The 72,089-nt window shown below is 42.4% G+C and overlaps 1 protein-coding gene across 1 annotated transcript; it reads right to left on the bottom strand.

Moving 5' to 3' along the window:
- Positions 1-14,418: 14,418 nt before the first annotated feature.
- Positions 14,419-48,031, bottom strand: bbx (BBX high mobility group box domain containing; the record flags this gene model as incomplete). Its single annotated transcript, XM_080528109.1, has 17 exons — positions 47,970-48,031; positions 45,606-45,704; positions 36,123-36,294; positions 31,522-31,782; positions 29,056-29,260; positions 28,504-28,571; positions 23,863-23,943; positions 23,451-23,528; positions 22,321-22,401; positions 21,556-21,636; positions 20,075-21,038; positions 19,358-19,490; positions 17,890-18,041; positions 17,558-17,647; positions 16,260-16,481; positions 15,031-15,220; positions 14,419-14,497 (listed from the first exon to the last, which is right to left on the bottom strand). The coding sequence occupies exons 3-17, from the start codon at positions 36,279-36,281 to the stop codon at positions 14,419-14,421; spliced, it is 2,844 nt and encodes a 947-aa protein (XP_080384235.1). The 5' UTR covers positions 36,282-36,294; positions 45,606-45,704; positions 47,970-48,031.
- Between the last annotated feature and the right edge of the window lie 24,058 nt (positions 48,032-72,089).

Genomic DNA, 72,089 nt, shown 5'->3' with positions numbered 1-72,089 from the left:
GTGGCAATTTCAGTTAGTTTGTGGTTGATGTCGTCTCGAAAACTTGCCAAATCTCCCCTCAGGTCTTTGGCAAAGGTATCTTGAAAGTTATTTAATTCCGTTTTCACGTCTGATCGGATAGCCTTTATCTCCGCATGTATGGCGTTGATGCTAGCTTCGCTTGCAAGATGTCCGCGGTCTCGTGTTCGTCCATTTCGTTGTCGTTATCCTTTCCAGATGTTTATCTGTCACTTTTCTTAGATTTCTGGGATGCTGATTCTTTTTTCTTTCGGTTCATTTCCCCTTACATATTAATTTTAAGTACAATTTGTGAAAGAAATCGAACTAGTTAAAGGGAATCAGTTGACCTGTCTGGGAGCTCTTCGTTTACACAGCCGTTGCCTTGACGCCATACCGGAAGCCCTCAACAACACTTCTTATGCTGGAGATGATGTGCAAGGAAATTGTTCATGAACGTTTTATTTTCATGTGCCTTTAATTTTAGGGATAACCTACCTAGACGCTATGTAAATATTAAGTTATACACATATTTTATACTGTGCTTTTCAGAGGTACCTATGCTGGTTTAGAAAGCAACTTAATGTTCATGTTTCCTTTTTTATCATTTAAAAACATACACAAATTTTAATAAAAAGAAACCTTGCTTCAAAATGTGCAGAAAGGTGTCATGTTTAACTTTGTAGCATTTAGTGTTCAGGTTTGCTTTCAATCACTTGGAGATTCATTGTAACAGACCTGCCCACATTTTTGCACCCCACTGTATCTTAAGGTTGCTCTAAGATAATAGTGGCTCAAACAAACTGGAAATGAAATTCAGTGTCATTAATTCAGTATTCAAAATGCACAAGACTGCAAGGATCTGAACACACCTGCGTTTTCTCACCCGGAGAATAAAGGTCAGCTGGCGAGGGGTGATGTGTTTCACAGCCCTCAAAGACGCTGTGAATTATAAGCAGTTGTTGTCTTTTAATTCTGCTGTTCATAACAGTTAACTCTGACTCACAACATGGAACATAAGCCTTAAAAGGAAGTCTGATCTCTTCCTGTCGACTTTAAAACCAGAGAACATTCAACTGACATCTCTGGTCTGGGGGAGGAAACCCTCCGTTGGGGCTGTGAACATGACAGGATGTTGGTGAGTACGGTCAGTGTTGGCGTGATGTTGAACAGGCTGATGTTGAAGAGCAATTCAACAGAGAAATTGTGCATCGCCAGATGCTACCTCCAACTGGTGCTGCTACTCCTTCTGCCCCTGTGTACCTCAACAAGTTCAGGTAAGTCATTCATTCATCTGACATGCATGCTGTGCTTCCAGTAGCAGGCCTTTAGATCTGCTTGCCTGTGGACCTCTTCTGCTCAGCCGAGAAACGAAAGTGGGCTTTGACTAGATTAACACAAATATATGTAGTAAACCAAAAAGTGTTAAACAAACCAGAATATGTTTTGGATTTTAGATTTTTCAAAGTAGCCACCTTTTAGCTTTGATGACAGCTTTGCACACTCTTGGCATTCTCTCAATCAGCTTGGTGTGTGTGTGTGTGTGTGTGTGTGTGTGTGTGTGTGTGTGTGTGTGTGTGTGTGCGTGTGCGTGTGCGTGTGCGTGTGCGTGTGTGCCAGTGGAAAAGGAAACTGTTATCACTGTTCACAGCTCCTAGAATACGTGTGAGAAAACCACAAAAAAAGCAAGGTGGTTACTTTGAAGAATCTAAAATATAAAACATATTCTGGTTTGTTTAACACTTTTTTGTTTACTACATAATTCCATATGTGTTCTTTCATAGTTTTGATGTCTTCAGTATTAATCTACAATGTAGAACATAATACAAATAAAGAAAAAACATTGAATGAGAAGGTGTGTCCAGACTTTTGACTGGTACTGTACATACTATGGATTAATATTTTTTGTTTTAATATTAATATTTTTTTAATGTTTTAATGTTTTAATTTGTTTGCGTTTCTGTGGGCATGTAAGTTATAATGGGGGCAGCTGTGGCGCAGGAGGTAGAGTCAACGTCTAATGATCACAAGGTTGGCAGATCGGAGGTTCGAGCCCCGGCTGGCCACATGTCGAAGTGTCCTTGGGGAAGACACTGAACCCCAAAAATTGCTCCCAGTGAGCGGGCCGGCGCCTTGCATGGCAGCTTGCCGCCATTGGTGTGTGAATGTGTGAATGAGTGAATGAGAGGCCGTTGTAAAGTGCTTTGGAGCAGCTTTGGAGCAGCAAAAAAGGCGCGATATAAGTGCAGTCCATTTACCATTTATAATGGCCTGTTAATGTGTACACTGTATCTCCTCCAGACGCAAGGGTTTGGGCAGCGATACACAAACCCACTGAGTTATCAGGACCCAGCAGACCTGTGGATCAGATCAGTTCAGTGGAATGGAAACACAACAATGGAAATTCAACTAAACTATGTCTTGAACATAAAATGTCTTCCAAAACAATATACTTCCCACCCTGCAAGGGCACTGCACTCTTCCATCCTCACAATCAAACCCTTGTTCTGGAGTCAGTCAAGCCAGAGCATGAAGGCGTCTTCGAAGAAACAGTTATATTTCGGAATTCATCAAGGATAACATTCAGGATATTACTGTCAGTCATTGGTAAGTTTTCAGTTACATTTTCTCTAGATTTTTTTTTTTAAATGTCATATAATGTTTGAATGAAAATGGCTTAAAATATCTGTATATTTAGTCTGTCACATCTTGAGTAGATTTAGATTTAGAGAAATTGTCAGTAATGGTGGATAAATCATGTTTTATATATATATATATAATGTTATATATTGAGTAATGTTATATATTGAGTAATGTTATATATTAAGTAATGTTATATACTGAGTAATGTTATATACTGAGTAATGCTTATAAATATATATATAATATATAACATTACTCAGTATATAACAGTTCATGACAAGCCTGACTATTCAAACATGTTTCTCTCTTCAGCTCCTCCCTCGGCCGTACACATCAGTTTTAACACCACGCTGCTGATGATGACCTGCCGTGTCTCAGGGTCAAACCTCTCCTATCAGTGGTTTAAGGACAATGAGTCCCCGTTTCACCCACGGTCATTGGAAGAGAGAAACCGAACCTTCCAGGTGACCAACCTGACCAGAGAGGACTGTGGGAATTACACCTGCGTGGCCTCCAACATGGCCGGCCAGACAGAGGGTTATCTCCACCTCTCAGGTGAGAGACGTCGTTGGAACAGTGGGAGGCTGTGGCGCAGGAGATAGAGCCGGCATCTAATGATCGCAAGATCGGCAGTTCGAGCCCCGGGGAAACCTAGGATAGGGAAACCTAGGATAGGGAAACCTAGGATATAAAGAGAAACCTAGGATATAAAGGGAAACACACTTAGACAGCTTATGTAACAAACTACAGCAGAGGCTTTATCACCTGAGGCGACTCAGACTTTATGGGGTGAGAAAGCAGATCATGAGAATTTTCTATCAGTCCATTGTTGAAAGTGTAATCAGATATGGAATAATTGTGTGGTTTGGCAACTTAACTGTACAACAAAAAAACAGACTAGTCAGCATTCACAAAACAGCCATGAAAATTGTAGGTGAAAGAGACTGTGTGATCCTAAATAAACTATATGAAAAAACTGTCCTGGACAAGGCTAATAAGATCATCGCAGACCCCCAACATCCGCTCTCCACAGAATACAAAGTTCTCCCTCTAGGTAGAAGGCTTCGCATGCCAAGATGTAATTATAAGCTCTTAAAACTATCATTTGTCCCATTCGCCATTAAACTAATCAATTCGCTCAAGCAGAAACGATGATTAGGACATGATCACCAGCACCTGCACTTTATCTTAGACACCACTTGAAGGGCCATGTGTAATATTCGAAAACACCACTTGAAGGGTTATGTGCAATATATATTTATACCAAATGATGCCATGTCCAGGTGGAAACTGCTGCCAATGTCACTCAATGTTTGTTGCTGTCCTGTTGTTTACTTTGCCTACTGTATGTTGTATGTATCGTCTCTGTTGCACTTGAAGCATGAAAGTACCATGCCCAAGACAAGTTTCCCCTCGGGGACAATAAAGTATAATCAATCAATCAATCAAAACCTAGGATAAAGAGAAACCTAGGATATAAAGGGAAACCTAGGATATAAAGAGAAACCTAGGCTATAGAGAGAAACCTAGGATATAAAGGGAAACCTAGGATAGAGAGGGGAACCTAGGATAGAGAGGGAAATGTTGTGTCTTCTTAAGTAACTTGTTGGAGATGAATCACGGATATACTTTTGAGTTTTACGACTATTTATTTAAACAAAGGACAGAGTTACAAGTTGAATGATGCTGGTTGCTGGTGGTCAAGGGGCTGTGGTGATCAGAAGAGAATGAGCCCAGCCCCCGGCTGGTCTATTTGTCAACAATAATATGTAAATACAGTTTCAAATAATGGCCCTATCACATTCACTGCAGAGATGCTCCAGGTGTGAAAACTAGGCAGACTTTTCATGATGTCACTTGGGTTATAGGGTAATGGGTAGGGCACAGACACAAAAAGCCATCTTAGAAAGGGTCGTAAATATCCTATCCCTCCAGGCTTATATATTCTTATATACATTTACATTTACATTTTTGGCATTTAGCAGACGCCTTATTCCAAAGCGACTTACAATCAATACATTTGAATACTAAGCATGTGAATCAGCAGTCCACCATTCGTTGCAGGAAGAGTACTCTAGCTCGGGCCCGGGGCCACTGATAGGAGGAAAAACCTTCTCCCTATTATCGCCTTCTACTAAAACTTTTTTTAATTTTTTTAATTTTTTATTATTACTGGAGAAACTGAGAAACAGTACAATGGGGGCAATATAAGTTCTAGGGACACAGTAGAGGGGAAAGCGGGTGTCTTTAGGAGACGTAGTGGTGAGGGTCGGAAGATGTCTCAGGAGGAGCAGTTAAGATGTAACCTGAAGAGATGGGTCTTCAGTCTACGACGGAAGATGGGTAGTGACTCTGCCGTTCTGACAGCCGTGGGGAGCTCATTCCACCAGCGGGGAGCCCGACTGCTGTGTAGAGGAGGTGGGGCCAGTCGGCCAGCCGAGGTGGAGGAGCGGAGTGAGCGGGCAGGGGTTTGGGGGGTTACCATTTCCTTCAGGTAGGCAGGGGCTGTCCCTTTAGCTCCCTGGTATGCAAGCACCAGGGTCTTGAATCTGATGCGAGCTGCTATCGGGAGCCAGTGCAGGGTGCGAAGGAGAGGGGTGACATGCGAGTATTTGGGGAGGTTGAATACCAGCCGGGCAGCAGCATTCTGGATGAGCTGCAGAGGTCTAATGGCTGAAGCGGGGAGCCCAGCCAGGAGTGCATTGCAGTAATCCAGGCGGGAGATGACCAGTGCCTGGATCAAGAGTTGCGCTGCCTCTCTGGTAAGGAATGGTCGTATCCTTCTGATGTTGTAGAGGAGGAATCTGCAGGAGCGAGCCGTTGCTGCAATGTTCTCCGCACAGGATAGTCGGTTATCCAGGATCACTCCAAGGTTCTTGGCTGTCAGGGAGGGGGTTACAGTAGAGTTCTCCACTGTGATGGAGAAGTCTTGGAGAGGGCAGGCTTTCCCGGGGATGAAGAGGAGCTCAGTCTTGTTAAGATTGATCTTGAGATGGTGGTCAGCCATCCAAGTATATAGTTCATGCATGTGTGTGTTAAGTAAAATATACTACAGAAACCTAGGATAGAGAGGGAAACCTAGGATATATGAAGCTAACAATATCACTCTACCATATCCAATGTGTCTCTTTGGGCAGACTCCCTGTCCTCTGTGTGTGGAGAAACAGCCACGTCGCCCTTCGCCCAGAGAGAAATCTGCCTCATGGTGATGGTGATCAGTGGTGTCTGCAGTGTCATCATTCTATGCAGTCTATGTGTCATCATTGTCTGCATCAGAAGACACTGCCAATGTAAGTGTTCCCTTTTCTCAGAAACCCCTTTCACACCCAAACCCTGCTTTTACCAGGGATCCAAAACCCAGGTTGTCTCCAAAGGCCGGACTGTGAACCCAAGAATTCCCCTGGTTGTTTGTATTATATTCATAATATATTCATAATATAATACATGTTCCATTTGGACAGGTCTTTGCAACAAAGAACAAACAGTCAGGAAGAGAAGAGGTAAGTAAGACCAAAGGATAAAGGATACAGACAGTTTCTAGGCTTTCTAGGAATGTTTCAATCCTAGCCTAAATGCTAATCTTAATCTTCTACTATAATCTTAGCGCTCTATAATGTTTTTAAGACCCTGTTGTTACCAATGAATTATGTTTAGGGTGGAGAGGAAGCGACAGCAGTGTGACCAGAGAGAACCAGCTGTATGGCCAGATAGACCAGCAGGTAGACCAGCAGGTAACATACTCTTGTACTTGTACAATGAAAGTGCCCACTCTGTTATTCATTCAGTATTGATATTCATTCAGTATTGTTATTCATTGCAGTTTCATTATTCATTCAATCTTATTACTGTTAATTCTTAATGCTTCAGCCATAAACATGAAAAGAGTACATACATACAGGCTTTCTTTCCCAACTATTGCATTTGAGACAGCATGAGCAGAGACATTCAGGCAACTACGGTATGAGTTGTGAAGGTAATGTAGAGAGAGTCACGTCTACAGTATCTATCCAATTAAGCAGCCATAAGCTCTATTAAACTCGATCATTAATATATATCTATATCTCTATATAGATATGGATGTATTCAGCACTCAAGTTGTAAAAGAAAATCAGGGGGGATGGTGGATTTTTATCATATGGGGACAATTTGAGCATCCCCACAGCGTCAGTGACTTCAGTGTCAGTCACTTGGTAAAATGTCATTGCATGTGTGCGTGCCCCCTCGCCCACAGTATTTTACTCAATATGCGCAAAGCTAAATGTTGAAATAGCAGTAATACCACGTTCATTGATAAAATGACATGAGGGATGGAAAGGGAGGATGGCAGTTTTAGAAGGGGGATGATTTTGACCGTTTTTATTTCAGGGGGGATGCCATCCCCCCTCATTCCCCCTCAACTCAAGTGCTGTCTATATCTCTATATAGATATGGATATATTAGATTTAATTTAGCTGATATGCGTTTGTGTCCAGCTGGCTTTATGTCCTATCCTGCCACACGGACTATGTGAGAAAGGGAGGCAACACGTGTTCATTCTGATCTGTGTCGGTGCGTTAATCCGACTCGTGTGCAAATGTACTCATGTGACTTCATTTGGGCTTATGGCTGCGTCATGTTTAATTGGATAAAGCCTGGTCAAAGCATGGCCTTCGTCTCCAATAGGTTTATCTATAGATAGTGAACGGCTTTCAGGTGCATGATGCCATCTATTGGTGCCAATAAATAAGTGACTGACTCGAAACAATGGAGCTGAGTTGATACTGCACACTCCAGCAAAGCAGGTGGCAGTGAACCACCAACATCTGAATGTTACACTCACTCAAATCAAAGAAGATGAAGAAGGTTGACTACATGGCACTCCCCATATAATCCCAGCTGATTTAGGGTAGTGCGCCCTCTAGTGATCATAACTATGGCTTCAGCTTCGTGCATACTTGTTGTGTAGACCCATCTCTTCAGGTTACACCCTAACTGCTCCTCCTGAGACATCTACTACCCCCCAGTACTGTGCCTCCTGAGACACCTGCTTCCCCCTATACTGTCTCTCCTAAGATTTCTACTTCCCCCTCTTGTACTGTTTCTCCAGTGTCTTTTTTTCTTCTTCTTTAAATGATATCACGACTACTGCCAATGGCCCCTGGCCTGAGCTAGATTACTCTTCCTGCTACGACTGGTGGATTGATGATTCACTTGCTTAGTCAAACGTATCGATTGTAAGTCGCTTTGGAATAAGGCGTCTGCTAAATGGCAAAAACGTAAATGGAATGTAAATGGAATGTAAATGTGTGTGTGTGTGTGTGTGTGTGTCTCACCTCTAGGGCCAACTTGCACCACAGGCGATGATCCCACTGGAGTACGTCTACAGTACAAACATCCTTCAAAAGGGAACGAGAGCAGAGCCGCAGGAGGAGGACTTTGGCTACTCCACCATTGGGCCAGCGCAAGGGCCCACCGTCATCTAAATGATTCGAAGACCAATAAGTCATGAATGGTTACAGTCTTTCTCCAGACAGACTTTACAATAATTGCCTGGTCTGGGGCGCTTGGGTGGCGTAGCGGGTAGGGCGCTGACTGTGTGGCCGCGGGGTCCCCGGTTCGATTCCGGCCGGGGACATGTCCTGCATGTCATTCCTCCTCTCTCTCTCACCCATCCTTCCTGTCTAGATCTTCGCTGTGGCTGTCAATGAAGGAGAGGAAAGAGTGTGAGTGGGACTGCCCCACTGTTAGTCTGAGGCGTAGACTGTGACTACAATGATTGCAGTCACTTGCCAGATCTCACAACGCTAGATAAGCATTTAAACGTTAGCTTACCGCATCGTAGAGCAGATCTGAAGAACCACTCAGGAGTCGATGACGTCCTCAGCGCTGGCTGCAGTGTAGTGGACCTGGTACGACCTAGCCACAGTGTGTGACTGGACAACTTTTTACATGTGATAAAATGTTTTGTTGTTGATGTCTAGTCAAAGGTTGGTAATTGTTTGTTGTTGTTCATAGCTGTATTAGGCCTAACAGTATTGGAAACATTTGTGTTTGCTAATGTTAACAAAAGCTCTCTGTGTCATGACATTTCTATGATACACACAATTGGTGACATATGTTTTATATATTGTATTGTAATCAGTTTGAATGAAGAAATAACCAATGATCCATGTTTCAGATTAAATAATTAAACCAATTCTTATAAACAAGACTCACCACATCATCAACGTCATTAAAGGAAAATCCAGGCTTATTTTTGATAAATCTTGAGAGACTTAAATAAACCCAGAGGTGTTTTAATTTATCACATATTGTCATTCATTCATTTCATCAACATTTTGTGTAACATTTCTAAAATTATAAACAAATAATTCTAGTATTATAATTAGTTTACAACTACTGGTAACTACCAGGCTAGGGCCCCATGAATCATAGTTCCCCCGCTTACGCGGCCCCTGGTATGGGGCTAGACACTGATATGGTACACTGATGGCAGTGGACTGACTGTATATATATACATTCTGCCTGCGTGTTTCTTCTTCACTGGTTTTTTATTTCTGATAGTAGAAATGATCCCAGAATGCTTCATCATTGAGCTGCATCTATTGACAAAACAGAAGAACGAAATGGACCGTTGATCACTGTTCAGCACATGACATTACATCATCAGCACCACTATTTTACTAAATGACCACTAGATGGCGACACATTTGAAGTCTGAAAATGAAATGATGGACATTTACAGAGGCGATGCTGATGTATGCTGTATTTTAACGTGCATAATTGAATCAATGTTAAATGTGAGGATCAAAAGGCCATTACCTTCACATCCCTGCCTGTATGCAAGGCCATCGAACAATGGAGCTAATGCATTTCAACACAATATAACACTTTATTTATTTCACTTTATTTATTTGATCTGTTAAGGATTGGCATTACATGAGAGCAGTGTTACGTTTTTGAAACATTTAAAGCTATATCATTTATTTACTTAAATGACAACACAAACTAACACTGGAGTCATTGGTCATGATAAAGAAAGGTGTTCTAGAAAAATATTTAGCAGTCATAATCATCATAATCAATGGCCATATTTCATAATTTCAGAGTACTAGAAATATTACTGCCAGTGTCTTTAATACTGGGACACATGGAAGTGTTTGATGGAACCCATATCGTTAGCCTCATAGCATAATAATTGCCTAAGTCATGCTTCACTTGTGGTCAGCCGAGCCATCTTTGTATGTAGTGTCAAAAATGCCTCTGTCAAAGAGATGACTTAAGATAGTGATTTTGGAATGTAACAAGCATTCTGATAGGCTGATGGCATCATAGGCAATAATGCACAGTGAATCAGCAGTGTTAGGAGAGAGAGTAGAGTTAGGCAGATATCTCAATTTGGCCAAACAATTACTTCGGCAATTATGCTATGAGGCTAACGATATCACATGATGTTTGAAGAAAAGAGATCAGGCAGCCCAAGGTGTTTAATATAGGTTACTTTAATAGGTGTTCAAGGAATAATAGTTGCGTCAGCAGACAGTGTTATGACATACGACTCAGTGACAGGGGACTGAGGGGCGATGGCTAAGGGATCCCTCACTACGCAGAGGCTCCAGTAAGGCAAGGCTGCATTGAACAACTGGGCTGTAACAATCAAGTCCATACATGTTATTATGATACAGTACTATTGACATAAATTAGATCAAGCACACAATTGTACAAACTATCAGAGGAAACATACTCATAAGATCAGAACCTCTTCACGTGAAAACGAAAGGGAATCCGTGATCTACATTCCTGTAAAGGGAAGGAAAGTTAATAGTTTTTCTTTTCTGGGTGCATATTTAGTTGTTGTTGTTTTTAAAACTAAAAAGGAACAACTTGGACAAGGAAATGTAATAAATACACTGTATACAGAGAGGGTTTGGCAATTGTTCTTTGTAATTGCAGGAGTGTCCCTGTGGTCTGGTTTCACCCTTTCCTGAAGTGAGAGCCTTAATTACTGCAAACCCCCCCCTCCCCCCCTCAAACCAAACCAAATATACATCTATATCAATTAAGGGGGAAATCTTGTCCCTCATGTTGAAAAAAAATAAAACCAAAGAAAAAATCTCTTGAATATCAGTTGAACAAACGTTCGTAGGTTAAGTCGTAATAACGTACAACTCCGTTCGCCTCTACAGAGTTCTCAGCGCAGCAGCTGTTGTCTCCTTAATGAGGACTGTAGGTTGTAACAAACTATTCACCTGTGGAAACAGTCCACCATCATCACATACACACACAGAAACAGTCAAGACTGAATTGGAATTAGAAAAATACAGGTACAAAATCGATTACATTCAAGAGACAGTACTAGCACAAAAGCATATAATCTATTATCATTTTTAGATAACTAATATAGGAATTTTAGCTTTTATAGAGGCATCATCTAGATAGAAAAGGTGGAGGGTGATAAATTATGGCTGTTACGAAGATGTGTGGGTATTGTGTACGACTTGAATGCTCAAATTAGTTTTAAAATACATCAATGCATAATTTCATAGAATAATCTGTTTTAATTCTTAAAATTGACCTCAAGATATGGAGGAAAGCCCAAAATCTCTTGGAATGAGAGTTCTGTGAAATGCGGGGCGATAAACCAAATTTATTAAGATCATGATATCATTTTGGTTCGTTTGGGTCATAAGGTGCAAGTATTGTCTATTAAAAGAGGCATTGAAAGGTGCCAGCACACTGTACACCATTCCCACTCAGGCATGAAACCCTACGAGATATAAATGATTAGTTGTGCTGATAATACATATGTTACCTGAAGATCTATACACCAAGAGAATGCAGTGCAACTGCTTTGCTAACTTTTTTCCTTTTCAATAGATTTCCATTTAAAGACAACTTTCCCTTTTCTTTGGCAAATGTCTGTAAAATCACTTGTTTCAAGCACATACATATCTTCTTCACTCTTTTTGGGGAAGACAAACTTCTTCATCTCTGTAAAAGAAACCACTGATATATCTATCAGCGGACGAACTATAATAGTTTACTGCTCGGATGACGTAAGCCATCTTAACATTTGTTTCTCTCTACAAATTGGAGAAAATATATATCTATATTTCTTTTTTATTGAAAGCTTTGTTTCAAGCTTTGAGCTAAAAAAGAAAAAAAAAACTGGGGATTTACTTGTTAACCATCAGGTTTGAGGGTCAATGAACAACTTCAGGGAGGGAGGTCAGCATTGCTGGTGTCCCTACACGTTAATGCAGATCAATTTGTTTTTGTCTGTATGAACAATTAGAAGACCAACATCAGCAACATATTTCACATTGTAGCAATCATAATTCCTTGGCAAAGACTAAATACCACCATTGGACAGATAGGAGTGGGGAGAGCTTATTCTAAAGTTCTTGTTATGCCTTACAAGCACAGGTCAAACAGCCCAGACATGGCAACACAGTTGCTTTAAGAATACTAAAACTCCCACAAGCGGAAAGAAAACAAAATACTCATCTAGAAGCGGTGCATTACATCTCAGTGCTCAGTGCCTAATAGGTAAAGCATTGACGCATTAATTTGTGTATGAGCTTTTTTTCTTCTTCTTCAAAAAACAGTCTTAATCCAGTAAACTAGACCTCAGGATAGACCACTGAGGTTGGGAAACAAAGAAAAAAAAGGAGAGAACATCTTTTTAGAAACTATTTAAAAACATTATCATAATGCACACGACATTTTTAAGTGAAGGTAGAAGGAAGAGTCAAATATAAAAAGGTAAACGTTAAAGCAAAAAAAAAGTACAAGGAGGAAAAAGTGTGATTTGAATCCAAAAAATCTAAGAAAGAGCATTGGTCGACTTAAAGAGACATAATAGTACTTTTTGTGATGGTAACTTCATAGTGGACATAATATCGGTAAAGGACATAACCTTGGAGCTAACATGAGACGTTAGTCCGTCACGCGCGGAGTCGAGGCAGCCTGAGAGAGCTCCTTCTGTCAGATGAACTGTCACCCCGAGAGGGTGAAGGAATCATAGCTTCACTGCAGACATCCTCTCTGTCCCTTCCCACCAATCACAGCTCACACACTGTCCCTTCCCACCAATCACAGCTCACACACTGTAAACAGAATAACGAATGATGCAACATCTGGACAATGGAATGGAGGCTGGCCTGTTCCACCTTTAGAACACGTAATAATGAAAAAAAAACAAAACATTGCGCATTAAAAGCAAGGACAATTTGCTTATTGAAATTACAAATTATGTTCAAACATAAACATGGATTATTCTGATTACCTAAGAGTGGCCCGTAACTTGGCATAAGAATCTCTCGAAGGCCAAAAAGGACACGAAATAAAGGGAAACACATCATTATTACACTCAGATAGAAAGTAACATCTAAAAAGCTCTCTTACTTTAACTAAAATTAGTGCAGTGTCTGTGTTAAAAACAAAAACAAAAACTATCTTAGGAAACTAGTAGCACACATTTGGATTAGCCTGGTAGATGCTACGCGGACTGGTGGTAAGATCAAGTATTGACACAAAATGCATTTCATCATTCAAGTATATTCAAACAGAGAGTAAGAATCAGGTGAATGGTTGTGGATGGGGGTCAGAGAAGGGGTCAAAGGTCATAGGTCATGGTACAGTAAGGGTTGGGGGCGGCAGGGTTAAGGCTACGGAAAAACTGCCCATTCTGTCAGTGTTTCTCATCACATTGAGCCACGTTGGAACTGACCAACTGCCAGGTACAACCGGCAGGTTGAGACAGTCAATATTGTAGGACACACTATTTCTGAGGTATTAGAAAACCCAATAGATTAATATCCTACCAACCGAAGGCCTCTCATATAAACGCAGGAGGCTCAATGTGTTGAGTTCAGACCAACTGTCATAGGTTCTAAAGGCCATTAGTAGCAGTCGCTAAGTAGGAAGGGAGAGAGAAGGGGAAAGTGAAATCTGAAATACAATGACCTCGAGGTCTTAAGTTCTTGAACGTGGTTTGAACGTGCATGGTCTGAAAGTTAACGATGTTTTGAATAATTATGCTGCATCTCTAGAAAACAAAACAAAAAAGAAAATAGGCAAATCAAAAATGAGGGTACCATCTCAAACACCCATGCAAGCCTTTCCTGTCAGCCAGGATCATCTGCCCAGGCTGTGTCAGCTTGGGTTTGAGCAGGAATGAATGCGAGGAAGCCACAAGATTAGACTTCTCCTTACATCGAGGTATAGTAGGTGGAGAGGGGACTTTCGACAAAGTGCGTGTGTGGGGAAAAAAGGGAACACTGTGTTCTCTTACAAGTGGAAAAAACAGGTGATGTTTTTGATAGATGGATGTTTTTTTTAGTTTTTTTTCCCCCCAAATGCAATTTATGTTTGCAAAACTTGACCTTAAAATGGCGTATATATCGGAAACAAAGGTACTCGCTAAACATATCACAACCATCCCTAGGGGGAGAGGGAAGCCATGCTACCCCCGGGGAAGGGGGGGGGGGGGTGCCTGGTTCTTAACAGGTTCCTCTAGGGTAGAGGCTTCTGAGGAGAGAGAAACACAGCGGCCTCCTCCTCCTGCCAAAAGAAGAGAAGGTTGGGGTGGGGTCTCCCCTCGTTCCCTACCGGACCAGAGCTCAACCTAATTCATCTCAGAAGGGGAGGGATCGGTCCACAAGTCCCATTTAATCTCCTTCTTCTAAGACAGGGGGGGGTTTGACATTTGAGGAAAAGGTAAACGCACACACGCCAGCGTCCATTTTGTTGCTCTCGAGGAGGAGGAGGAAGGGGAGGGGGGGGGGGCGATTCACTTCACTGGTCAGCACAGGAGATGAGCACTGGGGTCTGGGCCATATCCTTCTTCTGGCTTTCACCAATGTCACGCTGGCCTCTGAGGAAGAGGGGAGAGGGGAGGAGGGGAGGACATCTTACTGGCATGTTAATGTCTCTACCGTCTCTAATAATTGAACTACACACAAGGAGAAAACTCCTTTAGGAAACACATTAAGTTAAAAGGTTGGCGGAGCATTGATAGGAAGTAAAAAGGGGGGATGGAAGTTAGCAGCAAAGACCCTCCTCTACTGTCCTCGCTCTTGTTTACACCCGGATTTGCATGCGTAGCATGAAATGAAGCTCAGCGGGTTACTTACTTACATGACATTAATTAGCTGAAGATGTTTCCAAGGTCATAATTTTGCCAGTAAGCAGGGTGCATTAACATTAACATGACATTATAAATTACATATTTTACACTGAACTATTGCACAGGTATCAGATATGGGTCATTAACAATTATTATTATTATTATTATTATTTTTAAAGTAGACAAGCAGGCATTCCAAAAAAATGGATATAGACCATAAAATCGGAGCTAGGCCTTACGACCTGCAGTGTAAATGCAGCCTAAGTGTTTCCGTTGGTTACCTGTGAATGTTCTCCATGGCTGCCACCTCGGCCAGGGCAGCCAGGCTGAAGAAGGTAGGCAGGTCTTCAGGTGTGCTGCTGCTGGCGTCTGCCTCCTGTGGTCCGGGGGCGGTATGGCACCCTGGTTCATTGCATAAAGTCTCTTGGGATAATGGCTTTTCATCCTGCTCCTGGTCCCTGGCTTTGTCCTCTGAGGTAAAACCAAACAAAGAACAGAGGACAACGTGAAGATACTGCCATTTCCCTTTAAAATGGCCCCACAGACTGATAATATTATTATATTCTAATTAATTAACAATACTAATTCAATACTAGTCCTTCACCTAGAATTTAGAATTTGCCATTTAGCAGAGGCTTTTAATACAAAGCGATGTACAATTACACATTACAGGGACATTCCCCCTGGAGTAACTGAGGGCTAAGTGCCTTACTCAAGGGCACACTATCCACTAGAACACCACTACCCCCACCTCTACAACAGTCTCTTAAACCTCTTTTTTTACAATTTTTTTCTTCTTCTTCTAAACAGGAATACTTTAAAAAAAAGTCTGAATGCTACAGTTTATTCAAGAGAACAGCCACCTTACCATGTACGTAACATGTAAGTAACCTTACCACTATTACTATTATTATTATTATTATTGTTTGCCTCTTATGTCCTGTACTACTGAAACTTAATCTTGAATTATGTTTAATTTATTATGCCTATGTCTTGAGCTGCAATGTAATGTCAGGATCCGAAGCCTAAGAATTTTACTCTGTTACACTATGTGTAATGTGACGCAACAAATAAACTTGAAACTTGTAACAGCACTGTGGGTGGTGGTGTTCCCGGGCGGGATTTGAGCTCACAACCTTCCCATCGCCAGTCCAACTCACTATCCACTAGACCACCACCACCCCCACCTCTATGACACCAATAGGAATACTAAACACTAAAAATAGAAAGGTCTGAATTCTAAAGTTTACAGTTTATTTAAGAGTGCAGCCAAGAATCTGTTCTTCAACTTGAATTGTAACACTTTTTATGTATCTCAAACTGTTCTTAAACCTGAACTGTCGGACTTGCACTTGTGAACCGTGGACTGGGGTGCTGAGCTCCTGTGGTGAGTGTGTTGTTGTGTGATCATGTGTTTGTGGCCACGAACTGTGGAAACTGAATTGCCCTTCGGGGGATAAATAAAGTATTCTGTATCTGTAAGCAGCCGGTTGGACTCGGCTCTGCTCACCCTCCGCTGGGGAGACCCGGCCGTCGGCCGAGCGCACCAGGTGGGTGATCTTGCTCTTCCGGGCCTTTCTCTTCTGGCTGCCCACCAGCATCTCAGCGCTGCAGGCGGCGTGGGCCTCCAGGGTCAGCAGGGCAGCAGGGGGGGGGGCGGGGGGCCCAGGGGGGGGGCTGGGCTTGGCCTTGGCAGTGGAGTCCACGGTGGGGGGGGGGTCACTCTGCACCACTGAGGAGAGATGAGAGACAGATAAGAGATAAGAGACAATACTACCTCTGCACATAAGGTATATTGTATAGTTATCACTATCACTACCATTCTTGTTGTTGTTTACAAAACTACCTCTGCACATACTGGTAGCTACCCATCACTACCATTCTTGTTCTATTAATATAGAAATGAGACACAACATGATGTTTACAACACTACCTCTGCACATACTGTATATTGTATAGCTACCTTTCACTACCATTCTTGTTCTTTTTTTACCTTCTGCCCTTATATCACTATTTGCCGTTTTGGATGGATGCTAAACCGCATTTCATTGTATAGCAGTCTTGTACTCTGCGATGACAATAAAGTTGAATCTAATGTAATCTAATCAGGGCCTTACGATATGAATATAAGAGTGTTAAGTCCCAGCATATGAGGGTTTCTGCGATTGGATCTTAATCTCAACGAGCTGATTGAATTTATGTTATGACACATTAGGAAGGCAAGTTTTCCAGGTTCACATTGCTTAAAGTTGTAGGTGTCTTTATGTAGAATACAGGTGGGCTGGTGTAGGAAAACACAACTATTGGTTAACACTAGAACAGCCATGGGTGGGGTCATTTGATGTGAGTAAAGTTTTTTTTAATATCTTTGCACTCGATCAAATTTCAGGACCCTCCTTTCATGACCTTTCCTAGATATGTGCGTTCTACCACCCAGTATCCTTACATTTTCAAAATCACATCAGGATAAGCTAGTATAAAGCTATGTTGCAGTCTTTCTGTGTAGGAGGCAGGATCATTTACAAGACGGCCAACTAGTGGTCGTTGTGTGTAAGTAGCAGATTCCCATTGTAAAGACTATGGTCATTTGACCCCCGAGGCGGCTTATAGTAGGTAAAAAAGGCACGGCTGTGCTAGCTCTTCTAAGAAATCGTGTCCAGCACCCCCTGTGCCATGCTCTATACATGGTTAACTTACTGTGACATCATAATGTTCATTTGCCCAGGTTTCATGAACCACATGACATCATGCCGAGAACATTCACCACTGGACAAACACACAGAAACACACAACGATCCTCTAATTCACCTTTGTCCACAGTACTGGGCTTCTCCTTTTTCTGCTTGTACTTGCTAACAATCTTGTGGAATAAAGTCTTTTTCTGAGATGGAGATGAACCTGATATAAACACAAACACAAAAGAAACAAACAAAAAAAAAAGGAAAGAAACAAGAGCATGGTAATGCTATGTTAAATGGTAAACAATGTGTTCGTCATGAGAGAGAAAGAAGTACTTCCTGTGAAAGGCAACGAGACTAACAAGACGTGGTATGGAGGCATGGGTGAGATGGGCGACTCCTGAGGTAGTAAGAACAGTGTTTAAACACGGAGTGAACACTGTAATGATGTCGTCCTCTCACCCTTGCTCGGTTTCGGGGGCTCCTCTGGGCCGGTGACGCTGTCCGTCTTCTTCTTCTTGGTGACGGCGCTGCTCTTCTTGTCGAAGGTCAGAGGGCTGTACTGTGGCAGACTGTTGAACTTCTTCTCAAACTCCTCCTCCAGTTTCCCCAAACTGCACATGAGGAGGAAGAGATACGTATCAGTATAATACCGTTTAGAATTTCGATGAAACTGTAGATTTCAGCACAATAAAAAAAGACTTTTCTCTAGCCTGAAGCAGACATACGATCTGAAAGACATACGTGAAATGCCCAAAATCCACAAGATACCACCTCATTTGTGAAACCTAGTGGCGGTGGTGTTATTGCTTGGGCATTAGGGTGGGGTGGTATCCATTTTTTCTGTTAAACCTGCTGTTTTTTACACTATTAAAACCTAATTTAAAAAAAATCTCATTGTAGGGTAGGGTACATTTTTTCATACTTTTATTACCGTCCTAAACTTTTACCAGGGTATGGAATTACCGAGAACAATAATGTTGTGCTACTTATGCGGGGACTGCTACACCCTATGACATTTAGCAACACTAACTTAAAGTTAACATCCTGATCACAGCGTGACAAACTAAACTGTTGCATAGCATAATATGATCGCTTAATAAGAAGCATTTGTAAAAGTATAACTTGTCTCATGTCCTATGGCATATAGCCTATAGGCCATAATTTGTCTATACAATATTGATTTAGTCACCGTTATGAGACTATGCTCTGGGAGTCCTTCTTTTTGAGCTCTCTCTTTCGGGGTTATGAGAGAGGCTGCACGGCAGACTCTGAGGTCTGTCGGTCTGTCTGTTTGGTGTTTGTCACGCCAGATTGAGGTTGTGGCCAAAACAGTTGAGCCATGGCCAAGTCAGGGGCCTGACGGCGTTGCAATGTTCACAGCATGTGGTTTACTGAGAACACAGCTAGTCTGTCTGTAGGCATCTTGTCTGTAGTTTCCAGGCGGTGTGACAAAGTGGACGGTTAGTTAGCGATGATGGCGATGGTGTCATGTCAGCGAATACCTGTTTGGAACCCGACAACAGCTCTTGATACTACTTCCTCTAGTCCAAATCTCTTGGCTCGGCAATTTCCTCACATGGTTTCATCTACCACTGGCAGGCAGGCGACACTCAACTCTTCCTGTTTTTCTCCCCCTCTGACAACACATTTGGCAACACGTGTCTCTGCGTGCCTCGCAAACATTTCTGCTTGGATGTCAGCCCATCAACTCATCCAAGCTCCACCTGGAGACTGAGCTGACCTAACCCTTGGAAGCATGCCCTCCTCCATCACAGTAGAGAACTCTATGGTGACCTCCTCCCAGACAGCCAAGAACCTCGGGGTGATCCTTGACAACCGTCTGAACATTTTTGATTGGTTGCCGATATGCGGACCAAAAGACTAGAACGTGTCACGTATCAGATACAGAGGGTTCTGTGATGCTCACCCTGGGGCTGACTCATCTTTGGACTTTGACTTCTTCAGTTTTTTGGGGTTGTTGGGTCCCGTCTGTGGGAAAGGCCAGCTCTCATCAGGCCAGCCCGCCTCACTGTCCGACGCACGGAAAGACCCCCTTTTACCTGTGATAAACACACGCGCGCGCACACACACACACACACACACACACACACACATACACACACACACGTCAGAGGAGACAACCAGTGACAGCATATATGAACACTTACAGCAGACGGCCGAAAATATTACAAATGTACGTAGCTAAACAATCAACGGAGAGAGAGGAGTCACAAACTGTACAATGCGTACACCTAGCCTTACACGCACACTCATAGTCATACACACTGAAACGCAGCACTTTTGTTGTAAAGAATGACAAAACTGTATTCTGATTCAATGTTGTATGTTCTTGTGTATTGTATGCTCTTTGTGTGTTTCTTGGTGCGTTGTTTTTGTATGTTCTTGTCTTGGTTGTTTTTGTCCACCAATGATTGGAAACAAGTGTTTCAGTAGACCTTTACGTGCTATCCTCTGGGATGTACTGTCTGTACTTTTTACCCAAATCAATCAATCAATCAATCAATCAAACAGTCATCATGCAAGAGGACAGTTAGTTAGCTAGCAGACTAGCTCGGTCTACACACACAGACACAGACACAAACACACACACACACACACACACACACACACACACACACACTACCTCGGTCTACGTTGGCCCTCAGCGAGGTCAGCATTCCTTCTGACACCAGAGTCTTGTACAGCGCTCCCTTACAGCTCCTCTCTGACTTCCTGGACCCGGAGCCCTCTGCGCTGGCCTCCGCATCCCTCTCCCTCTCCTCTCCTGTCCCCTTGTGCTTGGCATGCGGGGGGCTACTAGGAGGGGCGGCGGGCTCTTTCACACCGCCTGTTCCCGGGCTGCCGATACTGGCTTCGTCCGCCTCGCTCTTGGGGCTGGGGGGGGTCAGCTCCACCTCCATGGCCTCGGTTGTCGACGGCGGCTCCGGGCGCTCGCCGCAGTCCTCGTCCTCCTCTTCCATCTCCTCCCTCTCCTGTTCCTCTTTAGCCTTGAGGGGGGGGGGCTTCTTGGCGGCTTTGGCTTTGACGGCCTTTTTGGGCGAGCCAGGGTCGCTGGGACCGGAGCTGATCTTCTTCTTGAAGGTCGTCGTCTCCGTCTCCATGTCTATGTCTCCTCCGCCCCCCCAGGCCCCCTTCGCCACGGCCTCGATGGTGTAGAGGACGCTGTCCATGTCCGACTCGGACGACTGGCGCTTCTTGACGGTCTTCTTGGGCGAGGAGGAGCCCGGGCCGGGGCTCTTGTCCTTGTTGTCCCCTGCTGCTTTGGGCGGCGCCTCTCTCGCCGACCCGTCTATCGCCTTCTTCTTCTTCTTCTTCTTTTTCACATTTGTCTGGTTCAAGGTTTGGCCGCTGGGTGCTGTCGGAGGACTGGTTTCAGTAGGGGTGGAGGAGGAGGAAGAGGAGGAGGAGGAGGAGGAGGAGGCGGGGGGCGGGAGAGAAGAGAGAGGAAGATCGCGGGCGTCCTCAGTCTCCTCTTTGACGGCGGTGGTCTTGGGTTTGACGTGTAGTGTGCAAGCGGCGGAGGTATCGTCGTCAGGTGGCTGTGAGGCTGCTGTGTCGATCTTCCCCGCCTCGGAGGCCAAACACATCTACACAAAACAGCATTAAAAAAGAAAAAAAACATGGTTTAACATTTCCTTTGTGAGTGCCTTTGTCTATTGTGTAGAAACCTATATTAAGAACGGTTGAGGCTTTGCAAAGGCACAAGTTAATAATGCATGCATGTTAACTACTGCATTAATACATGTTAATTTGCCCAGAGTGTCGAGGCTTTGAAAACATTAGCTAAGACACACCTCTTCTCTCTGGCCTTTGACCTGAGGCGAGCCTGCCTCCCGACACTGCACTTTTATTTCTGCACCTGTATTTATTTTGTATTGCACCTTGTTTTAGTGTATTTTTTATTAGTTTTTTTTTTTTCTACTAGTGTTTTATCTGTGAATCACTTAGGGCGGCTGTTTTGTCGTTGTAAATGTGCTATATAAATAAACATGACTTACTTACATAATTCATGTACCCTTACTGTTATGTTTGGTTTAGGGTTTTTAATATAAAATAGAATTCAACCAGATGGCAAGGACATTGTGTTGAAAGAGCCGTCGTTACCTCAGCGAGCTGGAAGAGAGCGGACTGGCCACACTGCTTCCCCTCTGGCACGGCATTCTGGGCCGCCACCGAGGAGATCTCCTTCTCACACAACAGGGAGGGAAGAAAAAGACAACAATTCACTTCACTATGCATCATCAAGCCAAATATGCCTCCAGAAACAACAGGCTCCTCTCGAAATGTAATAATCACCATGACGATAGTATTAACTAAAATGGGGTTTGGGTTGAAATTCACAACAGAAGCCCTATTCAGACGGGATTACTATTATGTGGCGACCTCCGTTAATGTTCACTGGCTGTTCTTCATCGTTCCTTGATTGCTAACCGATTTATCCATGGCCGTTTAGCCACTATTTTATAGCTTAATATCTACATACTACGATCTTTCAAGAACTATAACCGTAAAAGTAAGTAGCCTTGAGAACCGATGTTTCTGGAGCCTAATGGCCCTTAGAGGCCCATAATCTCCTGTTTCCGTAGCGCGAGGCGGCTGGATGTACAAGTACACCCCCTGGACGTGACGCTGGTATGTCGCAGGGTCTTACCCCCAATCCAGTAAAAGTAAGTAGACATATAAGTAGACTCATTAATGCTGAGTGCCAAGCAGGGAGGCATCGGGTACCATTTTTATAGTCTTTGGTGGTACGACTCGGCCGGGAATCGAATTCACGACCTCCCGATCTCAGGGCGGACACTCTAACCAAGGCCACTGGTCTGGTACCTGTAGCTATAACAGTGAGTTATGTGTATTTGGACACCGTACCTCCGCCAGGTGGAACTGAGGAGGCTTGACGCCGGCCTGAGGAACGTCAGGCTCTCTCTTCAGTGACGTCCCAGAGGACACCTGGGGGGAAACAGGATGAGATGAAACGTTACGGCGCTGGTCTGGTCTGTTCTGTTCTGTTCTGTTCTGTTCTGTTAAGGTTTGGTTCTGTTCTGTTCTGTTCTGTTAAGGTTCTGTTCTGTTCTGTTAAGGTTTGGTTCTGTTCTGTTAAGGTTTGGTTCTGTTCTGTTAAGGTTCTGTTCTGTTCTGTTCAGGTTTGGTTCTGTTCTGTTCTGTTAAGGTTTGGTTCTGTTCTGTTAAGGTTTGGTTCTGTTCTGTTAAGGTTCTGTTCTGTTCTGTTAAGGTTCTGTTCTGTTCTGTTAAGGTCTGTTCTGTTCTGTTCTGTTAAGGTCTGTTCTGTTCTGTTAAGGTCTGTTCTGTTCTATTCTGTTCTGTTAAGTTCTGTTCTGTTAAGGTCTGTTCTGGTCTGTTAAGGTCTGTTAAGGTCTGTTCTGTTCTGTTAAGGTCTGTTAAGGTCTGTTCTGTTCAGGTCTGTTCTGTTCTGTTAAGGTCTGTTCTGTTCAGGTCTGTTCTGTTAAGGTCTGTTCTGTTCTGTTAAGGTTTGGTTGTTGGTGTTTCAACTTTCAGACTCTGAGACCACAACGTATGAAGACAGTGCAAGGCGGTGAGGTGAATGTTTGTATTTCCATTCCTCATCGATCAAACCACATTGCTACGACCACCCTTCGTACACCACACATAGACACACACGCACGCACACACATATGCTATCCAACTCCTGTGCAACATTCTTATGAATGTATATTTTGAGTGTCTAATTTTTCTTACCTTAAATGTATATCATTAGATCATTTCATCTAATTTGTTATATTTTTCTTTGCCTCTTATATTTTATTATATTCTATGTCTTCTTATTTGCACCCTAAACGGAGCCCCCCTCCCCCTCCCCCACCCCAGTGGAAGTATCTCACGATTATACTTGTATAACCGGAGCGACAAATAAACATATTGTATGATTATCATTTAAGTGTTTACAGTCCAACATAATCAAATAACTGAATAAACATCGTATGTGGTCACAAACATCACGATGCAGAGAGAATACTCACTTCTGCCTGGTCTGCCTGGACCGGCTTCCCCTCGCCAGCTGTGTCCGCTAAACTGGGCTGAGGAGTGCTGGAGGAGTTCTGGGAAGGGACACACACAATCGAGGGTTAGCTGACCTATTTCAACAGGAATGAGCCCCACTTCCTTTCCCCCCCATCGCTGCCTCCAGTGGTAGACTGACTGTGACGGCAACCTCAAAAGTATTCAGTTCCACCGCTTCGGCGAATTGAATAGTTCAGTTAAATCGTTAGATCATTAAATCAGTACATCAACCGATTCCTAAATCATCATTGCAGCTGCATAAAAGATTTCTGAGGGCCTAAGGGAGCGAGACTGTCGCTGTTGTGTTGCTGTTATGTAGCTGGTCTGGTGTGAGTATGGGGTGGTCCTGCCTTTCCAGGTGGGGTTACTTACCTCAGCCAGTTGGAAGAAGGAGGATTTCCCAGGGTGCTTAGCAACATCTGTGCCTCCGGACTGTGAGGAGCTGGAGGAAATCTGTGGGGGGTTAAAGGTCACATATTAAACACGCTCACAGAGCAGAGCCAATGAAAGACACACCATGTTCAGACCATCGTTCCAAGAGTTCTCAGGCTTGCGTCCCGTCTCAGCACCAGCATGTTTGATTCAGTTAATCACGGTCATGGTGGAATACATTCGTAAAAGATTATCGGAAGCGTGCATGTTATGGCTAGGCTACATTGGGAGGCCTATATATTAGGGATGTAACGATACACTCAACTCACGATTCGATACGATTCACGATACTGCGTTCACGATACGATTTTCTCACAATTTGTTCCCAAAAATTAGACTGCAGACAAATTATGACAGAAAAATATTATTTTCTTTATTTCTCAGACAAAAACTACAAAGTACTGTGTTTTCTTAAAGAATCCCTTTTTATTTCTGAGGTAGGGTAGAACTACGATAGGGTATAAACTTCGAACAAGCGAAGTCAAAAGTCGATTACGCTCTCTGCTGTTTAAAAAGAGTATCGGGATTCATTTTTCACCTCACCGATTTGAACCGTCACATATTTGCATCGATAATTAACTAACTGTCTCTTCGATGCACCGTCACATCCCTACTAAACACCCAGTAGCTCTACAGGATCTGAGTTAGAGAATCCTGTGGAGGGGACAAGGATATTAACCTCCATTTTGTAGAGAGCGAGACATGCATGTGCTCTCCAGAGCCATGTTGGCACGGTGCCACTTGTGAGTCACACGTAGGTCACTTCTTCACAGAAATAGCTATCGATGTGGTCTGAAGTGTGGTGGCGGCAACAGAAACTATGTATGGGGCGACGCAATTGTCATAGCTGTCTGTTTTTCTTTTTACATCAAAATGTTTGACCCAACTGCCACTACAGTGCACAGAAACCAAGTCACGTTCAACCGTTTCTTAGTGATTGTCATTTCAGTGTGATAGACTGTATAGTACTACTAGGCCTGTACATTCACTGCAATACAGTGGCCCTTATTGTCCTTTTTGCAGCTATGCATTACAGATGACGAGTTTAACTCATTAGCATCGTATTACATTTTAGATTTCAGAGAACAATGACGGACAATGTTTATTAATCTGAAACATTCGTGCTTCCTTGCTTCCCAAATAATCATAATCAATGTAAGAAATGGGACAGTGAAGCATTTTTTTCTTCTTTTGGCTCTATACTGCAAAAGTTTGGCTTCAATAGTGCAAAAATGCTGTGCAGAGTACGCTGATATGAAACGCAATATAATACCATACAGTATGGTAGTAAATTAGTCCAATGGTATACACGTAATCCAGTAGTGTGCAGTATTTATTATACTGCAATATGTTCATGTCCACAGTCATGGGAGTACAGGGAGTAGAGGAGCGAGTACAGGGAGTAGAGTAGGGAGTAGGGGGGGGGCTTTGTACACAAGTGTGTGATTGGGAGGAGGGAGATACGGTATCTGGGGTACCACTTGGGGAGGGGCGGGGAGAGGTGCGGCCACAGACAGAGAAGACCGCAGCTATTGCAGCCCGCTCCGCGCCCCAAGACACGGAAGGACGTGAGGCGGTTCCTGGGGCTGGCCGGCTACAACCAGCAGTGCCGCACTTCCCCCTTGACTGATCTCACCCGTAAAGGAGTCCCAGATCCGGTCCAATGGACCGGCAGTGCCAAGTGCTGCTTGATGGGATTAAGAAGAACGCCCCTCTGTGGAGAGAGACGGTGCTATCGGCCGGCAGCGCCTGGCCTGCAGAGGGAGCTACAGGGCTGTGGTGGAGAGGAGATGATGATCAGATGATTGACAGATGATGTCATCATCATTTGCCGTTAAACCTCCTGTGTGTTTGTTCCCTCTGGAGAGGGAGTGACCAGGAGAGGGAGAGGGAGTGAGAGGGAGAGGGAGTGAGAGGGAGAGGGAGATGGAGTGAGAGAGAGAGGGAGTGACAGGGAGGGAGAGAGGGAGTGACCAGGAGAGAGGGAGTGACTGGGAGAGGCAGTGTATGGAGCGAGGCGACACCACACACACTATTTGTTTTTGGACTAAGGATTACTCCAGCACTCCTGGGGGGTCGGGGGTGTGATGAGGGCTGTTTACTGTTCTTGTGATAAACGGGCGGCGTCCCAATTAAGACTCTGTGTTCCGACCCCCCCCTGTGTGTGCATCCTTTACAGAAGGGATTTAAAAAGACGTCCAAACAACTACAAATCAGCCATGGCACTGTCCGGGAAAATATTTTACGGAAACGACTGCCAACATGGCCAGGTCAGGCTGTCCTAGCAAGTTCAGCCCAAGAGCAGACCACAAGATGCTTAAAGAAGTCTCCAACAATCCAAAATGTCATCACGGGACCTACAGGTAGCTCTTGCCACAGTTGAGGTTAAAGACAAGTACATGCATTTACCATCAGAAGAGTGCACAAGTTTGGTTATCATGGGAGGTGTGCAAGGAGGAAAGGCCGTCAAAAAAAGTCCGTCAAAAAAATGGAAAAACATCAGGGAAAGACTTAAGTTTGCCAGAGAACACCTAGACAAACTCTGGAACAATGTGCTTTGGACAGATTAATCCAAAGTTCAATTATTTGGGCACAGTAGCAAAAGACATGTTGTTGTTGATGTTTGGCGCAAACCAAAGACAGCATTTGAGCACAAGAACCTCATACCAACTGTGAAGCATGGGGGTGGTGGTGTCATGGTTTGGGGCTGTTTGCTGCAGCAGGGCCTGGTCATCTCACCATCATAGAATCACTATGAACTCTTTATTGTATCAGAGGGTGCTGGAGGAAAATGTGAGACCATCTGTCCAAAAATGTAAGCTGAAGTGGATGTGGACCATGCAAATCAAATCAAATCAAATCAAGTTTTATTTGTATAGCGCATTTCTCACAAGATGTGACTCAATTCTCTTCACATGATGACAGAGCCGCAAGCAGGCAAAAAACCTGTACACTGTGTAGCCAGGAAAACTCCCTTGCAGCCCTCTACTCATAGAATGGCTACAACATGACTATGACCCAAAACATTCCAGTAAATCCACCAAGAAATGGCTCAAAAGAAAGAAATGGAGAGTTCTGGAATGGAGAAAGTCAACGCCCGTATCTTAATCCTATTGATGCTGTGGGGTGATTTGAAACGGGCTGTGCATGCAAGACACCCCTCAAACATCACACAGCTGAAAGAATTATGCATGGAGGAGTGGGAAAAACGTTCTCCCAGTCAATGTCAGAGACTGGCAGAAAAGACAATTGTTTTCATTCGTCCTTTATCTATAGATATTGTTTGAACGAAGACCAAATATTGACATGCCCATATTTCTTTAAAAATAACTAAATATTACATGGGGTGTTCTAATTTCACCTAAATTTCACATGACTGTAAATTCTTTCTGTATGACAAGCTTAATCAAATCAAATCAAGTTTTATTTGCATAGCGCATTTCTCACAAAATGTGATTCAATGCTCTTCACATTATGACAGAACACGCAAGCAGGCAAAGGTAACAAACCTGTACACTGTGCATCCAGGAAAACTCCCTTGCAGCCCTCTACTCATAGAGCGACTACTACCAGTTTGCCTACCAGCGCACAGCAGCGGCCCCCAAACCCCCCCCCCCCCGACCCCCAGCCGCCCCACACACCCAACCCGCCCGCTAAAAAGTGTAGGTTCTGACACCGTGGTTTACTGTGGAACCGGTGCATCCCTAACCTGAACACAACCTTAGGTCCCCTGTTTGAGAACGGATTAAAAATAGCACAGTACTTACTACGCTATTAAAAACCAAAGGTGATCGAGCATTCCAATCCGTGGCTCCCAAATCCCAGATCCCTTGGATCTTAGATCAGCGGTCTCGGTCGAAGCGTTTTAAAAAACAGCTCAAGACTGTCCTGTACTTGGCTAACCCCAAAAGCCTGTCTTTTTGTGTCTTGTTATTATTTGCTGTACACTTGTTATTATTTTCACTTGTTTACCTATTTATTTTAACCTGCTATTACTTTTGCTCTTTAATTATGTTTTGCATAGCCTATGTAAAGCACTTTGTGACCGCTGGTCTGTGATAGGTGCTATAGAAATAAACTTTACTTACTTACTTACTATTAAGGATGTTGATATGCTGACTCGCATTCTGCTGTTATCACCTATTCTGTTATTGACAATCTGACACTATTGTACATAGACCTACAGCTATTATTGATTGTTCATATATCCCGGTTATTCTTTATTGATTATTGTTTATATCCTGCTTATTCTTTATTGATTATTGTTTATATCCTGCTTATTCTTTATTGATTATTGTTTATATCCTGCTTATTCTTTTTTGATTATTGTTTATATCCTGCTTATTCTTTATTGATTATTGTTTATACCCTGCTTATTCTATTATTGATTATACCCCGCTTATTCTTTATTGATTATTGTTTATATATATTCTATTATTGATTTTGTATTTCTACTTCTTAACATTTTTGATTTGGTATTTCTACTGCAAAGCCTAATTGAACCTGAACCCAATACTTTTACTCCTTGTATCCATACATTGATGTAATAAAAGCGGTTCTGGTTCTGGTTGTGTAACGTACCTCTCTGGCAGTAAGAGCGTGCTCCCCAGCCAGCAGCAGCATGCTCAGCCCCCCCATCTTTGTCGGATCTGAGGAGGCAACAAAAATGGAGGGAAATTTTAAAAAATGTCTGCATTCAAATCAAATCAAATCAAGTTTTATTTGTATAGCGCATTTCTCACAAGATGTGACTCAATGCGCTTCACATGATGACAGAGCCGCAAGCAGGCAAAGGTAACAAACCTGTACACTGTGCATCCAGGAACACTCCCTTGCAGCCCTCTCTACTCAGAGCGACTACTACCACTTTGCCTATTGATTTGCATTCATTCAACAGCAGCAATACAGAGACATTACCGTACTGTCATATTATACTAGTTTTATAAGCAATGTGCCACATAATGGACCTATTTTTAAAGATGACAAGAATAGTTCATCTAGAAGCTTTTCACCATCAGATATTAGCGAGTTGTTTGTCGAGTTTTCTGCCTGTAGTGAATTTTGCTGTGATATGATTGGACAATTTCTATTTTGGGGCGTGGCTTAGCGATAGGTCCATTGCTGCCAACCCACCTGCCATGGCGAAGTTAAGCTGGGGTGTGCTGTCAGTCTTGGGCATCTTCTTGGAGGGGGGGCAGTCCTTGGGGGAGTTGGAAGGGAAGGACCAGACTTTCTTCCGCGTGTTTCCCACGCCGTAGCAGGGAGGGCTCTTGACGGGCTTGTTGGTGGTCGGGCACCACTTGTAGCCCGGGTTGGCCTTCATGAAGGCATCCTTGTACTGCCAGCCAGCAGAGAGCAGAAGGACAGAATATGAGTTTAACAGGACACAATATGAGTTTAACAGAAGAAGAAAAGGAACAACAAAAAGGTGACAGCAGCAGGTGAAACCGGGAAAAATTGTTTTGACTTTTATTCTGAAAAAGTGTTAATAAATGTCAACGTTGTTGAAAATCAATGACATACTCGCTAGTCAAGCCAACATATTGCAACGCAATGGATTCGGTGTGTAATCCCCTCACTGATACCTAGTTAACTGTAACACTACTTTACATTGTAAAGCTCATTTGCCAGCTATTGCACTTTAAATATTTTACTGTCCTGGATACTAGATTTCAGGGGTAACCAGGCCCGCCGAGATCCAAGTTAGGCTTAAGGAAGGGACAGTAGGTCCTGGATACTAAATTTCAGGGGTAACCAGGCCCGCCGAGATCCAAGTTAGGCTTAAGGAAGGGCCAATAGGTCCTGGATACTAGATTTCAGGGGTAACCAGGCCCGCCGAGATCCAAGTTAGGCTTAAGGAAGGGACAGTAGGTCCTGGATATTAAGGGGTAACCAGGCCCCGGTTGAAATACCCTGCAACCAAGTGAGAGGGCAGTACATTGCGGGTGGGGTAGCGTGTACCACAGGTGCAGGTCCCATACTAGCGTGACTACACTCACTGAGGGGGCTAAAATAATATATAGTAGTGTATGAATGTATGACATGTATCACATAGTGTGTAAGAAATGTAAATCTTTACCTTTTATTTTGACTGTTTTCCCCAGCTTTTATATTCATTCTATGCTTGTATATGTTTTTATATTCACTTTGTTCTTATTCCTGTTGTAAAGCACTTTGAGCTGCATTTCTTGTATGAAAGGTGCTATATAAATAAAGCTTTACTTACTTACTTACATTGTTAGCAGGCTCTCAAAACAAGCTGTGTTAGTTGACATATGAGTTTAACAGAAAAAGAAAAGGAACAACAAGAAGAAGATGACAGCAGCTGGTGAAACAAGCCGGGAACAAGTCAGCAACCAATCAAATTGTTGTTGACTTTTATTCTGAAAAATGAAAATAAATGTCAGCGTTGGTGAAAATCAATGACACACTAGCCGCTAGTCAAGCCAAAATACTGCAACACTACCGTACATTGTTAGCAGACTCACAAAACAAGCTGTGTTAGTCGACTAGCGATGTGTCATTGATTTTCAACAAGGTTGACATTTATTTACATTTTTCGTCTGCTGACTTGTTCCCGGTTTCACCAACTGCTGTCACAAAGGTTTAACACCTATTCAAGCAAAATGCAGCATAGGCAAAATGCAGAATTCAGTAATAAATACATTAATCATTTGGGGGGATGTTTTTACACCTACTTCAGCCACACACTAATTTTAATTAATTAATTTTGCCATTTAGCAGACGCTTTTAATCCAAAGCGATTTACAATTACGAATTACAGGGACATTCCCCCTGGAGTAACTGAGAGCTAAGTGCCTTACTCAAGGGCACACTAGTAATGGTGTGGTTTCAGGCGGGATTTGAACTCACAACCTTCCGATCACAAGTCCAACTCACTATCCACTAGACCACCACTACCCCTAACACTAACAACCTAGGCCTGACTTGATCCAAACATACATATCACACTTAAATATCTGGCATAAATCATGCAGTTTCACACAAAGCTAAGCATAATAAGCAGCGAAATATAGACATGTACAGTAACAGAGAAAGCTGATGGGTCAGCCAACAGGTACAGTGTATTACTACTTATTAGTAAATCAGTTAGTTATAAGAATGTATGAGACCTTTAGAATCTGTAATCAACACTGCCATAATATTACTATTATCTTTGGGCAGTTTTCCAACAGAATAAAAAAATGGCAGATATCGAAATCAGGATCATTATGATATGTTATGAGGGAAAGGGCGAGAGAGAGAGAGAGAGAGAGAGGGACAGCGAGAGAGAGAGAGAGAGAGAGAGAGAGTAAGAAAGAGACAGACAGAGACAGAGAGAGACAGACAGCGAGAGAGCGAGAGAGAGACAGAGAGAGAGCGCACGAGAGCGAGAACGAGAACGAGACAGAGACAGAGAAAGAGAGAGAGAGAGAGAGAGAGAGGAAGAGAGAGAGAGGAAGAGAGAGAGAGAGACAGACAGACAGACAGCGAGACAGAGAGCGAGAGACAGACAGAGAGAGGGAGAGGGAGAGAGAGAGAGACACACACACACACAGACAGAGAGAGAGAGAGAGAGAGAGAGAGAGACGTGGTCACCTCCTTGGCCATGTCCGTGTACTTCTGTTTCTCCGTGGGCTCCAGCACGGCCCACCACTCCGCCAGGATCTTGGTGGCCCCGCGGTTGTCCAGGCGGGGGTGCTCCTGGCGCACCAGGGAGCGGTGGCGCTTGCAGAACAGCAGGAAGGCGTTCATGGGCCTGCGGGCGCGCTTCTCTGAGGAGTCCTCCTCCCCCACCACGCCCTCCAGCGGCCCGCCACGCTGCACCTCCGGGCCCCGGCTCTCCCTGCACAGCAGAGGCACCTGGGGGCAGACGGAGGAGCATGAATATCAACGATACAATATGTAGGGCGCTTGGTGGCGTAACGCACTAAGACTCAACTGTAACCGCAGGATTCCCGGTTCGATTCCGGCCGTGGACATATCCTGCATGTAATCCCTTCTCTCTCTCTCTCTCACCCATCCTTCCTGTCAAATCTCTACTGTCTCTATCACAATACATTATTGGGACTGCCCCACAAAACAAAACAAAACACAACACTGTATGTGACAAGGGTCTGGTGAATGGGGTAACAAGTCGGCAGTCGATTTAATGATCAGACTCTTATTTGGAAAAATGTTAATACATTTCAGCGTTGTTGAAAATCAACGACACACTCGCTAGTCAACTAACACAGCTTGTTTTGTGAGCCTGCTAACAATGTAAAGTAGTGTTGTAGTTAACTAGGTAGCAGTGGGGGATTACTCACCCAATCCATTGAGTTGCAGTATTTTGGCTTGACTAGCAAATTTGTGTTTGTATTTCTGTATTTCAAAATAAAAGTCATTTTGATTGGTTGGCCCTTTCACAAGACCGTGTCACATATATCGAGAAGTAGCTTTTATTTCAAGGCGTAAAAGTGTGGCCGAATGTGACTCTTGAGGGATTGATAATTATAACCCTAGATTAGGGTTGGGCAGTATGCAACTTCTGACAGCGTTAAACTGTCCCCAAATATAACCGTGGTATTTGGGCATTCCCGCGGGATTGAAAATCACATTGTAGGGATTTGAAGGAGCCACCAATTTCAAATGATGAATTTGTGACAGTGGCTTGTGAAAGGTGGACCAAAGCCCTAACACTTTCCACGCTGAAAAAAACCAACAACAAAAAAACAAGTAAAAATACTTTTGGTTGGTTATGAAACCATGGTAGGACATTCCAGTCCCATTACTGTATCGTTACATATGCCTTGTTCTAGTGCAGGGTCTACCACCATAGCCAGGAGGGGGGGGGGGAGTACTGAAGCTGACATTTTCATAAAGGAGTGTGAGGTCACTTCATAATATCCATAATATAACACTAACAATATACCCTCGTAAATGTATCATGGAGCTTCACTTAAGCAATATCACACGAGAGGGAGTGCTGTTATACTGAATATCAGTTATGCTGATATTCAGTATAACAGCACGACCTCAAGGCAAGGCAAGGCAAGGCAAGGCAAGTTTATTTGTATAGCACATTTCATACAACAGGGGCAATTCAAAGTGCTTTACATACATTATTTAAAATTACAGCAAGAGGAGCATAAGAAAATAAAAATTACAATGAATAAAAGCAAATATAAGAAGTAAATAGATAAAACATTTAAAAAGACAATAGTTTACTTATTATTAATATTCTTTAGGTTATATCATTTATTTATTGTTTAGGTTTTTTTCCTTTTTTGTGTGTGTCTTTTCAATTGTTAGGGATGGGGTTATGGGCGGGAGAACAGGGTGAAAATGTTTGCTGTGTTTTGTACTGTTGTACAATTTGATGTGATTTTGCAAACTGAAAAACAATAAACATATTGTAAAAAAAAAAAAAGACAATAGTTAATGGAAAAAAGACATTGATAGAAGTGTTTGTGTTTAATCATAACTGGTGCAAAACATGAAGGTTTTTAGCTCAGATTTAAATATTTTAAGTAGGGATGTCCCGATCCCACTTTTTCACTACCGATACCGATACCGATACCTGGGCTTCGGGTATCGGCGATACCGATACCGATCCGATATTTGTATAAATTTTTTGACCCCTGAATATTTATTTATTTTTTTTTTTTTTCCTAACACCAGGGGAGCCACCCCTCCTAAATTTCGTTGTTTGGTACCTGTACTGTAGCAATGACAATAAAGACCATTCATTCATTCATTCATTCAAATACCTCCCCAGTATATAGTCCACACCAACAACAGTTAAATTAAAGACTGCCAGCCTTTATTAAAGCAACAAATGCGACGTGTTGTGGATTGGAACTACGGATCATAAGCTTTCAAATGATGTGTCATACATTGAAATCCGAAAAAATATGAAGTTAGAGTAATTTGAATGTTGTTAGACGTCAGGCACATAGGGTTAACCTCTTTGTAATGAAACCGGAAGCACACAGCGCAGCGCTATGCGCATTTTAAGCGCATATAGGACTCGCGTGAAGCGCTATGCGCATTTTAAGCGCATATAGGACTTGCGTGAAGGATTTCTGCGACACGTGTTTCTGTTCACTGTTTTTATTCTCTCATCGCTTATACACATAAGTTTGACTGCGGATGACAGTAGGATCGGATCGGAGCCTTTTTTTTTTCTGGTCCGATCTCCGATCCAGCATTCAGGACCAATATCGGGTCGATATCCGATCTCAGTATCGGATCGGGACATCCCTAATTTTAAGGGTTTGGGCCTGTTTGATTTCTTCAGGGAGTTTGTTCTAGTAGCATGCAGCAGCGTGACTGAAAGCTGCTGCACCGTGTTTTGTTTTTACTCTTGGAATTATTAGCTGATTTGTCTCAGCTGACCTTAGGGACCTTGCGGGAATATAGGGTGGGTTCTGATGTATTTTGGTCCAAGACCATTTTGTGATTTGTATGTAATTAGGAGGATTTTGAATTCCATTCTCTGAGAGACTGGTAGCCAGTGCAGGGATCTCAGGATTGGTGTAATGTGTTTTTGTTAGGACCCTAGCAGCGGCGTTTTGGATGAGCTGCAATTTACGAACAGCTCCTTTAGATAGGCCTGTTAGTAGACCATTACAATAATCAAGTCTACTCGAAACAAATGCATGGATGAGTTTTTCAAGGTCTTGCTTGGACATGAAACCTCTCATTCTTGTTATGTGTTTCAGGTGATAGTAGGCTGATTTAGTTAGAGTTTATGTGGCTGTTGAAGTTTAGATCGGAGTCTAGAATTACACCAAGATTTCTGACCTGTTTTTTAGTGTGAAGAGAGAGAGAATCAAGTTTTGCACTGACTTTCGATCTTTTGTCAGGTGCACCGAATACAATTATCTCTGTTTTGTCCTTGTTTAGTTGGAGGAAGTTTTGTGTCATCCAGGCGTTTATTTGCTCAATGCAATTACAGAGATTGTCAATGGGAATATAGTCGTTCGGTGAGAGGGCTATGTAGAATTGAGTGTCATCCGCATAGTTGTGGTAGGCAATTTTGTTCTTTTTTATGATGTGTCCCAATGGAAGCATGTAGAGATTGAATAGAAGGGGGCCAAGGATTGACCCTTGGGGAACCCCACATGACATTTTAATTTGGTCAGATACAAAGTTGCCAATGGAGACAGTAGCTTCTGTCCTGTAGGTAGGATCTAAACCAGTTTAGGGCAGTGCCCGAAAGTCCTACCCAGGTTTTTAGTCTATATATTAGAATGTCATGGTCTACAGTGTCAAAGGCAGTCTGTGTTTACGCGAATGTCATTAAGGACCTTAATAAGGGCCGTTTCAGTGCTATGTAGGGGGAGAAAGCCTGATTGAAAGTCATCAAAGAGATCATTTAGGGTCAAATAATTGCTAAGTTGTTCGTGGGCAACCATTTCAATAATTTTTCCTGGACAGGGAAGGTTTGATATGGGTCTGTAGTTGTTTAGTACAAATGGGTCTAGGCCGTTCTTTTTTAGTAGAGGCTTAATAACTGCAGTTTTCAGGGCTTCAGGGAAGATTCCTGATGAAAGGGAGGTGTTAATTATTTGTATTAGTTCGCCTGCCATGCAGCTAAATATGTTTTTAAAAAAGCTTGTTGGCAGGACATCAAGGGCACAGGTGGATGGTTTAAGACGTGACATGATTTTATCTAGGGTCTTGTAATCAATTGTGATATTGCTTTTATACAACAGCTCTACAGCGCCATTTATTAGTTAACAGTAATAAGCGACAACAGATTATGATTTGTTTGTTTATTTAATCATTTATTTTGGCCCCGCCAACAAAAAATAGTTCTGCAACTGAACTTCAACTGGACTGTTGCCTAGTAACCTGAACACAAACATGCAGTCTAATTAACGGTCATTTAGTAGAACACCTGTGCGGCGGAGTGATACATGTACGGTAGTTAAAAGTTCCAGTGCTGTTATACTGTATATCGGCACTCATGGAATGCCTCTTGTCCAATCAAATTACTTTCGGAACTAACTGTCGGAACTAACTGTTGTATAATATAGTTCAGTTTGAGCCTGAAGAGACAGGTTACTGAACATCTGGAATGTATTTTTTAACATGTTTGTCCCTTTAACAACCCTTTATATAGCCCCAACCACACACACACACACACACACACACACACACACACACACACACACACACACAATGTTGTTCACAAAAGCTGACACACTCACCTTCTCCAGCTCCTCCTCGTCCTCCTCCTCTTCCTCCTCAGAGAAGTCCAGGGCCTTCTTGGAGAGCAGCGGATGCCACTGCAGACACTTACGCTTGGGCCGCTTGCCGCTCACCTCCCCCTCCACGGGCGGCTCCTTACCCCTGCCTCCTCCCTTCATGGCGCTGCTGAGCCTGAGGAAAAGGGAGAGACGGTCACCATTTCCTCACAGGCTGCTTCTCAAACGACACTCGTTTCCTCATATCGTTAGCCTCATAGCATAATTGCATGTCATACCCTAACACTGCTGATTCACTGTGCATTCTGGCCTATGCCATCAGCCTATCAGAATGCTTGTTACATTCCAAAATCACTATCTGCCCAAGTAATCCCTTTGACATTTTTTAACACTACATACAAAGATATAGACTGACCACAAGTGAAGCATGACTTAGGCAATTATGCTATGAGGCTAACGATGTGTGACACGTTCTAGTCTTTTGGTCCTCATATCGGCCAACCAATCAAAATGTTCTGACTTTTCTTTTCGAAACACAGAACTACGTTTCAACGTTGTTGAGAATCACGACACAAACCCGCTAATCAAACCAAAATACTGTAACACAATGGATTGGGTGAGTAATCCCCCCACTGCTACCTAGTTAACTATAACACTACTTTACATAGTTAGCAGGCTCACAAAAAAAGCTGTGTTAGTTGACTAGCGATGTGTCATTGATTTTCAACAACGCAGAAATGTATTCACATTTTTCAAAAGAAAAGTCAGATCATTACATCAGATCCCGATATGAGGACCAAAGCATTAGAATGTGACACATATAACTCACTACAATCCCAGCACTACCCAAAAGTACTTCAGTATGGGCTCCAGTTAAGCATAATTAGCCTTAAAACTAATTATGCTAATAAAAAGTCCCACTCATCATATTTTTATTGGACAGATACAGTGAAGACAGACAGGAAAGTAAGGAGAAGGAGGGAGAGAGAGGGCATGTCAGCAGGGCATGGGCCGGATTCTAACCCATGCCGACATGGGCATATGTGTACTGTAGACCACTGGACTACCCCAGGCCATGGAGGTAGACCACTGGACCACCCCAAGCCTCAATCCTAACTCCAGTTAAGCATACTTAGCCATGGCCAGACTCCTAACCTGGAGTGTTTAACACTACTGCCACCACAGATGCCAACTGCCATCACGTGACACTTTATAATAAAATAATTCTTGAAATCAACGGCCCCCTCCTTCACTGTTTTTAACATGTTAGCGTTGTTACACTTTCAAAATGTGGGAGCATCTTCATGCCTACCATACTTTTCACTCATAACGCCAAGACCTCCAAGTCACGTCTAGCGAGGCGCGATTAGCACCTGTTGTTTGCGCTTCACCCTCGATTTACCCTCAAATCGAAACTGACCTCACGGTTATGAATGGCTTACCTACACCTCGTTCCAAATTATTATGCAAATTATATTTTTCTCAGATTTTCCTAAATAGTCGATGCAAATGACAATCAGTATAATTTTCAAGTCATCAACCGTTGGAGTATAATTCAAATTTTATTGAACAAACCTCCCAATGATAGCAGTATTTTTTTTTTAAATAAAAAAACTCAAAATGCACTGTTCCAAATTATTATGCACAACAGAGTTTCAAAACATTTTGTAAAGGTTGTAAAGAACTAAAAATGGTAATTTGATGAATTTAGGGTTAGGAGGTCATATTTACTGAAATCAAAAGCTATTTCAAACAAAAACATCTTAACAGGTCAAGTTACATGTTAACATAGGACCCCTTCTTTGATATCACCTTCACAATTCTTGCATCCATTGAACTTGTGAGTTTTTGGACAGTTTCTGCTTGAATTTCTTTGCAGGATGCCAGAATAGCCTCCCAGAGCTGCTGTTTTGATGTGAACTGCCTCCCACCCTCATACATATTTTGCTTGAGGATGCTCCAAAGGTTCTCAATAGGGTTGAGGTCAGGGGAAGATGGGGGCCACACCATGATTTTCTCTCCTTTTATGCCTATAGCAGCCAATGACACAGAGGTATTCTTTGCAGCATGACAGTGGGCTCAGAAATACATGAAGACTAATTTCCAAACAGTCTTGTTTACTGATGAGTGCCGTGCAACCCTGGATGGTCCAGATGGATGGAGTAGTGGATGGTTGGTGGATGGCCACCATGTCCCAACAAGGCTGCGACGTCAGCAAGGAGGTGGCGGAGTCATGTTTTGGGCCGGAATCATGGGGAGAGAGCTGGTAGGCCCTTTTAAGGTCCCTGAAGGTGTGAAAATGACCTCGGCAAAGTATGTAGAGTTTCTGACTGACCACTTTCTTCCGTGGTACAAAAAGAAGAACCGTGCCTTCCGTAGCAAAATCATCTCCTCCATCTTCATGCATGACAATGCACCATGTCATGCTGCAAAGAATACCTCTGTGTCATTGGCTACTATAGGCATAAAAGGAGAGAAACTCATGGTGTGGCCCCCATCTTCCCCTGACCTCAACCCTATTGAGAACCTTTGGAGCATCCTCAAGCAAAATATATATGAGGGTGGGAGGCAGTTCACATCAAAACAGCAGCTCTGGGAGGCTATTCTGGCATCCTGCAAAGAAATTGAAGAAATTCAAGCAGAAACTGTCCAAAAACTCACAAGTTCAATGGATGCAAGAATTGTGAAGGTGATATCAAAGAAGGGGTCCTATGTTAACATGTAACTTGACCTGTTAAGATGTTTTTGTTTGAAATAGCTTTTGATTTCAGTAAATATGACCTCCTAATATGACCTCCTAACCCTAAATTCATCAAATTACCATTTTTAGTTCTTTACAACCTATAAAATGTTTTGAAACTCTGTTGTGCATAATAATTTGGAACAGTGATTTTGAGTTTTTTTATTTAAAAAAAAAATACTGTTATCATTGGGAGGTTTGTTCAATACAATTTGAATTATACTCTAACGGTTGATGACTTGAAAATTATACTGATTGTCATTTGCATCGACTATTTAGGAAAATCTGAGAAAAATATAATTTGCATAATAATTTGGAACGAGGTGTATTTCAACCATAATGGCTATCGGCAACATTTACAGAAATACAATAGCTTTTATTTGCGTGACCGTGATTAGCTACATGTAAACAGAACCGTGCGCCCAAGCCTCTAAAGCAGGGGTCCCCAAACTCCGGCCCGCGGGCCGGACACGGCCCACCCCCACACTTGGACCGGCCCTTTGAACAACGTCAATTTTCTACAGGCGTTGCACTCGGTGGATTTCTGTCATTTCTGACTGCAATAGCGGCACTGCGCCGACGTGGTGGCGGGGGCGCTGTTTCGCAAATAAGTTATCTTTCGTTTTTGCTAGTGAAATAGCTGATAGTTGATGTTGACTGCTCAAGGAGAATACATATTTGAAAGTACAGAATGCCTGAGAGCCTTATATTGCATTATATTACATTATATTTTGATCATCTGGTGCCTGAATATTGTGTTTTCCTTTGCATAAATAATGACATTTCCACCATAAATTGATGCAGAAAGGTCACAAATTGGTGCATATCAATTCACCAGAATGGTAGAAATTAAGTGTTTGATGCTCGTTTAAGGACCCCCAGACAGCCCTGCTTCATGGGTCCCCCCGTGTATGATGAGGGTCCTCCCTCATGTATCAGACTGTAAAACTGATTATATTTCATTGACATATCACTATAGGTATAAATTCCATCCAAATTCAACTGTTTAGACTTTGTTTGCATCCACCAGTGCTCTCCTGCGCGCAATTGCTTTGCGCAACCGCCTCCATTTCACTCCGTTCCATATTATTTTATGTTAGAGACCGACCCAGGCCCCCCATCACAGAAAGGAAAAATGATGTGGCCCTCACAGAAAAAAGTTTGGGGACCCCTGCTCTAAAGAGACAGCCTCCATCACACCCTGATGAAGACCTGGACAGAACAAATAGAGGAGGGCTTAGTTTTTTTTATTTAGGTGATATAAGCAGTCAGTCAGCTGTGATATCTAATCTGTGTGTTTAATACACAATGACAGGAAAGAGATCTGATCTGAAGGCAGCTTTGGAGGGGCTACAGGAGGTTGACAGTGATTCAGACTCAGATGAAAGGCCTGGTGAAATGCCTGCTACCATCACCGATGGTTAGGGATTAGGGGTGGAACGGTGCACAACCATTTCGGTTCGGTACGTACCGCGGTTATGAAGTCACGGTTTGGTATGTTTTCAGTACAGCAGGGTACAAAATAACAGCATCCGCACACTCAAACACTGTGCAAAAAAAAACGGCAGGCATGGTCTATGCTGTTATTTTTGCACTCTATTGATACTCCTCAGTTCCAGCACCTCACCAAAGTCTGATCACGGATGAGCGGTAGTATTTTATCTATTTGGTACAGCAGCGTAAATTTTTTTCCCAAAACAAAGACTCACAGTGTGTAATTGATGGACTCAATTCAACTTAGAGTCATTTGTTGATGACATTTGAGCATTTTACCAAATTTTAAGAGTGTCTTAGCAAAGGGTCTGAATACTTATGTACTGATGTAACATGTTTTCACTTTCTGTCATTCTGGGGTATTGTGTGTGGATTTATGGCAAATTCTAAAATGTAATCAATTTCAAATAGTCTTTAACACAACAATATGTGGAAAAAGTGAATACTTTCCGAATGCACTGTATAGTAGGGGTGTTACAGAGATGTCATCATCTGTATCTGTATCTGTTCAACCTACACAATTATCTGTATCTGTTCAACTTACAAAATGATCTGTATCTGTATTCAGATAGAAGACCTGTCTGAACTCCACCACCACCCCTTTCACTGGGGGACATTGAACAATCAGAAACTGAACAAGAAAGAAAAGTGAAAGAAATGTTTTTATAACTCGAAAGATTCCGTCTTTTCATTGGAAATAGAAACTACAGTAAAGATATAGAAAAATATTCTTCAGTGGAAGAGAATAACCTTAAATTCAAAATGATGCTGCATTTTCGTTTCTTAGTGTGTTAACCTTAGCTACTGCAGTCCGATAGGTAAATGTGAATTACTGCTTGCGATGTGAGACTTTCACATCGACGCAGCACTGACTCAGTGGGGACGGCTACTGAATAGCGATCACTTTTTTAAAAATGTGTCGTAAACGAAACGACTAGTTAGTGAAATCAATGTTGCAAACAGAATGGGCATTTTTATCAGAATCGATTTGAAGGAACATAATGGCTGACACACAGAGCAACTTTGGTTAAAATCTATATCTGTTTCCATCACATTATTTGTGCTTTTCAGAAAAACATATTAGTATTCTAGTGTATAGCCACGATGTGCCCTGCTTTACATGTCATGTTCTTTTAGGGATTGGGAGAGCTGCTGGAGAGGCGATGTCCCAGGGGGGAGATGGTGTGTCCCAGGGGGGATGGTGTGTCCCAGGGGGGAGATGGTGTGTCCCAGGGGGGAGATGGTGTGAACACAAGGCCTTGTTTCAACATAATGGGCATGACCGATGGATGTACATGGCGGGTACGCTTGGGCAGGGCGGCAATATAATAATAATATAATATTTTTTCTGTTCTGTCTGTCTGACTTTCTGTAAAATCTGTAAAGCGTCCTTGGGTTTGAGAAAGGCGCTATATAAAACCAAGTTATTATTATTATTATTATAAACTACTTGGTGCAAATCCTATCAGATGACCATGACAACTTCCTTGCTGGGACGTTAAGGGACGCCCACATCTTCATCCAACAATGCAGTACACCCGCTGAAACAAAGAGCATAAAAGCTAGTTTCCAGAGTTACTGGTTTCCCCAACATCCTTGGGGCCATTGATTGTACCCATACACACACTGAATACTTTATTAGGAACACTATAGTAATACTGGGTAGGGCCTCCCTTTATTAGTTGCAGTTGAGTTGCATTTCAACTCAATTTGTAGGAGCTATATAAATAAATCTTTACTTACTTACTAACTTACTAGGAACACTATACTAATACTGGGTAGGGCCTCCCTTTATTAGGAACACTATACTAATACTGGGTAGGTCTTCCCTTTATTAGGAACACTATACTAATACTGGGTAGGGCCTCCCTTCATTAGGAACACTACACTAATACTGGGTAGGGCCTCCCTTCATTAGGAACACTATACTAATACTGGGTAGGGCCTCCCTTTATTAGGAACACTATACTAATACTGGGTAGGGTCTCCCTTTATTAGGAACACTATACTAATACTGGGTAGGACCTCCCTTTATTAGGAACACTATACTAATACTGGGTAGGACCTCCCTTTATTAGGAACCCTATACTAATACTGGGTAGGGCCTCCCTTTATTAGGAACACTATACTAATACTGGGTAGGGCCTCCCTTTATTAGGAACACTATACTAATACTGGGTAGGGTCTCCCTTTATTAGGAACATTATACTAATACTGGGTAGGGCCTCCCTTTATTAGGAACATTATACTAATACTGGGTAGGGCCTCCCTTTGCTCTCAAAATAGCCTAAATTCTTTGTGGCGTTGGAAACATTCCTTTGAGATTCTGGAGATTTTTCAGGTGCACTTTCAAGCTGTGAATCTCCCGTTCTACCACATCCCAAAGGTGTTCAGATCCAGTGACTGGGAAGGCCACTGAACTCATTGCCATGTTTATGAAATTCGTTTCAGATGACTTTTGCTTTGTGACATGGTGCATTATCATGCTGGAAGTAGCCATTAGAAGATGGTTAGCCTACATTGTGGCCATGAAGGGATGCACATGGTCAGCAGCAATACTCAAATAGGATGTGGCATTCAAGTGATGATTGATTGGTATTGGGCCCAAAGTGATACATTTTTCTGAATAAAAGTCCTAACATTTGGTCGGTTCCCCCTTTCACCAGCTGCCGTCACATATCGGAATCCCAGAAGGTTCCACAGCATGAATATGGCAGTGGTGTGCCACACCGATATGTATATTCAATCTATGTCGCCTAATAGATCAGAAGGTATGAAATAGTTCATAGCCAATTTCTGAGACCACTATATTATGACCACTATATGACCAAACGGAATCACTGTGAATTTGAAGTCACAATCACTTTGTGGATTTCCATGGCATGGGGGTTCAATATTTAATCAGAACAAAATTCAGTAGCAGGGGTGCAAACTGGTGACAACATATTTTTTTGCCTGAAAACAAACAAAATGGGGTGGAAGATAGTCCTAGCACTAACAGTGCTACATGGATAGCCTAGCACTAGCGGTGGTAGATGGATAGCTCTAGCATTAACAATGGTCTAACAATGTGCACAACAATGTGCACTGCGCGTGTAAGTAGCGATGGCCCTGACCTTAACACCTGCATATTAACACCTGCATTCATGTAAACAACCTGTTCTCAAAGTAATTATGGGGGTTCCTGCAGGTTTAGGCTAATTTAAGAGTTTTAATCGAGTTTGGAGTTATTTGCCTATGCTCACTTATAAGCATCCAAGCAGAGCTGACATTTGTTTTCTTTATGATGTATTGGATACAACACATTTTATGCACAATAAAAGTATTCTTAATGAAAAGGTGTGTGAGCATTTAAAGGGAAGCCAAGATTTTGCATGTGAAAACAAGAAAGTGTTTTTATATAAATATTTTTGTTAAATTAAACATTTTTGTCAACCATCTATAAAAGGTTTGGATTCAGGCCTATACGAGGAATAGGATGCTATCTGAAAATTGACCACAATGTCAGCCTTGTTATTGTTGAAGAGTGTACCAACTTACTTTGTCAAAAAGCAGTATTCACGTATTCACAATACCTACCTGACTGATTATTGATTGAATTCCAAAGGGGCAACTTTTGAAGCGTGTCTCTTTCAGACAAGAGAGGGCAAGAGGGCATGATGAAAGGGTGATACTATACAGGGGGCCTGTGTACCTATAGGGCAGAAGTTAACCTGTGCTGCTCCTGCTGTACTCAAATTCAAATTTCAAAGATTTCTATCTAGGCGCCCCCGATCACGCTACGCTATGTGATGACCTCTATGATAACAACTGTGCTCATTAGAGTAAAGCTTGTTTCTCACTCCCAGGCAAAGCCTTATCATACAAGCTACAGCCAGATTGTTAAAATGTACTTTAGCAATACAGTGTTATCATTTATGATTATTCAGAAGCTGCATACAATGTCAGTCATTTGTGTCTCACTAGTTGTGTGTTTCCATAAAAGTTTCGAAATGCGAATCATGAAATGTGGAGCGTTTCCCTTAACTTAGTTGGAGGTGCTTAATTAGAGCTTAATTAGAGGTGATTCGCATCGAGTTTATGCGAATCAAGCCGTTTCCATAAAATTTCTCATGCGAATCATCTCAAACTGATGCGAATCACCTCGAAATGCGAATCAGAATGTTTTAGGGAAACGCACTTATAGATTACTAAAAGTAGTACTTAAGAGTGTACCAGAGAGTACTCAAAATCTTACTATGAATTCATCCAATGTATCTGTAGAGTTAAGCCCAATTCCCTGTTGTAAAGACAGTGACTTTTCAGTGACTTCACCTCCCAGTCTATGACGACTATGCCATACACACACACACACGTGTGCACGCCCGCACACATATCCATCAATAATGTATTATTATGAATGCATCATGACATTTGTAAAGGTTGATAATAAAGTAACTATAAGGCTTTGAAAATGCTTTGAAAATACAATCGAGGGCTGTTTTAAAAGGAAAGCAAGTGTCAGCAACAACAAAGATATTTAGTGGCAATAACATTATTTTCTAATATTCTATTATTTGCAATAACAACTTAACACATTACATGATGTGATAGAGTGCAAACAGAACCCTCCCACTTTCATTAAGGACACAAGTCAATTAGTTTCAGATAATGGGCTTCCAGCATCATTCATCCCTCCCAAATTCTTGTTGTTGCAACAAGAAAGCATGTTGATTCTGAAATGCAGTAGCCGGTATTAGCCTACTGTTTTAGTTTTAGATGGTTTCAATGTTGTGGAGGAAATGAACCCACACATTCATTAATCCTGATCACAAGATGAATCATGTTTCTGAGTTTTGCGGAAAACCTGATATCAAATAGCAAATTATTGAATTGAAAACACTAAGGCACAGCTGGTGTGCAGGATTGCTGCAAATATTGAATCCTCGGATAGCTACTAATGTGTGTGTGTCAATGTCTAATGTGTGTAAAAACATTCAAATCGTATAGCCTACACTACTGTTGTCAATAGCAGCTGTCTATTTTGCTGTCACTGTCTTAGACAATTAGGCACAACTGTAAACGCTGTCACCAAACCTGCTCTAAAAACAACCAAGTCTGCTGGTGAAATGTCATGTTGAAATGAGACCACGTAAGTCCATGTGTTTCTGAGGATTTTAAATGATTGATATCATGAGCAACATTGTCGAAAAAAAAACACAAAATAAACCCCTTCAGTGTGTGGATATGAGATGGATTGGTGGCATACTTACTTTGGTACAGACTATGGAAATGCTGTATCTGAATGATGAAGATGAATCTGTCAGTCAGGCTTTGTCATGCGATGATGATGACCTATAAAATACAAGACACTGCTCTCAGTCAAGCAAGCGATACATTTTGCAATGCTTGGTGTATGCACCAAACCACCACAGAACACAGACATTCCTCTGGTTTATTCTTCAGCAAAACATTTAACATCCTTATTATGCCACCACTAAAATGTGACGGTGAACTTTAAAACATTTGTTAGACATACAGTCCCCCCCCCCCCCCTAAAGTGATCAAGCCTAAAACAATACTGGACATTTTTTTAGTGTAGATTCCAATTTTGCTCTGAGCATAGTAGCCTAGGACTATGCAACAACACACACACAGGAACGTAGGCATATGATGACAAGCAATGACCATATAGTTTATAATAATACAAATATCTCACTATCAGGTAGATTCAATAGTTCAATAGCGTCGATTGAGCTATTGCAGCAAGGAGCTTGTTTTCAGGTGAGACGGGTGCAACCCGATTGGGCTGTCATGGACGGAATTATGTAAAGCCGTCACCGCGATGGACCATTCAATGGGCAAAATACATGATTCATGAACAAATATGTTGTCCATCTAACCCCGCTATCTTTGCCAATCAACTAAGCTCAAATGTGCATCTTCGTGCAAAAAATGTCGATGTTAAGGGGGTCTCACAAGACAGACAGCGAATGAGAGTCCATCTTGCTTTGGGGGAAAATGAAGTATTATAAATCTCACTCATGTCAAAACCCGAACGCGTTCATTGACAAAGGCGATCACCGATCACCCCCCCTCGGACGAAATCGGCCCCTTTCATTACTTAAACTAGGGATTTTCCTGCTCAGAGATGTGCGTCGCGATACGTTTTAGTGGGCACGATGTGCATTTCCTACCAGTTTACCTACTAGGGAATAAAAGTAGCTTAGCCTTGTTAGCTCTCAATCTCTCCAGCCCCCGCTGGCTGGACGTGTCCTAGGCTGAACATGCAATGGATCCAAAAAAGCTAGAGAGAAAACATGAGTATCTTTAAAGATCCGACACATAGAATCACCTCAACTTAACCGGCTTTGATGTGTTTCATTATATGAGGTCATCATTCGTCGGTGGTACCAATGTTGCGCCGTGCATTAACACGGGGTAGGGGGAAGTAGAGCTCGTACCGTTTCTCAGAGAGGAAAGCAAATCCTCGCTATGTGTCGTAGTACATGTTGTCTCAGGCTTTCACAGAGTCGTTTTTTTTTTCTTCCAGATCAGTGACATTTAAATGAATGCCAGATGCCATTGAATTTGAAAGCTTTACATTTCACAATATAACCCCACACGTTTACAAACAGAAGCTCTGTGTTGAGAATAAACAATAAACAATAAACAATAAACAACGTTCAACTAAAAACAACACCATGCTAGACAGACTGTACTTCCAGAGAGAGCGGGGCTGGGTGGGGATATATAAACTGGTTACAAATCTCATACTTGGATGACTGAGTGTTTTTTTTTCCACCTAAACGACTCGGGGATTTTGTTTAGGGACAAAATACCAACAAGTTCTCTGTCATGACGGGTATTCTTAATATCAAAAACATACCTCTGATATCCAACTCGAATGCCAGCAGGGCCCTCTCATCCCCCGGCCAGCGTCCAAACCCTTAAAACTTATTGACACATCATAACAGTTCGGCGGCACTGGCTTGTACAATAACACCAACCGGGAACGGGAACACTTCTTGCACCGATCAATGCACCGTCAGTAATACCGTATATATGACAGTCAGCAACCCGATCGCAGTCAATGAACTAGGCAAATGGAGCGAATTCGGTCCAACATTCATTTAAGGGGGAGAGATGTTCCAGTGAACACATTCACGTTGCAGTACTTTCGTTTCCCTCGACCGAATTTCTTCTCATATGATCTTGTCTAATCTAGCTACCCTCCCCCCCACCCGTTGGAGTAAAGTGTTCCCTGTGTGTGCTTTGCCTTTGCGAAGCCTTGTGCAGTATGATGTCCACAGCCCCGAGCAGCCACTAGACTGGCCTATAGCCCTGTCATCACCACTCACACAGCGCACACACAGCGCACACACACACACCACATCTAAAACAAACTTTCTTCTTTTTCGTGCAATGCAATGCAAGTCTTCCGATCTGGTCACTGAAGAAGTGACGCGATTACATTACAGTGATCAACTGATGATTGCATTTAAATAGAAAGAAAGCCACTGTTTGTGTGCACTTCACAGTTCACACAGCTTCCTGGGTGTTGGGTATATGGGGTTCGGAGTAAGTAAGTGTTCCGAAAATGAAGTGGGAACAGTCAAAGTAATGCCAGCACTCACCCGCAACAGGCCGGTCCAGGGAATGTCAAGATTATGTGCGCCGTGGTGCCCAAACGGAGCCGGTGTACACTTCTTTCACCCTATCTTATTATGTGCTTCTCTCTGATCAGAACAGTTTTTGTAACATGCAGTACTGTACATGAGTGAAAAAATATCCTTATCATGTAAGCCCGCTCGTGATTGGACGTCCGCTTGAGAGACAGCCCCGCTAACCACACAGAGAGGACATGACAGTTCAGTATTGTTCCGAAACAAGCAAGATGAATACAACGTCTTAATAATAATATTCTGGACATTTACTGTTATTCTGTACAATTGCCATGTGGCGAGGGGAAGAGTAAGTAATTCTCACCCAAATGATCAGGACGCATACATACAGTGATATAGAGGCGACATCACATCAATGACTTTATGAGACACGATGCAAAGGCAAAACATCAATGTAAATAAACGGACATCCTACATTGGTTCATAGTGTGGGTCGCCCACGATATATAAAGGGAGAAGGTCAGTTGACATGGCAAACAAATCGTTCGCATACAATGGTGTACATTCAAATAAATGTAAGCCTATGCCACTTTCATTGAAGTCATTTGTGTCAGAAGATCAATGAGCCTGTATCATCGTTTATGTCAGATCATTTTTTTCTATCATCATTTTCTATCAGATTATTATCTGATTATTATCGGCACATTTGAAAACACTTGCACTAAACTCCAGTGCCAGGTCAGAAATCTAGGTGTCATAATTGACTCAGATCTTAACTTTGAAACCCATATTAATAATACTATAAAAACATCCGTCTATCATTTAAGAAACATTACTAAGGTACAATATTTTCTCTCCCAGGCAGACACTGAAAAACGAATGCATGCGTTTGTCACTATATAGCAGACTAGATTACTGCAATGCTCTCCTGACAGGTCTACCAAAACAAGTGATTAGTTAGTTGACTGCAAATGGTTCAGAATGCTGCTGCACGTGTCCTTACAATGACCAGACAGAGAGCACACATCACACCAGTCCTGAAATCACTGCACTGACCCTAACTAACCCTGTCAGTTATAGAATAGACTTCAAGATTATTTTACTAGTCTATAAATCACTCCACTGCCATGCACCCAAATGCATCATGGACATGCTTGTGAGGTACACACTTATAATTTAAAATTAATTTAAAATTAAAAAATTAAGTACACACCAGGTAGACCCCTGAGGTCCACGGGCACTGAACTCCTGACGGTCCCAGAAGCCAGGACCAGGAGATATGGAGAGACAGCTTCAGTATGCTCCCAGACTGTGGAACACCCTACCTGACAGCCTGAGATTGGCCAAAACTCTGGAACCGAGACCTCAAAACCTACTTATTCAATCTGGCCTTTTAATGTCCTTCTTAGTTGTTGCTTTATCTTCTTTGCTCTTTGTGAAGTGCATTGGGTGAGAAATGCGCTATACAAATAACATTGATTTGATTTAGATTTGATTTATATCAGATCAATTTGATCATCAAGCCAAAGACGCTTTACAAACTGAAAGATCGAGTAGTAGTAATAAAAAGAAAAAAAAAGAAATAAAATAAAGTATAGGGGCCTAATTAAGGTAGTGCTGGGGACACATGGGAAGGGGAGGGGGAGAATGTTAACTGGTGAAGGCAATCTTGAAGAGGTGGGTTTTGAGGGCCTGTTTAAATGTTGGGAGGGTGTTGGCCTGTCTGATGTGGTTGGGGAGGGCGTTCCAGAGGGACGGGGCTGCAGCTGAAAAGGCCCTATCACCCCAGGTCCAGAGCTTGGTCCTGGTGGTCTTGAGCGTGGTTTGGTCGTCAAACCTGAGGCAACGGGAGGGGGTGTGGAGGGGGACGAGGTCGGCAAGGTAAGAGGGGGCCAGATTGTTGATGGCTTTGTAAGTGGTGAGTAGGATTTTGAATTGGATCCTGTATTTGACCGGGAGCCAGTGTAGGTTTTGGAGGACAGGGGTGATGAGGTCACGGTTATTGTAACTTTGGTCCTTCTTGGTTTTTTCCAGATTGTGAAAGTGCAGATAAGCTTTCCAATGATGTGTCATACATTGAAATCTGAAAATAGTTGAAGAAAAGAACATATTTGAATGTTGGTAAACCTCAAACCAAATAACGGAGAAACTAGCTCCTCTGAATCAAAACACAGGCAAAACAGCTGCTACTAGCTAGTACTAAAAAGGAACTTCGCTATGAACTGCATGTTTAGCACATCACAACATGCTGATAGAACATCGACATGCTAAAAACACAAAACTACACATAATTAGATGATCACACACAGTCCTTGCTTTTGAACACATCCTAAAACGAAAGTATGTTTACAAGTCATTAAGTAAGTAAGTAAGTAAGTAAGTAAAATGTATTTATACAGCACCTTTCCCAGACCAAGGGTCACAAAGTGCTTTACATAACAAGGAGGAAACACAAATAAAACATAATACAAGATCGAAAGCCACAGCAGGTTAAGGCAAAACAAGGGAAAATAAAAACAAGTAACAGACAACAGGTGTAACAGCATCAGCAGGACACAGAAAGACACTTATTATTATCACTTACCGGTAGCCTCCGGCAAACGAGAACAGTGAATCCAATCCACAAATTCTAAGTATTTAGTGATTGTTAAACTGTTGTTTATTATATTGAGTGGGTACTTTAAAACTTAACTTGGTGTTATGAAAAGACTAGATATTGTTGACACAATAAGTTTCACTTTCACCTTTCGACCCCTTCGAGTGAGCATGTGGTTCGCACGTTCACCAGCCGCCATCACATATATATATGTATATATACAGTATATTGCTCATTTGTGCGACTTGAGAATTGCTGACATGCGGCCCCCCTCCCCCCCACCCTGCAACAACTTCACTGGTTCTCTACATCACCCCCCCCCCCACCCTGCAATAACTTACATAATCTCCTTCAAGGTCCTCCTCCTCACCTTGAAGGCACTCCATGGCCTGGCTCCTGCCTACTAACCTACTCCACCCCTACACCCCTCCAACCCTACACCCCTGTACCCCTCCACCCCTCCACCCCTCCACTCCTCCAACCCTACACCCCTGTACCCCTCCACTCCTCCAACACTGACCTCCTCATCATAGTCTGCACTAGGCAACGCACACTTGGTGACCAAGCCCTTTTTGTTGCTGCACCCAAGCTGTGGACCACCCTTCCACCAGCCCTCCAAGCTGAGGAACACCCTTCCACCAGCCATCCAAGCTGTGGACCACCCTTCCACCAGCCCTCCAAGCTGTGGAACACCCTTCCACCAGCCATCCAAGCTGAGGAACACCCTTCCACCAGCCATCCAAGCTGAGGAACACCCTTCCACCAGCCCTCCAAGCTGAGGAACACCCTTCCACCAGCCATCCAAGCTGAGGAACACCCTTCCACCAGCCCTCCAAGCTGAGGAACACCCTTCCACCTCCATCCAAGCTGAGGAACACCCTTCCACCATCCCTCCAAGCTGAGGAACACCCTTCCACCAGCCCTCCAAGCTGAGGAACACCCTTCCACCATCCCTCCAAGCTGTGGAACACCCTTCCACCAGCCCTCCAAGCTGAGGAACACCCTTCCACCTGCCCTCCAAGCTGTGGAGCACCCTTCCACCCCACCAGCCATCCAGGCTGAGGAAAACCCTTCCACCAGCCATCTAAGCTGTGGAACACCCTTCCACCAGCCCTCTAAGCTGAGGAACACCCTTCCACCAGCCATCCAAGCTGAGGAACACCCTTCCACCAGCCCTCCAAGCTGAGGAACACCCTTCCACCAGCTAAGCTGTGGAACACCCTTCCACCAGCCATCCGATGCACTGATACTTTCAAGAACAGACTCAACACTCATCTGTCCAGACTGGCCTTCCTACAGCATGGCATGGTCCAGACTAACACTATTAACCCTAACCCTTCCTACAGCATGGCATGGTCCTGGCTAACACTATTAACCCTAACCCTTCCTACAGCATGGCATGGTCCTGACTAAGTTGGTTTTTGTACAGTATATATGTATCCTGTATCCTTGAGTCTGAGAAAGGCGCTTTAAAATTACACATATTATATTTAGGATGATGATGATTATTACTGTTATTATTATTATTATTATTATTATTATTATTATTATTATTATTATTATTATCATCATATCGTGAATGGCACTTGGATTTTTTCTAAATGTGTATGGAAAGTCATAACCTGTCATTTCAACAGCCTGATACTGCTACTTCCTCTGGTAAACTGAGGGATGTGTCTAACCGCTCTCATGTTCATAGATGGATGCAAGCAGTGACAGTTCATGGCATGTGATCATACTGTTTGTCTACAACGGCTGAAATCAAATTCAAATCAAAAACACAAACAATAGAGCACCACCTAATGAGAAGGTGAACCTTGACCTCCAGGTTTCCTCTCTTGTATGGAACCATCACCATTAACATATCCTGCCATTCTTTTTTTATTTTTATTTTTTAAACAATATTTTATTAGAAGGAAGTACACAGTACAGCATTTATCGGTACACAAAAAGAAATGAAGGTCCTTCTATTTTTTTCTTTTTCTTTTTCCCCTATGTATCCACCCACCCACCCATCAACCAAACACCTATTGCCAATAGAAAAATATAATAATAATAATAATAATAAAAAATTAAAATAAAAACATCAAATAATAAAATAAAAATAATAAAAATAAATAAATCATAATAATAATAATAATAAAGGGTAGATTACATTTAGCTGATAACATTTCGAAACGTGCAAAGGTGCCATCAATGTAAAGGTCCCTGAAGTATTTTAGTCCCCTCCTACTCCACAACCCAAAAGCAGCATCCAACTTTGCGGGGAGGAACGAGTGATTATTACAAATAGATCAGAGCAGTGAAGAATTGTGTAATTGAAAATGACGACGAAACTGTGTCCATATCTTAAGTGTGGAAGTTACTAAGGGGCTAGAGGTATGATGAGAGGAGGTCAATGGTAAGGGAGAGCAAACAAGAGCTCGAAGGTCAGCCGTTTCTAAAACAAATGAAAATGAACATTCCTCATGAGCGGGTTTAGACAGAGGTATTCAGATTAGATTAGATTAGATTAGATTCAACTTTATTGTCAACACAATGCAGTTTAGCATCCAACCAGAAGTGCAAATAGTGATATAAGGGCATGAGATAAATAGAACAAGAGGTAGTGATAGGTAGCTATGTAATACAGCTATGTAACAAACATCAGAATAGTTTACAGGTATATACAGTTATGGGCTATATACAGTTATGGGCTATGTACAGTGAGGTAGTTTATATACAGTATCTAATGTGCAGAAGTATAAAAGAAGCTATGTCAGTGCAATATACAGTAGTTCAAGGTAGTGATGTAAGCATCAGTAGTGCAACTACAGTTGATTTTTTTTTTTTTTTTTTTCCCCCCCCCAGATTTTATCCCTTTTTCACCCAATTTGGTAGCCAATTTAACCCAACTTAGCATCCAATTATCCCCTGCCTATTGCGAAGGATCCGCCGCACGACCCCGTGGCCGGCAGTCCCAGAGGAGGCCGCCAGGCAGACTAGGCTGACTGGCTCCTCGAGCCCAGTACCGTTATTCCGGCGCCCAGGGGGCGGTGTTGCGCGACGGATCCTAGTCCAGAAATACTCCTATACCGCCCTCGGAAGCGGCCGGCCAATATGCCGCTTCCCGTGTGCCTCGGCCATATCTGGATCTGGCGAGCCGGGATACGAACCCCGGCCCCGGTGGGCAGCATGCACTAGTGGCCAGTGCGTAGACCGCTACACCACCGCGGGGCTACAGTTGAATTCTAAAGGTTCCTAAGCTTGCGTAATTGTCAACAGTTACCTGGCCCCATGGCTGAAGAGGCGTACCACAGCTGCAGATGACGCTATGCAGGTGCAACCTGCCTGGGATGAAACCGTGTCTCCCAAATCATCAAACTCCTTATTTATTTAACCCTTATTTACCCAGTTCAGTCTCATGATAACAAATATTTATCTAATTAAATGTATCTTAGTTAGTAACACTAACCCTAACCCTACCCTTAACCCTATCCTTAACCCTAACCCTGACCTTAACCCTAACCCTAACCTTAACCCTAACCTTGACCCACATCTAACCCCCCTCCCCCCCTAAATCCTAACCACCCTGCCCCCACCCCATACGTATCTCATAATTAGGAGATCTTCTGTCCTAATTAGGAGATATGGATCTCCTAATTACGAGATATGGCATCTATTTTTTCTTTCTTTTGGTGAACGCAATGCGCTTCCGTACGCTTCCGTACAGTTCAGTCAATATGATAACAAATATTTTTCAAGAGAGACCTGGTCCAAGACAGCAGCAGGGAGAACAATGTTGTGGACATTTAATTCCCAACACACATACCTACATTGCTATCAAATGACAGACAAACCAAATGACAATCACAGCCCTCGGTTACATGTGAGTTAACCATGCTGACGGGTTTGAAGCATGGACTTTGGTACATCTTCTTCTACACTTTCTATGGTACACCTGCTTTTTAGAAGCGTGTCATTACACGGCAGTCAGTACATAGTAGAGCAATGACTAAGATGGTCAGTACATTTTTGTTTTGTTCCAAAATTGTAGAAATCAATTTTACAAGCCTAACCCTGGCAGAGAAGCAACAGTGCAAATAACATGAAACAAAGTTCCTCTCTTATGCATGGGATGATGTAGTTGGACGTTATGTGACACGTTCTAGTCTTTTGGTCCCCATGTCGGCAACCAATCCAAATGTTCAGACTTTTCTTTTGAAACAGGAACTACGGAAATACGAATCACAACACAAACTCGCTAGTCAAGCCAAAATACTGCAACGTAATGGATTGGGTGAGTAATCCCCACTGCTACCTAGTTAACTATAACACTACTTTACATTGTTAGCAGTGTGTTGAAGCTGTGTTAGTTGACTAGTGAGTGTGTCATTGAATTTAGTCACATTTTTCGAAAGAAAAGTCTGATCATTACATCGGATCCCGACATGAGGACCAAAGCATTAGAAATTCTAAGCAGAACATCACAAAGACGCCACATGGAGGCAGTAGTGGACAGGCCATCTGGAGCACCGGAAGACTTCCTGGATCGGCCAGTCAACCTGTGGTCTGCAGGGTTGCTGAGTGACGCCATCATCCAGCAGCACTTGTTTCTCAAGGAACTGAAGAGACAGTGCCTGGAAGAGAAAAGTACAATGGTTGAGAAGAGGAGGAGAAGAGGAGGACGAGGAGAGGAGGAGAAGAGGAGGAGGAGAGGAGGAGGAAAGGAGGAGAAGAAGAGAAGGAGGAGAAGAGGATAAGAAGAGGAAGAGGAGGAGGAGAAGAGGAGGAGAGGAAGAGGAAAGGAGGAGGAGAGGAGGAGAAGAGGAGGAGGAGAGGATGAGAAGAGGAGGAGGAGAACAGGAGGAGGAGAAGAGGAAGGTGGACACTTGAGATGAGACCAACACCTTCACCTTCGCCCTGTTGGGGCAGCTGTGGGCGCAGGAGGTAGAGCCGGCGTCTAATGATCGCAAGGTTGGCAGATCGGCGGTTTGAACCCTAGCTGGCCACATGTCAAAGTATCCTTGGGCAAGACACTGAACCCCAAATTGCTCCCAATGAGCGGGCCGGCGCCTTGCATGGTAGCTTGCCGCCATTGGTGTGTGAATGTGTGCGAATGGGTGAATGAGAGGCCGTTGTAAAGCGCTTTGGAATAAGGCGCTATATAAGTCAGTCCATTTATCTTCACCATAAAAGAAAGCAGCTACTAAACTGCTCCAAGACCTGTCCTTCAACACCAACCTCAAAAAGGCCACGAATCAGGCCTAAGTTACACATTACTGTTAACCACATGCAGTACATCGGTCCTCTCTCCAATCCTAATTCAATTATCACTCTGTGCCCACTTAACTTTATTTTCACACCCTCAAGATTATATGTGTGTAGGCAAATATTTTGTTGAGTGTGCCATGTCTGTAATTGTGCCGATTCATCCAATGCGTAACAGGCCCAAAGTGTGCCAAGAAAACATTCCCCACACCACATTACACCACCTGAATGAATGAGAAGGTGGGTGTATGAAATTGATTGGCCCAATGTTGACGAAACTACTGTGAAAGATGTGTCTTGGCATAAATATTGTTTATGAGTTTCGAGGTGACGTCATTAAACACATCGTACTAAAGGTGGAAAGTGGAAAGCTAGGAGTTTAGCAAGTGGGCGTCTTCACAGCAAGTTGCTTGGATACCTGATAGAGTGCTTTACGAAAGGAAAGGGAAAGGAATTCAAGTTTGTCATACAACATTTATGCCTCTAGAAGGGGCATCTAGGCAAGGGGTCACAGCCATTATCGACAACCCCGGAGCAATTAGGGGTTTAGTGCCATGCTCAGGGACACTTCGAAGTATGTAAGTAAGTAAGTAAAACGTTATTTATATAGCACCCTTCCCAGCACGGATGCACAGGGTGCTTTACAATAAAATAAATACAAATATCAATGATTAAAAACAGAAAGGAGAAAACAGATTAAAAACAGAAAGGAGACAACATAAACAGAACATAAACAGGAACAATAAGAAAACTAAAATTGACTGCCGGCCTGTCTAAACAGATGTGTCTTAAGTTGCCGCTTAAAAATGTGTTCTGATGGAGCGGCTCTCAGGTCAAGGGGGAGGGCGTTCCAAAGTTTTGGGGCCGTCACCTCAAATGCTCTGTCCTAGGCACGACCAGGAGCCCCTCCTCGAACCGCTGCGAGCCACAGACCTTTTGAGATCATTAGACGCTGGCTCTACCGGTTTAGCGACAGCCGATGAGTAATTATGGTAATATGAACTTTGTAGGCATTTCTCTGCTACTAAGACAGTAGCTTGTTATCAGGGGGCGGTAAAATACATGTATGGTTTGGTTTGTAGCCAGTCACGTTTATAACCACATTATTTGCCGTTGCAAATATTTTTTTTTAGCTAACAAATTTGGAATAATATTTTGAGGAATCAACACAAGCTTTAAGAAGCAAGACTGATGGAAATATTGACTGTGCAAATATTTTTGTCTTAGCCTAAGCTATTGTTGAAATGTGTGTTTGATGTAATATTATACCAGTAAGAGTTAGTGCGATAGTGGCCTCATGGCGCCCAAATGATTGTTCTATTTGGTCACAGAAGATGATCGCACCAAGAGAAAAGCCCTTACTGTGTGCAACAGGGACACAGCACTGTGAAATACAGACAACCAGAGTGGTGCTTCATTCACTGTTTGTCCATCTATCTTCTTTTAAAGAGAGGCATGGGGGACAACATGTTTACTATACACTTGTAGAAATGCACATGTTTATATACAAATACCATGTCTGAAAATAGTTCAATCCTAAATATCCACTTTTTAGGGGGAAAACAGTTTCAGAATGCAGAATGCATTAGATGAAGCATTCCTGTGTGTGAGGGGACAACCCAGACCCACACATGCAACGCTGACATGTTCAAGAAAGTAAACATCTGGAGACTCATCATGTCTGGAGACAGACACCGTTATAGTCGCTAGCAAAGGTCAATCTGAGCGGAAGCTAACTAAGTTTGCAGGTACGGTAAATTCAGTAATTTATTGGAATCTACTGGTAATTAACTACCATGTTGATTTTTTTCTTGCTAGTAATTGCTGACACCTGTCTCCAAAAATGACACGTGTGTCTAAACATTCTGAAATAATCTCAAACCTCTGAAGGTCTGAAAACACAACAGTCCTGCAATCCAAAATGTGTTTTTTTCAGCCAAAGTGCACACCACTTGTTTTGGTATACAGTTAGGGCTGGCTAAAAGTAAACTGAAACGACTGTTTATAGACAGAAAAAGGAAGTATCTTTATATATATATATATATATATATATATATATATATATATATATATATATATATCATATATTTATATTTCTTTAAAAGGAAACATGTTTATTAACTATGATTTCAATACTTCCCCTTTCTGTTTATAAACATGAGTGTTTACTTGAGCTATGAGGTGACACAACTGAAGTTCACAGAGGTCAAGTCAGGCACTAGGAGGAAGGCAGCTGGCAGACAGAGGGACCCCAGCTCTTACTGTCATCTGGTTGGGGTCCTTGTTAGCTAGTTACAGTCGTGTGAAAAAATCAGGACACCCCATGAAATATTTAGTTCTTTTTTTAAGAAATATGGACGTATCAATATTTTATCTTCTTTCAAACAATATCTATAGATAAAAGTGATGTAATTGAACCAAAAACAATGAATTTAACTTTGTTATCATTTATTTAACACAAAATGAACAAAGATGCCAATTCCTACTGAGGACAAAGTTAGGACACCCTATTCCCTAATAGCTGGTATTGCCCCCTTTGGCTGAAATAACCCTTTATTAGATGTTTCCTATAAATGTCTACCAGTCTCTGACATTGACTGAGAGAAGGTTTCCCCCACTCCTCCATGCAGAATTCTGTCAGCTGTGTGATGTTTGAGGGGTGTCTTGCATGCACAGCCCGTTTCAAATCACCCCACAGCATCAATAGGATTTGACTTTGGCCGCTCAAACTTGTGCAGTCTCTTTCTGATGGTAGATACTTTGACATTTAGGTACTTTGACATCAACTGTGACAAGAGCTACCTGTAGGTCCCATGATTACATTTTAGGATTGTTGGAGAGTTCTTTAAGCATCTTGCGGTCTGCTCTTGGGCTGAACTTGTCATGTCTGACCTGGCCATGTTGGCAGTTGTTTTAAATGTTCTCCACTTTTTCTCCACAATTATTTTCCGGACAGTGGAATGACTAATTCTTTTAAAATCCCTTTCCAGACTCATACGCATCTACAACCTTTTTTCTGAAGGCCTCAGAGAGCTCTTTTGATCTCACCATGGTGATATAATAAGGTTTAATTAAGACAGGCTCCTCCAAAATCCTCTCTAAACAATGTTCTAATCATTTGCACCTAATGTGGTGCACTTGATTCTAATTTTAGGCATTTTAAGCAGTAATTAATTACTGAAAACTAGCTTTTTGCTCACAAGAAAATTGCAGTTCTATGAATTACATATTACAAATCATTATTTGTTTAGTTATATTACCTCCATCTCCCAATATAGTTAAAATGAAGATCAAATGTCCATAAACATGTTGAAAAAGACAAAGGTCATGGCATGGGGTCATTTTCATGGGGTGCGGGCTATCTTTTCCATCTTTTCCTCATAAATCAAATCAAATCAAATCAAATTTTATTTGTATAGCGCATTTCTTACAAGATGCAACTCATACACTTGTGCACGTACCCTAACCGGGTGATCAGTTGTGTTGTGTTTTAACTACTAAACGTCGGCATATTACATTGCTGCCAAGTAGTTGGACATGTTGATTGGGCCCAAGTTTCACCGGGTGATCGCGTCCCTCATGGGGTCGTTCACGATGACCCGACAAGAAGATCAATGCCCGCGATCCCATCAGTGAACAGGGAAGTTAAACATGCGTTTTCTCTTTGCTTCTTTTGGGGTTGCTTCAACAATGTTACTGCGGGTTTCGGGGTGCTGTTACCGGGCGCAGTGGTAACGTCGGAGCATGGCTCCGTTAACGATGAGTGCTCCAGCGCATAGCAGCACATTTCTAATATATTTGCACAGTTTTCAGTGATGATGGTTACAGGGTTCATGTTTTAGGCATGTGGCGCTGTATGCTTTACTAACTCGGCGACATTGCGCATCTCAGCTCTTTTCCCGTGTGTGTGAGCCGGTTACAGGCACCCAGGAAGAGCTGTTTGCTAGTGCCCAGGACTGTAGGGCCTATGCAATTAGTTTATTGTAATTTTAGATTGAGCATAGGCTACAGTCCCACAATATGACATCATTTAATATTATTTGATGTAATATTTGATCTGATTGTTCAGGAGGATAACATTTAAATGTAACCAGCTTTGTATGGCTTATTGATGATACTTTGTAGCCTACAGTATTTCATTCTCCACAAACCGGAAAATGAGATGTTCTTATCTGCATGAAGACAAAAAGGCCATTTTTAAATAGAGGATGAGCTTCTTTTAGCACTCTGATAGAGAACCAGTTTGGGTGTAAGTATAGTTTTAAAATTATTGAAGCTTTTAGTGAGAGGTTCAATGCTTTGATATTTAATAATTTCAACCCCCCATAGTCATGTTCATTATATAGACAGGCACTTTAAATGTCTCGTTTACCATTCCAAACTGAAACTGAAATATTTGTTTTCATATAAGTCATCTAGAGTTGATGTGAGCTCTGAGATATGATTATGAGTTAATCCGTGTGATTTTCTATTCATTGATAGTTATTTACCTGGGTTGATAGTTATTTACTTGGGTTTATCTTCATATTGATTTTCATATTTTCCATATATGGCTGAAATACCAGCCTGAGTATTGATACATATATATATTTTGTTTTATCTGTTTGAAATAACCATGCAGAAGTACCCAACTATGTGTATATTTCTTTACCACCGCAAGAGGGCGCCAAATGATCAGTTTCTGGTAACGAGTGTCTCAACAAATTCTGTGCCAATTAATCTTGTAGATCAGGATGACTCATGACTGTACTCTGTAATATGCAGTTGACTTTTTTCAATGTATCTCTGTTGATAACCTGCTAACCATTATTTGAGATCAGTGATAAGGTCTCATGGTTTTGATCTTGAGACCACATATTCTCATTGACTACAAGATGAACTAGTGGGAACAGAATACAGAAAGTACTGGATTTGTTGAGACACTCCTTACTGGAAACAAGTTATTTGATGCTCATAATGAAATGTACCTCTCTGTTGTTTATTAGTTTGCTTTCCATTATGGATAATAAAGTTGTTTGTGCGGTTGGCAGATGCAATGGTTCAAATGTATTGATTGTAAGTCGCTTTGGAATAAGGCGTCTGCTAAATGCCAAAAATGTAAATGTAAAAAATGTAAAATGGTCAGCAAGTAGCCTACGAAGGGGTTTGTGTCTTGACAGGCCTACATTTTGGGGGGGTTTGCGAGACAAAAAGGCAGAAAACCACTGTGATAGACTACTGGTGACAATAATAGCATTTATATGTGTGTGTATATATATATATATATATATATATATATATATATATATATATATACACTACCGTTCAAAAGTTTGGGGTCACCCAGACAATTTCGTGTTTTCCATGAAAACTCACACTTTTATTTATCAAATGAGTTGCAAAATGAATATAAAATATAGTCAAGACATTGACAAGGTTAGAAATAATGATTTTTATTTGAAATAATAATTTTGTCCTTCAAACTTTGCTTTCGTCAAAGAATGCTCCCTTTGCAGCAATTACAGCATTGCAGACCTTTGGCATTCTAGCTGTTAATTTGTTGAGGTAATCTGAAGAAATTTCACCCCACACTTCCTGAAGCACCTCCCACAAGTTGGATTGGCTTGATGGGTACTTCTTGCGTACCATACGGTCAAGCTGCTCCCACAACAGCTCAATGGGGTTGAGATCTGGTGACTGCGCTGGCCACTCCATTTCAGACAGAATACCAGCTGCCTGCTTCTTCCCTAAATAGTTCTTGCATAATTTGGAGGTGTGCTTTGGGTCATTGTCCAGTTGTAGGAGGAAATTGGCTCCAATCAAGCGCTGTCCACAGGGTATGGCATGGCGTTGCAAAATTGAGTGATAGCCTTCCTTATTCAAAATCCCTTTTACCTTGTACAAATCTCCCACGTTACCAGCACCAAAGCAGCCCCAGACCATCACATTACCTCCACCATGCTTGACAGATGGCGTCAGGCACTCTTCCAGCATCTTTTCACTTGTTCTGCGTCTCACAAATGTTCTTCTGTGTGATCCAAACTTCGATTTGTCTGTCCATAACACTTTTTTTCCAATCTTCCTCTGTGCAATGTCTGTGTTCTTTTGTTCAGATGAGCTTTTTCTTTGCCACTCTGCCTAGAAGGCCAGAAGGCATCCCAGAGTCGCCTCTTCACTGTAGACGTTGACACTGGTGTTTTGCGGGTACCATTTAATGAAGCTGCCAGTTTAGGACCTGTGAGGCGTCTATTTCTCAAACTAGAGACTCTAATGTACTTGTCTTCTTGCTCAGTTGTGCACCGGGGCCTCCCACTTCTCTTTCTACTCTGGTTAGAGCCTGTTTGTGCTGTTCTCTAAAGGGAGTAGTACACACCGTTGTAGGAAATGTTCCGTTCCTTGGCAATTTCTCACATGGAATAGCCTTCATTTCTAAGAACAAGAATAGACTGTCGAGTTTCATATGAAAGTTCTCTTTTTCTGGCCATTTTGAGAGTATAATCGAACCCACAAATGTGATGCTCCAGATACTCAACTAGCTCAAAGGAAGGCCATTTGTATAGCTTCTCTAACCAGCAAAACCGTTTTCAGCTGTGCTAACGTAATTGCACAAGGGTTTTCAAGGTTTTTCTAATCATCCATTAGCTTTCTAACGCGATTAGCAAACACAATGTACCATTAGAACACTGGAGTGACGGTTGCTGGAAATGGGCCTCTATACACCTATGTAGATATTCCATTAAAAACCAGATGTTTGCAGCTAGAATAGTCATTTTCCACATTAACAATGTATAGAGTGTATTTCTGATTAATTTAATGGTATCTTCATTGAAAAAAACTGCTTTTCTTTAAAAAATAAGGACATTTCTAAGTGACCCCAAACTTTTGAACGGTAGTGTGTATATATATATACACTGTATATGACATTGTCAACATAATTTGACATCTGGGACAAAATACATCATGTCATATTTAGGAATTGTTTCATAAGTGAAGCGATTACAACGTGGACTCTAGTCTACTATCGGAGATCAGGTGATCTCAAATCTGATTCCTGATTGGTTGATAATTCAGATGAGCATGGGTACTCGAGAGCCTCAGACACGGCGTTTCCAATGTCTGCTATGAAAGCTAAACTGTACTTGAATATCCAGCAGACTAGCAGTTCCACTTCGTCAGCTTTACCTTGAGTCTCATTGATACCTAGTATTTAGTCATCATGTTGACAAACAGCAGACTTCAATGCTGGACAGACAGCTCTCTTATGCCTGAACAAAATACACATGACTAACCAGAAACACCTGTCAAGACAGTTGTCTGAGTACTTTTAGTGCCCTGAAGTTCATGACACTGTATACAAAGTGTTGTCATTCACAAATACCGTTAAGTGAAACCTGATAGTCTCTAATTTAACCTCCATAGTAACCTTTGGAGTCCAGAGCCTTGGGCAAGACACTAAACCCCAAATTGCTCCCAGTGAGCGGGTCGGCACCTTGCATGGTAGCTTGTGAATGTTTGTGTGAATGGGTGAATGAGGGGCCATTGTAAAGAGCTTTGGAATAAGGCGCTATGTAAGTCAGGCCATTTAGCATTAGAAGGGCCCTTTATGTATCTGACTCCACTTAAATAACTTCCAGTCAGATTTTTGATAGTAGTTGCATACTGCAACTGCCCTCTAGAGCATGGATCACCAATAGGCGGCTCGCGGGCCATATCTGGCCCACCAAAGCTTCCCATCCGGTCCGCAGAATATTAGATTTGTATTATTTTTTTAAGCAGTGCAGCCACTTCTATACCTGACCTCTGTGTGTGTGTTTGTAACATGAGATTTAAACCAATCAGGAGTCGCCTATGCATCACATGCCCGACAATACCATAGTAGCTTGAGAAAAAGCATGCCCAGCTTCAGACAGCTCTATCTCAAAAAGTATAAATGTCATAGCTTAGATATTCATACTGTAGGAATCCTGGGAACCAGATGCACATCTGTATGTAATATGTTTCGTGTACCTTAAAAACTGTTGTCGCAATCACAAACTAGAAAATGGGTTTGAAATGGAAATTACCAACTGTCGCTAGCTAGAGTGGACAGCATTGATTCCACCATTATGTCATTACATCCCAATGTTCCTAATCTCGGAACATTCCCTGCACCCTCTCGTTAAGTTTGGAATTCCATTGCTCAAGTGTCATCTCGTAAACCTGCAACGCTTACTTCACCACCTTTGTGTGATTTCTTTTGTGAAAATGTGTTCCGGTATGAGAAGCAATGAGAAGCTTACTTACTGGAGTAAGGTCATTTTCTCTGATTAGTCCAATTTTCAGCTTTGCCCAACACCTGGTAGTCTAACGGTTAGAAGGAGACTTGGGGCCTCATTTATAAAGCTTTGTGTAGAACTGGCGTAAAGAGCTTGCGTACGTAGAGAAGCAAGAACCTTTACACACACCAACATTCGGATTTATAAAACGGTGCCCACTCAAGTGCGAGTTCCACGCCTGCTTCCCTTTATAACTCACAATCAACTCTAAATTTTGCCCACGTGAACAAGTGTCTCGCCCCACCCTTTTTAACACCCATAATTGCCTATAAAAGGTCAGTTAAACTCCCCAAATTAGTCATCCGTTCTGATTGCATCATGGCAAGAGAAGGAAGCAACAGAAAGTGCAAGAAACAGAATTTCAGCGAATGTGAGCTGGAGGCTCTGGTAGGGGAGGTGCAAGCCTGAAAGATTATTTTGTTTGTTTGGGTCTTACAGTTCGGGAATCACAAAAGCGTGAAAGGCCTCAGAGTGGCAGTGTGTGAGAGACGCGGTCAGTTCTGCTGGCCCAGTCGGTCGGACCCTTGCAGAAGAAGAAGAAGTCGACGCAAAAAAGAGAATAGCCATACATAGGCAACGTATTGGTGCCACGGGACCGGGGGGGAAAGGGGACGCCAGAGCCCCTTTGATGAAAGAAATCTCCGGCATAATAGGGGACCCCCCTCCTGAGTGGAGTGGTGACGGAGGTGGGGGGGGACACACCGACATTCAAGACGCACCGGATGACCCAGGTATGTAATTACTGTTTCCTCATTTGAAAAGAATAAGCTAAATGCATTCAAGTTGTGTTGAAACATTTATTCACACAAACAATTGAAAGTGACATTTCCTGTTGTTGTTAGACGCTGCATGTTCCAGCGGGGTTGGGGGGTCGGGGGGGCTGCAGTGGGTCCAGGCCCCCCAGGCCCGGCGTCTCCCCTGCACCTCGGGCCTCCCAACCTGGCAGCGCCCCCGTGTCCTCCCTGACAGTCCTGCAGGAACAAAGCGAGACCCTGGATGCCATTAACACTAGAACAGCTGTGCCTTTTTTACCTACTATAAGAGCCGCCTCGGGGGTCTTTACAATGGGAAGCTGCTATTTACACACAACGACCACTAGTTGTCCGTCTTGTAAATTAGCCTGCCTCCTACACAGAAAAAACTGCAAAAAAGCTTTATACTAGCTTATCCTGATGTGATTTTGAAAATTTAAGGATACTGGGTGGTAGAACGCACACATCTAGGAAGTCATGAAAGGAGTGTCCTGAAATTTGATCGAGTGCAAAGATATAAACATGTTTTTACTCACATGGCTGTTCTAGTGTTAAGGAGGTGCAGGACATAAGGAGCTGAAGGTGGTTTTGAAGGAGTTGCAGGACATAATGAAAAGTATTTTGGCTGTGATAAGCTGTTCGCCGCAACAAAATGGCTAATAAATAATTATTTATGTGCCGTTACTTGTGCTGTGCTGACTGAGAATTTCAGATGTTTAGTATTGATGTTAGTGATTTTCTGTTCAATCTAAGTTGCTGTGACACTTTGATCATACACTGAATTATTTGTGTTATGCTCAGTATATTTAATTGACAAAAAACAACAACAAATGCACTGTGGAAAGCATTCTTACAACATAATGGTTTATCCTGCAGGTGAACAGGTGCTTAAATTAACCTTGCGATATCGCCGCCCATAACCATTCCTCAATACCTCAAATACTGTGAAAGTATTAAATACGTCAAAGCAATAAACAATCGAAAATAAACCCATAAACCCATTTGCTTTAAATCATCTGCAATCAATTGCACAATAAATCATATTCATGGCTCCTACATTCCAGCCCCTAATTACAATATTACACAATAATTACTCATATAACACAAACATAGGTGACATGGAGCAATCAAAAGGCTCAATAATCCAATGATGGTTCAATGAGTCCATGAATTTACTGTACGTGTACATCCTCTGTCTTCTTATAATAATAATAATAATAATAATAATAATAATAATAATAATAATACATTAGACTTATATAGCGCTTTTCTAGACACTCAAACTGAAAAGATTGAGTAGTAATAGTAAAAAGAAACAAAAAATAAATAAAAGAAAGTATAGGGGTCTTATACATTTTTGGATCACTAAATCTAAATCTAAGTGTCTTTGTAGGACAATCTACTCTGTATACTGCAAACACCTAGATTTCAGGTGGAGAAGCAGCGAACAAGCCACGCCAGCGTCCTCTCTCGACCGGCATTTTTTTTACATTTCTTCCTGCAGTCATAAGTCAGTAAGACCAGAGGTTACCAGCACGTGTGTCTTAGTCAGAGAGTCACTGTTTGCAGGCTTGAAAAAAAAACATGTTTGTGCCTCAGCACTAGCTGCCATACAATCCGTCCGGACTGTCCTGGGCCCAGAACTTAGGCCTTTTCTGTGTTCAGGGCCTTGACGGCCCTGTGGTAGAAGCAGTCCTTCAGTCTGTTTGTCTTAGCGGCCGGGGTCCTGTACCTCCTGTTCGAGGGCAGCTTGACAAAGTGTACGTGCCCAGGGTGGGTCGGGTCCCTGGAGATCTTGGAGGCCCTCCTGAGACAGCGTGTGTTGTACAGCTCCTCCAGAGAGGGGAGGGGGGCGCCGGTGATCTTCTGTGCTGTTCTCACGACTCTCTGTAGCGCGTTTCTCTCCGCTGTTGTGCAGCTGTGGAACCAGTTGGAGATGCCGTAGGTGAGGATGCTCTCCACTGCGCCGTGGTAGAAGGCCACCAGTATCTCCTGCTTGTTGTGTTCTTTCCTTGAGGCATCTCAGGGTGTATAGCCGCTGTTGTGCCCTCTTGATGGTGCCTTTTGTGTTGTCCTTCCAGGCCAGGTCATCCCTCATGTTGTGTCCCAGGAATCGGAGGGTTGAGACTCTCTCCACGCTCTCTCCGTCGATGAGCAGGGGCTGGATCTCGGACTTTTTCCTCCTGAAGTCTACGATGAACTCCTGGGTCTTTGACTTGTTTAGCAGCAGGTTGTTAACCTTGCACAGCTTGCTCAGTTGCTCTACCTCATCCCTGTACGCCGCCTCGTCCCACTCTATCCCACCTGGAGAGGGGAAACAGCTACGCGAGACTGCTCTTCGTGGACTTCAGCTCCGCCTTCAACACCATCCTTCCAGACAGGCTAGTGACCAAACTACTAGACCTGGGTCTATCACACTCTATATGTGCGTGGATCAAGGACTTCCTGACCGACCGCCCCCAGAGGGTGCAGGTGGGCCCCCACACCTCCACAGCCCTCAGCCTCAGCACTGGGTCCCCCCAGGGCTGCGTGCTAAGCCCCATCCTCTACAACCTCTACACCCACGCCTGGTGTTTTCAGTTATCAATCAAGCAAAGTGTCACTCTCAAAGAGAGAACCTGAGGTGTAAAATTCACGTGGAAAAAGGAATGGACTGACTTCCGCTTTCATCTTGCCAGCTGTCATGGCAGATTATGGCCGCCAGCCAAAATGTGTCCCCCTGATATGATTTATGTTGCTATGCCGACTTCCGTTCCAAACACTCCGGACTGATGGGCGAAATAGTGTCCTCCCTGCCTAGTTAACTAGCCAACTCTGTAACATTATCGGAGCGAATTACGTGTGAAAAACGCGTGTTTTAACGCTCACGGCGTTGGAAAGACCTGATTACATGATCATGATACCGGATACATTATGGCTGGCGGACATAATATGGCATGACAGCGTCACCGAAAGTCATCTGCATACCTGTGTGAGAGTGTGATGCGTCTGAGAAAGGGATTAGCAATGAGTGAAAAACTAAATGTTACGTCAATGTCTTTTTAGTTTAAAAATTCCTGGGAGCATTGTCCCTTTACTTCACTGTCCCTTTATTATGCATAGAAAATCAACTTATTATTTTTATTTTTTTTCCTTTTTTCAATCTTGACATGGAGGACTTCCCTAGGCCTAGGCTGATTAGTTTAATCACAAAAGAAGCGTGTATTTAAACATTTTTACATTTGCTTTTAGAACTTTGTTGATCACTGAGGGGAAATGAAGGCGTTACAGCAGCTCACAACACAAACAACAGCAACAACAACAACAAAATAAAGTAGCAACTGAATAATAGAATCACATAAATAGACATCTGAAACATTCTATACAGTAACAACAGTCCAGTGTGATTTAACGTCCCCCAGCCTGACTCTGGTCAACCTGATCGACCCTAGCCGGAGGAGGAGTTGTCTTATGGCCGCAGGCAGAAAAGGTCTACTATAGGGCTCCTCTCTGAAACGCACACACGCACATCGGCCTGGTGCTTCTAGTTGACAAACCTGTTTGAATTTCCACCGTTGGGCTTTCTAGTGCCGCGCTGTATGATCTTCTGTTTCTTTACATTCTGCAGTTAATGAAATGGCGAACTATATACTGTAGATACTAGAACGCGTCAGATTCTCCCAAAAGGTTCTGGTAATTTAGGCACTTGACATACTGACAATTGTATTTCTAAAAAGCACAACTCAAGTCCATGTATGTATAATTTAAGCAATAAGGCACCAGAGGTATCTCTGCTTGGATGCCAGCCCACCACATCAAGCTCAACCAAAGCACTCTTCCTCCCTGGGAAAGCCATCCTTTCCAGTACTTCACCATCACAGTAAAGTAATTACCTACATTTACATTTTTACATTTTTGGCATTTAGCAGACGTCTTATTCCAAAGCGACTTACAATCTATACATTTGACTAAGCAAGTGAATCATCAATCCACCAGTCGTAGCAGGAATAGTAATCCAGCTCAGGCCCGGGGCCATTGATAGAAGGAAAAACCTTCTTCTATCACCTTCTTCTAAACCTAACCTAACTTTTTTTTTGACCTCCTCCCTAACAGCCAAGAACCTTGGGGTGATCCTATAATTAAAATAATAAAAAATAATAATCATATTTCTTTCTTCTAACATTACGATGCCCCCAGGTTATTACTTGGATTACATTTTCCTGCTATGACAGGTGGATGATTAATTTGTGGATGAGGTGGATGATTCACTTTACTTGATAAAGTGGTCTGCTAAATGTCTGTATTACATGAAGAACCCGTTTTTCTAGTTTGCATGATTGCTGCATCATTCCTTTCATTTTGGCGGTCGGTATGCCTAGGCAATAATACCTCCGCTAGCTTTGGAAGATATTTCACATTCTTTATGTGTCTTAAGAAAATCAAAGGATGTTGGAAAACAATACCAGAGACATCATACTGACTTTTAAACAAATATTACAATATTGCACAATCTCAGTAAACAATACAATTAACCCGAATCACTCTCAAATACTTTTTCAAGCGCACAATGCAAGCTTTCAAACAAGTCATGTTTATCAACTGTTTTCTTTGTCATGTTAAGCCGTATGTCTGGGGCGGCTGTGGCGCAGGAGGTAGAGCCGCCGTCAAATGATCGCAAGGTTGGCAGATCGGCGGTTCGAGCCCCGGCTGGCCACATGTCGAAGTGTCCTTGGGCGAGACACTGAACCCCAAATTGCTCCCAGTGAGCGGACCGGCGCCTTGCATGGTAGCTTGCCGCCATTGGTGTGTGAATGGGTGAATGAGAGGCCGTTGTAAAGCGCTTTGGATAGAGGCGCTATATAAGTGCAGTCCATTTACCATTTTTCCAGTTCAGAGGTGTGTGAGCGACACAATGATGCTCTTTTTACATCACATGAAAGCCTTAAGAGGGTTTAATTATAGTTTATTGTAATATAGACCTCAATGGGAAACAAACATTTTTTGGGTGACACTTTTAATTTGTTAATTGTTTCCTCCAGAAGTATTTCAAGGTATGCATAGACATACTGGATGTAGAACAACAATAATGTCAGCTCTATTCTAGGTATTTCGATCTGCTGATAAGTATCCTCATACAGCATCATACTTTGGCAAACACACAGTCCTTCACTGTTTAATTCCTTAGAGCAACAAACAACTGAAGTCAGATTCAGTGTCTCTCATCAATCAATTCCTGACTCATTGTCACCAATACACATACATGTACAACATGTACTCAATGTTACACACCTACAGAAGCATATGTAACATAATATCAGTAGCAACATTGCCAATTAGTCTAGACACTTTGTCATGTTAAGCCGTATGTCAGCCTCTCCCTTTGGGCAGGGTGAATGTAGCTCTCGCTGTACAGTGGCACTGTAGTACCTATTCTGAACAATTTATCACACTTGTGTCACTAGCTGACTAACGCCCCTACGTACTGCAACGCCCCCCTGACAGTTTTACCAAAAAAGTGATTAGTTGACTGCAAGTGGTTCAGTATGCTGCCAGACGGAGAGCACACATCAAATTCAATTCAAAATCACATCAGGATAAGCTAATATGAATCTATTTTGCAGTTTTTCTGTGTAGAAGGCAGACTAATTTACAAGACGGCCAACTAGTGGTTGTTGTGTGCAAGTAGCAGCTTTCCATTGTAAAGACTATGTTCAAGACATTTGACCCCAGAGGCGGCTCTTATAGTAGGCAAAAAAAGGAACGGCAGTTCTAGTGTTAACATGCTCTCTGCTTGGGCCGCTGATGCGTTGGCTGCCCACTGGCGCCCTGATCCTGTTGTGACGCTTTACGTCTCTGAAGGTCAACATGATACTTTGCTGCCTTTGAACTCTTCCACCACATATATGACACATTCTAATGCTTTGACATCCTCATGTCGGTGTAATGATCTGACTTTTCTTGTAAACTTGGAAAATCATCTTAGGAAATCTTTAAATGAATGAAATGTATCCCTGTGCGTTATTACTGTTGACGTGATGGGTAAAACAACACACTCTGAAAAAGAGTGTATGTACCAGAAGTTTGAACACATTACTCCAATCCAGAGATCCCTACACTGTCTACCAGTCTCTCAGAGAATTTAATTCTAAGTACTCCTAATTGCATACAAATCACAAAATGGTCCTGGACCAAAATACATATCAGATCTTCTCCCACCCTATATTCCCGCAAGGCCCCTATGGTCAGCTGAGACTAATCAGCTAATCATTCCAAGAGTGAAAACAAAACACGGTGCAGCAGCTTTCAGTCACACTGCCGCATGCTCCTGGAACAAACTCCCTGAAGAAATCAAACAGGCCCAAACCCTACAAATATTTAAATCTAAGCTAAAAAACATGTTTTGCAGCAGTTATGATTAAACACAACCACTTCTAACAATGTCTTTTATCCATAAACTATTGTCTCATTGAATGTTTCTATTTACTTCTTATATTCGCTTTTATCTATTTACTTCTTATATTTGCTTTTATTCATTGTCATTTTTATTTTCTTACTTTGCTCCTCTTGCTGCATTTTAATAATGTATGTAAAGCACTTTGAATTGCCCCTGTTGTATGAAATGTGCTATACAAATAAACGTGCCTTGCCTTGCCTGTACACACAGACAGCAGGAGGTATTCCACATAGGTTACAATTCAAGCCTCCATCCTCTGAAATGAAATGATCATCGCTCCAAATATTTTTGCCTTTAATTCACCTGGTTAGTTAGCTGATTCATACAGTGTTGTCATTTGCAGCCTTGGTCAATGAGATGCAAGTGTGCAAACTTGCTGTGTGGGAATGTCATACTTCATGTATCACGTAGCCACCATTCATTTATTGATATCTTTAACAATCATGTTGTCAAACTACTCAATATATTGTCATGTATTTAATTGATTCTTAATAGATTAAGTAAAACTTATAAAGCACAAAGAGCTTAAATCAATTGTCTCCAAAGAGGCCTTTTATTAAGCAAAGATACATGAGCGCGAGAAACAAGCAGACCAATAAGCAAGAAGCAGAAGCAAAAGCAAAAAGCCCCCAACGATGGGCGGGACTCATATTTATAGAACTGTCCTTGGTCATGAGGTCACTATTCTTGGGAACCAATCATATTATACAAATCTGTGATTGCACAACTTATGGGCCCTGTCCATAGTCAGAATTATTCACTGCGCCATAGATCTTGCCCCATCCCTCAGGGAAGGAAATGGGCCTT

The sequence above is a fragment of the Nansenia antarctica genome (genome assembly GCF_963989245.1).
Source record: "Nansenia antarctica genome assembly, chromosome: 4".
Taxonomy (NCBI): Eukaryota; Metazoa; Chordata; class Actinopteri; order Argentiniformes; family Microstomatidae; genus Nansenia; species Nansenia antarctica.
Note: the sequence above shows the minus strand (reverse complement) of the source record. Positions and strands in the feature narration are given on the sequence as shown.